Genomic DNA, 72,089 nt, shown 5'->3' on the forward strand with positions numbered 1-72,089 from the left:
AATTCTGGGCAACAGAGACATGGCTGGGGGTATCACAATACCCAACTTGAAACTATACTACAAAGCTACTGTGATAAAAACATCATGGTACTGGCAAAGAAACAGACCCAAGGATCAGTGAAATAGATTGGAAGATGCAGGAACAACTTCAGACACACTCATCCACCTCATCTTTGACAAAGGAGCCAACCATCCTCATTGGAGAAAAGATAGCCTATTTAATAAATGGTGTTGGGAAAACTGGATTTCAACCTGTCAGAGATTAAAACTAGACCCATATCTATCACCATGCACTAAACTGAGAATGAAGTGGATTAAAGATATAAATATTAAGACAGAAACACTAAACTTGCTGGAAAATAAGTTAGGTAGAACTCTTGAAGATAGTGGCATACAAAAAGACTTTATGAACAAAACCTCAATAGCACGGGAACTAGCACAAAGAATCAACAACTGGGATTTCATCTTATTAAAAAGCTTCTGCACTGCAAGAGAAACCACCAACAGAGCTCACAGACAACCTACAATGTGGGAAAAAATTTTTAGCAGCTGTAACTGAGACAAAGGGCTACTATCTTGAGTCTGTAAAGAAATGAAAAAAATCAGACCCCCCCAAATTCAAGGACCCAACTCAAAAATGGGCATCTGAAATGAACAGATATTTCTCAGACAAAGAAGTAAAAGCAGCAAATAAACATATGAAAAAATGTTCAACAGCACTGGTCATTCGAGAAATGCAGATGAAAACAACACTGTGATTCCACCTCACCCCAGAAAGAGTGACTGCTCTCAAGAAATGAACCAATAACAAATGCTGATGGGGGTGTGGAGAGAAAGGAACCCTTCTCCATTGTTGGCGGGAGTGCAGACTGGTGCAACCACTATGGAAATCAGTGTGGAGATACCTCCAAGAGCTAGGGCTGGAGGTCCCATTTGACCCAGCTATTGCCCTGCTGGGTATCTTCCCAAAAGAATTAAAAGAATCATACCACAGAGATATATGTGTACTCATGTTTATAGTGGCACAGTTTGTAATAGCTAAAGCTTGGAAACAGCCCAAGTGCTGATCAACTGGAAACTGGATAAAGAAGATGTGGGGTTTTTTAATAAAATGGAGTACTACTCAGCCATAAAGAATGAGAAGCTAGAGTAATTTATAGATGCATATTGAGGCCATGCTCTTAAGTGAAATAAATAAGACACATGTGTAAATACCAAATAGTTTCTCTAGTTTGAGAAACTGAGAGTGTAAATAAGGATTAAAAGGATTAATAACTAATAATTTATAATTTGAAATAGGAAAAGGTCCAAAGGGCAGGGGGTGGTGGGAGGAGATGGGGAAAGGGAAGAATGGAAAGGAAAAATTATGAGAAAAGAAAAAAAAATGGAAACAAAGTATGTAAAGAGGGAAGGGTGGAAGGGTGAAGCGTACACAGGTAATGCGGAAAAAATAAGAACCAAGTTACATCATGTACAGATACAAGCACCCAATGATAAATGTAAACATATTGTATACCTAAAATATACCAATAAAAGAATTTAAGCAAAAAAAAAAAAGAGATTAAAATGGAATGGCCAGGCCTACATACTTCCTGAAGGGATAAGTGGTATCACCTGGTCCAATACTCTAGATAGATATTAGTTGTCAGGTAAAAAAAGCTGAAAACCAAGAGCAGACCAGGCGACAACAAGCTTTTATTGCAGGGATGATCTGCCGGGCTGTCTCTGAACAAAGGAGAGACAAAAGCAATATGGCCAGGGCAGGGAGCGCTTCTTATAGGAGCTGGGGTGGGGTTAAGTGAGGTAGTGGTTGGGGGCTGGAGGAGCCTCTGATGTCATTAGTTGCTAGGAGGAGAGTAAGTATTAGGTTACTCTGTTGGGAGGAATAGGGCATGTTGGGAAGAAGGTTGCTATTATATACATCAGCCACCCTAAATCAGAGGGAAATCTATCATTAGTCACCTTGGTGGGTGACCAAGATCTCCTGATCCATCCCTTCCTAAAAAGTCTTTGTTCTTTCCATGTACACTTGTTACATGACATGCTTCCCACTAGATCAATATTACCTAATATTACCTAAGCAGGTATATTTGTAAGTTTATTGGTTGATCATAGTTTTGACCCATGTTGTACCCACCTCGTAATTTTGTACTCACCCTGTGATTTTGTTCTATAAAACTTTGAGAAATGGGCTTGCTGGCAACCCACTTTCGAGTTCCCTCCTGTCTCTCAGGAGCTATCTCTCTCAATAAACTTCTCTTACTCTTAACCTCCGTGTTTCCTTAGAATACATTCTTCAATTTTGGAAAACAGGAATTTGTCATGTCTGACATGTAGCAGGTTGGCAGTTATGTTATTTCCCAAACTATCACAACCAGCAAAAATTATAATACTGTATAAACAATGTGTACCATACAAAAAAAAAAGACATGGAGAGTCTGTAACTAAGATATACAGAACTGTATAAAAAAATCTGGGTTGTAGTCTGAGTGATACATTGTAAATCCAAAGAGTGTGCCTCTATTGTAAACATAAAGAGTCATTAGACAAGTAAGTGGCTGAACAAGGCATACAGTTATATACATATGCACACACACATATATGTATATGTGTATATATATGTATGTGTGTGTGTGTGTGTGTGTGTGTGTGTGTAAGAAGATTCTAGGTCTACATGTTTGACATGGTATTGCCATTGTTTCATTTTTGTTGCATTGTGTTTTAAATTTGTTTCTCATATGACTAATGATGTTGAGAATCTTTTCATACTTTTTTTAATCTTTTGTATAGTATGTGTTTAGATGTGTCGCTTCTTCTGAATTACATTATTTTTCTTATTATGTTTGTGTTGTAGGGTTTCCTTGATGTATTTATTTGTTTATTTACTAGAGTCTTGGGATTGAATGTAAGGCCTCACAGTGAGTCACATTTCCAGTGCTTTTAATGTTTTTCTGTTTCAGACAGTCTCACTAAGTTGCTTTGGTTGGCTTTCAACTTGAGATCCTTTTTCTTCTTTCCCCAGTAGCTCCAATTACAGCCTCCCCTCAAGTGAGATTTCTTTTTTTTATATTATCTGGAAATTAGTCTCTTGTCAGAATAAATTTAAAAGGAAAATATAGGCTGGGGATGCAGCTCAATGGTACAGTACTTATCTAGCAAGCATAAGGCCCAGGGTTTTACTGCAGTACTAAGAAAGAGAAGGAGAAAACAAACAAACAAAAAAAGGTGTTTAGGGTGGGGTGGTGAAAGGGGCCACTGGCAGATGTGTCAAACCCCAGGCACCTGAGGACACAAAGTCTGTCTTATGGTGCAGGTGCATGACAGATTTTGTTATAATAATAATGTCAACAGGAATGACCACGCATGTATCACATGGCTATGCAAGGCTGTTTTGTCCAAGTGTGTCTCAGAAAAGCTGATAACATGGCCTAGGATTTAGCTCAGGGGGGCCTCACCTGCCTTGAAAGTGGAAGGTCCTGGGGCCAGGGATTTAGCTCAGTGGTTCTGGTGCCTGCTGAGCAAGTGCAAGTACCCTAGTTCGATTCCCGATACCAAAAAGAAAGAAAGAAAAGCTGATTTTAAAAAAGGATACATAGCTCTTGAACTCAGTAGCTGCAGCTCCAACTCTCATGATCTGATGCAGCCCTTATGTTATAACATTAAAGCTTGGTTCCTGCTTTTTGGTGAAGTTTTCTGCATGGTTTTCTTTTCTTTTGGAAGTGCCCCTGACCATGTCACAGGAAATACGAAATGTTATATCTCCCAACCTGTTAACTGTATGATATGCTGAGTTCTTGTTCTCTAGATATCGAAGAATGAGTCCTAGGAACAAGGGAGGTTAAAAGTAGGAAGATATTTATTGATAGGAAAGCTCCTGAGGGGCAGGCGGGGTCCTGAGTGGTTAGCCAAGGACCCCACTTTACAGAGAAGTTTTATAGGGTGAAACCCAGGTGGGTACAATGTGGGCCACAGCCATGAACATCTAATAAGGTTACAAGTATAGTCACTTAAGTAATGGTGGTCCAATTGGGAAGCAAGTCACATAGCATACCTACAAGGATTTTCAGTAAGGGTGGGGGTTAGGGATATTTCTTTCTCTTTTTTTTTGTTAAATTCTTTTATTGGCACATTTTAGGTATACAACACAATTACATTTCTCATTGGGAACTTGTACCTTTACATGATGCATCTTGGTTCTTACTTTTTCCCCACTCCTAGCCCTCCCTTCACCCCCTTCCCTATTTACAAAGACTTTATTTCCATTTTTTCCATTTCTCATCATTTTTCCTTTCCCTGCTTTCCTTTCCCCCGCCCCTCCTACTACTCCTACCCCTTTGGACCTTTTCTTCCTATTTTGCATTATCGGTTATTCATTCTAATCATTGGTACATTTTAGGTATAGAATATAATGACATTCATCATTGGAAATTTGCACCTTTACATAATCTCTCTTCGTTCTTATTTTTCACCCTTGCCCAGCCCTCCCTTCAACCCCTCTATTCCTCCCTATTTACAAAGATTTTGTTCCTATTTTTCCATTTTCTCATATTAATTCCATTCGGTCAGGGATATTTCTTGAAGAGGCTGGGTTAAAACCTTGACCCCCCACCCAGGTGACTGATACCTATTTAGAATATCAATCACTGCTATTTATCCCCAGGGGAAGCACAGGGTTGTGTAGTTTCTTTCCTTTTATGATTTTGACCTTCAGTGAATGTGCCTTGGGCCACAACTGTTCTCCATGCTGAAAGCCCAGCCCTGTATACAAGCTGTAATATTTATAACTAACTTAGCTGTTCTACAATACCAAGAGCCCCCATAACCTTCCAGCAAACCCCCTTGGCTTAGGTTGGTCTGTCCTTTTCTGTGCAAACAGCCAGGAAATTTAATTGTCCTGGCCTTCTCAAGGACTTAGCCCTGTCTGACTGCCTATAATATTTCTACCTAGCTCATCTATCTATAATAACTGGACCCCCTTTTAGCCAATGGCCCGGACAGCTAGGATTACACATTTCTTTCTATTGAAATTACACAGCTCTCTGCCTCAAAACTCTTCTGTTGCCTGGAGGGCTGGTCCCCTAGATAAAGCCAGTTTGCGTCCAGACCTCCTACAATTATTGCTTCAAATGGCCCCTTTTGTAAATATCTTTCTGAACCATCCTTTTTATAATACGTAGTTCTATCTGCAGCCTGGGATTTCCTCTCCTTTCTCTATTTTTCTCCATAGTACATATCCTCCCCCAAAAGCTAAATTTGTTTCTCTGCAAAGTACTGTATTGATAAAGATGAGCTTTACCATAATTAAATGGAAATTAATTTATAGCCTCTATCTTCCCTTGGAGGTTATACAAAGATTATGCATCAAACTTCCAGACCTACTCAAGATAAAGAGACTGACCTTTTGGAACCTACATAAGAGAAAGAGCCTTATCTCATCTGTGTACTGTCACCCTGTGTTTTAAATCTCACAAGACACTGAGCTAAGTCAGCTCCAATATTGTAGATAGGTAAGTTAATAAGACACCTTGTAGTCAGAAAGAGCCGGCCCTCAAGGATTCATTGAAGGTCTGCATTGCAAAAGAAGAGAAACAGCTACACCCTGGTACTTTCCCTGGGGATGATTAGCAGTGATTGATATTCTAGTATCAATCACCTGGGTGGGAGACCAAGATTTTAACCCACCCCTTCCAGGAAAGATCCCTGACCCATTCTTTACCAGAAATCCATGTTCATTACTTATATGCTTGCTATGTGACTTGCTTCCCCATTGGATTCCCATTTAATCACCATTACCTACGTGACCATACTTGTCGTAATCTTACTGGTTGATCATAGTTTTATCCCATCTCATGTTCACCTTGTGACTTCTCATTGGACCAATATTACCTAAGTGATTGTACTTGTAATCTTACTAGTTGGCTATAGTTTTGTCCCACCTTGAACCCACCTCATCTTGTGGCTTTGTCCCATAAGACACCTTTGAGAAGCAGGGTCTGTGGGCAACCCAGTTTCCAGGTGTCCCTTCCTGTCCCTCTCAGGCAGGAGCCACCTCTCCCTCAATAAATTCTCCCTACTCTAACCTCCGTTGTCCCCAGAATTCATTCTTCGATTTTAGAGAACACGAATTCCGTTTGGGATATCTAACAGGTTTGGGATTTCCATCTATTCCCCCTATATCACCAGGACTGTCTCTAAATGACTACTGTCAGAGCATTAAGAAACTTAGTTCCACTGTCCTCGAAATGAACTGTGGAATCTGTAGCAGTGGAAATGGCTATATAGATCTGATGATGTCAATATTGTGTACAGAAATTGGAGGACGTTCCCGGCGAGTCCAATTTAGGCTTGGAACACAACTGGAACTCAGGAGCACACTTCCGCTTCCGCCCTAGATCCTTCCCGCCTCCGTTGCACTAGGATCTGTTAGCCTTGCTATCTGCTGACCGGACTCAGACTTGGGGGGAAGGGTTAGGTGACGGGAATAATGCGACCACGACCACCAAGTCCCAGGAAAGCTTTGTGGAGACAGAAAACTGGTTCCGGTAGGGTGACGATTGGGGACCACACCCCAAAGGAGAGGGATTTGTTTCCTTAGGGGAGATTTTTCGGGAACGGACCAGGAGCAAAGGTGAGTTCCTGTCCGGGATTAGCCAGCGCGGTTAGGAGGGGAAGCCCAAACCCCTGGCAGCTTGACCAGTTTAATGTTCACGTGGCTACTCCGCCGATATTCATCAGGTACCTACGAAGGCCACCCCTGGGACTCCAGCATGGAAATTATGATCCAGTCGGCCTCTCCCCCCCAATAAGGAAAGTTTGGCGAAGAGACCGAAAACTCTTAAGCAGCCCAGGAACTCTGCTCGCCTCTGTGGTCCCCATTACTAGGGAGGCTGAGCAGGAGAATCGCTTGAGCCCAGGGGTTGAAAGCCAGCATGGAAAAACAGCGAGACCTGTCTTTTTAAAAACAGCACGGATGGGGGCCGGGGATTTAGCTCAGGGGTTCCGGCGCCTGCTTCAGGCGCAAAATCCCGAGTTAGATCCCCGGTACCAAACAACAACAACAAAAAACCCGAGCACGGATGGGCGAAAGATTCGTTAAGGTTGTGCTCAGTAGCAGAAGGAGCTCATACAATAGAGGCCTTGACTCCAGGCTCTGGGCTCTGTCGGAGACACCGAGGGAGGGAAGGTGGAATGAGTCAGGATAAGAGATGAAGGAAGAGAGAGAAAGGACCTGTTGAAGAGCTTGCTGAGTTGAACCTGAGAGAGGGCCATTGCAGCACTAGCAGAAAGGTAAGGACAGGTGATGTAAAGTTAGGGCTTATTGTCAGGTCACCAGAATGACATGTTTTACCTTGTGAAAGGAGCTTAGCCACCACCAGAGCACACTGTACCTAACCACCGCAAGTGCCTGTCAGCTGGGTGTCACTTGTCACTGCACGCACTGCTCTTGAGGGACTGAATGAAGGTGAGGAAGAAGATGGGAGTGTGGGTGTGGCGGCAGGGGTAGGGGTAGCTTGAATGTGGGGAGCTGTCCGGGATCCGTTTGTCATGGATCAGGTCTTTGCCCAGTTTTCAGCAGGGATAATCTTTGCTGTGTAGGACCTTGTTGCTGAGTCATAGGATGTGAACTGTGGCTGTGACAAGAGATCCCAGGGTGTGGGGCAGAGTCTCCAAGCTCCTAGCACTTGGGTGCAGGGCACTTGGGAAGACCTCAGAATTTTCTGAGTGTGTCTGATGAGACCTGTTGTGGCCTGAGAGAACAGGAAAAGCAGAGGCAGCTTCTCCTGAGGAGAGGAATCCTACACACTCTTTGAGATCCTGCAGGTTAATTCCCCAGGATTTACAAAGGTGAAGAGACCTAGGCTCTCTGCTCTGTCACATTCTAGCTCCATGACCTAGGTCAATGAGGGGGACCCATTTCTTTTTACCAGAACTGTGACAGGGCCTAGTCAATTTCTGTCGGATGAGACTTGGAGGCTGAGAACTGAAGTTGCCCGGGACACTCTGTGGTAGCAGGTTAGAGGACACTGGTACAGGTTGCAGAGTCTAAGTGGAGGCCTGGAGTGCCCAAGTGCAACCCTTTGGCCTTTTTGTCATCTCAGCAGTCTAAATCTATACAGTTGCGGGTGGGGAGACTTTGCTGAAAGTGCTGGTTGGAAACAGAGTTTCTGCCATCCATGAACCTTGGAGGGAACAGAGAGCTAGGAGCATGAGGTCTGGGTGCCATAGGTTCCTTCCCAACATACCAAGATGCTCAGAGAACATGTAATAGGGAAGTTAGGGTGGAAGGGCAGAAACTGTATACCAGTGCTTCATATAACTTTATTCATTCTCACCCAATCATAGAAAACAAGTGTTATTTTCCTTGTTCTTCAGATGAAGACACAGGTTTAGAGAGGCCATTCATTCACCTCCAGGATCTAAAGGCTAGTGGCTATTCATTTAATTCATTTAATGGACCACTTTTCTTCTACTCAGGAAGTTGGCCTGTGATCTGTTAGCTTGTGTTTTGGTCAGGATCCAAGTGCCTCTTCTATAGTAACAAGCAAACCTTGACACTCCAGTGGCATAACCATTAAAAGCTCATTGCCTTTGGACATCAGAGTTGAACATGTTTGATAGTGAGATTGGGGTTTTCTTTTTGTTGTTTTTTGTGAGGTTGGGTTTTTGATGCTCTGCTCCGTTCTGCCTTTCTGGGATGCCTGTGTCTCACTTGTTTAGCACCAGGGTAATGTTACATTAAAATCAACAGAAAGTAATAATACACATGTGTTTATTTTATGACTCTACAGTCCAGCTTTTATTAATACTTTTTTTTTTTTTTGCTGGACTAGGGTGGGCAGCTTGAAGAGTCTCAGGAACCTATGCAAAAGTCTTGGTTTTGGCTAAAGTCATGACCCATTTGACCTTCATTGTGTTCCAGCAGTAGCCTTAAGCAGGGTTAAAAGCTACCAGTGTGAAAGCAGGCCAGACATTCTGTGCAAGGTTTGCAGGTGTAGCGTGTGGAAATCTACCTGACTTGGGGAGAAATGGAGCTGCTTTGGTTTGAGAGGAGCTGTACAGACACACAGTAAAGGATGTGGCACTATGAGAAGAATTGTAGCAGTGAAGCACCCCATCTAGGGTATTCTCCTATTCTTGAAAAGGGGAAAGAAGTGGAGGCTGGAGTGAACTATCTTATCATGGGTCAACCTGAGTGAAAAGTCCTAGTGCTGGACAGACTTGTCATGTGACCCAGATTGCTAAGGGAGATCAGACATAGAGCATTACTATATGTCCAGCAAGACAGTGTGGGGTGGGTGTGGTCCCTAATATGCCCACATTCGGATGTATCATAGTTCCAGCCCCCCTTCTTAAATGATTACGCACTTCAGGATTTATAAGTGCCCCAGGCTGGGTCATGTCATCCTGGAAGCCTCCAAAACAAGGGTGAGTCTGAGGGTATGACTGCAGGTCTGCCCTTTTGCCAGCTTCATCTCTGACACTGGGATGCCCTTTTGAAGAGTCTCAGGAACCTATGCAAAAGTCTTGGTTTTGGCTAAAGTCATGACCCATTTGACCTTCATTGTGTTCCAGCAGTAGCCTTCTCACTGTGTCATCCCCAATCCTGAGGCTGAGCTCCTGCTGATCAAATGAGGGGTCATTTCCCTCGAATTTTTGTCTTCTCCACTGAGAGGTCAGTTATGGCATTCCCCAACCCAGTCTTACCATGTGGCTATGTTACAGTCCCATTTCTCTATCATGAAGACCCTTTGCCATGCTCAGGGGCTTGTTCAAAAGACAAGTAATATTACCCAGGACCAAAGGCCTCACCTGTTCTCTCTCTATTGTGGTTTGCTTTCCCTTGGTGCTGATGGCACCTGCAGCCCCATCTGCTGTCCCATCCCGCTCCTTTAGGTCTAGTTGCTTTGTACTTCTCTGAAAGCTCAAGCCTGTGTACACCTGTGTTCCTGTTTCACTCAACCAGGACTGTTCACATCACGTGTATGTTACTTCCAGAACTCTGGTACAGCTTCTCACTTATTAGTGGTGCTCATGACAGTCACTGTGAATGAGTAGGGGGAGCCCAGGTAGTCTCCCCCATCTGCTACCTCCATTCTCATGCACCAAAGTGATCACCCTCAGGAGGAGTTGCAAATGTGTATAAGGCCAGGGTGAACACAAGAGAGACACATTGTGGTCCCTGAGTAGAATGGTTTATTCAGTAGCAGAAAAAGTCATTTTGCTAACTGGAGGCACACATAGTCAGACCCTGCTCAGGCTAAGGAGCCAGACTGTCAGGGAGGCCAAGGAAAGGCCAGGATGGAAATGTTGTCATAGTGAGGTGACGGAGGTCTCCTGGGGACCAGGTAGGAAATCCAGGGTTCCTACCGTATACTAGTGTAGGCTCCCTCAAGGGACACATCCTGTGCTCTTGGTATCCACACCCAACCCTGCAGTCTTGCTTTCCATTTCTGTAGCCCTTGCACTCCCCAGTCACCCAAACCTGCAATTTTTTGCTCAATTCTGCTGTAAATTACTCCTATTCTCTTGTCTGGCTTGATGTCCTTCACCTCTCTTCCTCCATACCTTTGTGGGTTCAGCACAGCAGTTTTCTGGAGAGGGGCAAGGAGAATTTGATTGGAAAGATAACTGGTGAGTAGGAAGGAAGCCCTTTATCCTGTGCATTGTGACCAACATGGAGATTGAGTCCTTCGCTCCTCACAGTGTGTTCCTCATTACAGTAGGGTATGTTGCCTCCACACCTATTGAAACCAACAGTGGGCAGAAATCTTATTTTGTTCTCAAGACTGATATTGTTATGTGTGCTCACACTGGACATCTTCTCTCTCTGTATACACTATAGATGCCAAATTCCAAGAGGAGGAGATTGTCAGGAATTGTCCTGCTCCATTGAGGCTGCCAAGCCAGGTCATCTGACTGGCTCCTCCCTGTTCCTCCTCCCTGACCAAATGCACAGTCTGCTGGTGGGGCTGTTCCAGTTCCTCCTGAAGGATCAGAGCAGGGGCCCAAATCTGTGCAGATATATGTCCCATTCCTGTGCCTTAGAGAAGGAAATGACTAGTCATGGAAGGGGCTAAGGGCCACAGGAGAATGAAGAGGAATCTGACTGGGACACTGTATGTGAGAAGGAAGAAATTCTGCCATAATGTCTCAGTCAAGACATGCAAATCCAAAGCAGGTTGTCCTGACAAACTAAGGTAACCGGGGTTTGGGGAGAAGAGAAGATGGGAAGCAATGGCTACAGGGGTGCAAGCTACCTTTTGTGTGAGGGGAAATGATTCAGGACTCGATTAAAGGGGGTGGTGGTCAATATTGTGAATGTACTAAATGTCTCACGGTTTACGTATTAAGTTGATTTCAGTAGGTAGAAATTAGAAGAAGAGAGAAATGCTCCGAATGCACAAGGACCTGATAAGTTAGAGAGATCTAAGAGGTAATTGGTTGTTTTATGGTGGTGGCACCCTCGAGCCAATGACCGGTGCCTATTTGACACCTACTGTACAAATTAGAAACAGAGGTCAGAGGAAAGATGTATACTGGAAGTGGAACTCCAATTTCAACTAAGTGTGTTTGACCATAAAAACTATACATTGTCCAATAGGCACATCTTAATTCACAGCATATCTTGATTGTGTAAGCCTGATGCATAGATGATTAGGGCCTTACCTTCAGAATATAAAATTACAAATAGTATTTCTTAGAAAGGGTCAGTATATAAAATCTTGTATTATATTAAAATTAAAAAAAAGAAAGGGCCAGTGCAATGGTGAGAGGGAGTTTGAATGTGAGTTTTCTAGTTTTCCAGTAAATATGTCTCTCTGCAGTTTCTGGAGTATGCAAGTTGCTTATGTGTTTTTTAGTCATCAACACACTTTGATTGTGTACCTACCAGGGGGAGGCTTGCTCTGAATATTTAAGATACATCAGTGGACCCAAGAGGAAATTATCTCTGCTTTTTTTGGCTTACTAAGTAGAAATAAACATGAATATGTGTACCCAGTATTCAGAGTGTGCTAGAAGGTGATAAGAAAATGTGGAACCAGGAATGAGATGAACTGTTGACAAATACCTCTTTTTGCTGGTGCTACTAAAAAGAAGAACAAATATATATCTAGGGCACTTAGAAGCACTAGGAATTGATGAACAATCTTGGAGCCCAGGAAGGGGAAGGGAGTGGGCAGCTGGCCTAGGATGAGTTCATTTATAACAGGGTGGTATTGGAAGGTGTGTCCCAGAAGGAACCTAGTATAAAGGATGTGGTTGGAAATGTAGCCTTCAGTGAATGTGGCCAGATAGGGATGATAGGAAGTCTTCACAAGCTGGTAGGACTGGTGCAGGACATTGGCCTCAAGCGCCCAAGTCAGGTGGTCCTCCACAAACTGAGTTCCAGAATTTGTATCACCTGGAAAGTCTGGTCTTGTGTCCACAGGTGACCACACCTGTGTCCATCAAAAGTCTTGCCCTTAAATTATAGCTGGAGTAAATGCTGTGTAGCTCAGGGCAGCAGAGGACAAGTAGCTCAAGCAGATGCTCCCCACCTGCCATCTGGATGGACAGTGAAGCATAGAGAAGGTGTGGTGCTATATATTATGGGCCCAGGACTAAGGGGAGTATGGGGCATACCTGGAAAGGGAGGTGAGTGGTTGGGTGCCTATATCTGGAGCAAAGGTTCAGGCCAGTCAGGCCTGGAAGACCTCACACAGTAACACCTGTCCAGGGACCATGTGAGGGCTCCTAGTATATGTCGTCATCTACAGCAGTGCCTTGGCAGAATTCAAGCCTTTCTTCCTGGCGCCCACTCAGGTAGGGAGATACTGGAAACATCTCCCCAGAGGGATGCAGAAAGACAGGTCTAGGTGACTGACAAAGCCTGGGAGGTAAACAGGACCACAGGGCAAGCTCTGCACCCTTGTCTCCCAGACCTCCTCCACCCTAGCAGCTGCCTTCATTTCAGCCAGAACCCTGCCATTGGTCCTCAGTCCAGTCTGGACACTGGTCTTCCTCAGCTGGGTGAAGATCCTATGTATATGATAGGGACTAAAACACATGAGCACATGGCTCATCCCAGAAGTTCCTGGGCCCAGGGAGAAGGTTATGGCATTCTGTATCCCTTGGCCCATCACATCCCCACACTATCAGATTCCCATGTGAAAGCTGCATCTTTTTCCTCTGTGTTCACATTTACTTTGACCCATTCCTGACTTGTCTGGCAACAGCATTGAAAACAACATTGTCCTTCGTTGTGCCATCTCTAAGCCTGTTTCCTGGGACCTAAAGCCCTCAGGATCCCATCCTGAGGACCCCTGAGGTTATCCTCGCCAGGCCCAGTGTGTTATTTGTGATGCAGGAGAGTACAGGGTATCACTGAGCTTAGGGAAACTGACATTGGCCCAGGAGAGTCAGAAATGCTAGTGCTCTGAATTCCTTTTCTCCAGAAATAGGGGATCCCAGGAAGCCCAGAGTTTCTGCTAGGGCTGAGCTAGATGCAAAATGGGCATTTTTTCTAATCTTGTTTCCTGCTGAAGGATCCCCCAGAGAAAGTCTTCTGGCCTTGGTGAAATAGAGGAAGGAAGGAAGGAAGGAAAGGAGGGAGGGAGAGAGAGAGAGAGCGAGAGAGAGAGAGAGAGAGAGAGAGAGAAAGAAAGTGAGGAAAAGGAAGAAAGAAAGACGAAAGAAAGCCAGCTTCTCACCTAGAAAGCCTCTGTGACAGGGTAGGAGAGAAAGAAAACACTTTCATCATTGTAGAAGTATTACAACTTGAGTGTGATGTTCAGCCGGGCAATCTGCTAAGAGTTTTAAAGACAGAAGAAAGATCATGTTGTAACAGCCAGCTCATCTAACTGCTCCTAGATCTCCTAACAAACAGTAACCTGTTCTCAGGTAGAGGATATACCTGCACTGTGGGTCACAGAGCATTTGTCTGTATTCATCCAGGGTACCTGCCCATCTCCGTGTGCCGGTGACTTTAGACAAAAGGAAAAAAGACTCCTACCTCCACAACAGAGGCTGTATTTGCCAGATTTCTTTTGGTTTGGTTTTGAAGACTTCTAAATCTGTTGAAATATACTTTTTATATAATTAAAAGAAAAATTACAAGCATTTAGTAAGTGTCTATAATGAGTGTACTGGGTTCTTACCTTAGTACTTTTATATCCAACTGTTCATATCCCACACTTTACCTCAACCTGTTCCAGCACTCCCCTTCCAAGATTCTGGATCTTGTTCCTCAGTATTTTCCTTGCATGCCTTCATTTAATTCTCACAACCAGCCTTATGATGTAAATGCTGCTTTTACCCTCACTTTACCCAGGAGGCAACTAAAAGCTTGTAAAAATATTAAGTCACTTGCCCAAGATCATACAGCTAGTGTAAATTCATGTTTTGATAAATGATTGGATTTTTGTCACTTTATTTTATGTATTTGATTGTGTCAGTCAAGATAAATTCAGTTGAGAGTCAGAAAAGAGGAGCTCTTCTTTGAAGAGCCACACAGTAAATATTCTTTCCCCTGTAGGCCGTAGGGTGTCCAGAGCATCTACTCAAATACAGTTATAGTGCAAAGCAGCCACAGATAATACATAAAGAGCATGCTTGTGTCCCAGTCAACCTAGATTTACAAAAAGAAGTGATGGGCAGAATTTGATTGGAGGTTTATAGTTTGTGGACTTGTGGGTTAGGTAAGCTGCAGTGACAAACAGTTCTTAAAGCTAGTTGGTTGACACTATGAAAATCAGTATGGAGATACCTCAAAGAACTAGGACTACAGGTCCCATTTGACCCAGCTATTCCCCTACTGGGAATCTTCCCCAAAGAATTAAAGGAATCATACCACAGTGATACATGTGCACCTATGTTTATAGCGGCACAGTTTGCAATAGCTAAAGCTTGGAAAGAGCCCAAGTGCCCATCGACTGGAAACTGGATAAAGAAGATGTGGTTTTTTTAATAAAATGGAGTACTACTCAGCCATAAAGAATGAGAAACTAGAGACATTTATAGCTAAATGGATGCATATTGAGGCCATACTCTTAAGTGAAATAAATAGGACACACATGTGTAAATACCAAATAGTTTCTCTAGTGTGAGAAATTGAAAGTGTAAATAAGGATGAAAATGATTAAAATGAATAATTGATAATTTGAAACAGGAAAAGGTCCAAGGGTTTGGGGATGGCGAGAGGGGAAGGGGAAAGGGAAGAAGGGAAAGGAAAAATTATGAGAAAGAAAAAAAAATGGAATCCAAGTCTGTAAATAGGGAAGGGTGGAGGGAGTGAAGGGCGCACAGGGAATGGGAGAAAAAATAAGAACTAAGATACATCATGTTCTGGTACAAACACCCAATGATAAATGTAAATGTATTGTATACCTAAAATGTACCAATAAATATATATATAAATTTTTTTAAAAGCTAGTTGGTTGAATATAGCAGAAATATAGCAGAGTCTTCAATAGGAAGACTCACTGCTAGACACTCCTGCAGTAAGTCTCTAGCCCCCACTTGCCCTTTGGCGGAATTTTATTATTCATCAACCAAGGTAAAGGTGCATGTGTAGATGTGTAGAATGTGAAATCACCTTGGAAACTAATGCAGGCAAGGCTTTAAAGAGAAGTCAAAGCATTTTCAAATTAGAAGCAAGATAGACAAAATATGTGGTTGTAATTAGAGCATTGTCCATCAAGCTATGAAGGCACTAATTGTAGGAATGGAATTTGGGTGCGATTACTCCAACCTCAGCTATGGATGTTATCTTGTATTAGCCCCACAGCTTCATAGCCTATTACTCTGGTCTCGGCTGTGGCCGTGAGCGGGGAAGTCATATTAACCTGCGCCCTACCGCAGTACTCATGAGGTACTACTGTGAGTCATGTAGCTTCAGTCAGACTCACTTCTTTAAGCCAGTTGAGGGATTTAACTCTTTGCATCCTGCACTGCTTATAGCATGTTTTGGGCATAATCAGTATTGCAGGCTCTGGCAATTCACCGTAGTGACTTAGGAACCCAGATGCTGAAGACTTCATTTCAGCCTGTGCTCCTGGGTCACTGCATAGCTAAAGGGGAGCACTGTGAGTTTCTTCCATATGGAAGTAACAGAGATTGCTTATCTTGTTTCACTGACCAAAGTCAGTCCCATGGCCACACCAACTTGAAAGATGGTGGGGAAGTGTGATCCTACAATGTGCTGCAGAGTGGTGAGGTGGAAATCCTTAGAAAATACAGTATCAGCATTTCTTTTTTTAGGTACTGGGGCTTGAACTTGGGACCTTGCCCTGCTAAGACAGGCGGCAGCACCACTGAGCTAAATCCCCGGCCCAACTATCAGCATTTCTTGCATGCTTACTGTGTTCCAGGCATTGTTCTGAGTACTTCATGTGCACTGTCGCATTTAGTTTTAGTGACAGCCCCAGAGTTTTATAAATGAGGAAAATGATTTAGTCTCTCGACTGTATTTCAAATGTACAGGATATTGAAAATAGTAAAATGAACATCATAGTACTTTTCATCTGAATTTATCATCAGTTAATATTTGCTATATGCATGTTTATCCATGTACACACACAGACATGTACACTCGCACCCCATCCTTTATTTGCTAAATTATTTCAATGTAAATTGCTGTCATGGCATTTCACCCTACATTGTGTTTGGTCCTCATGTCTCTTAGTCTTCTCTAATTAAGAACAACCCTTTCTCTTTGGAAACAAATCTTTGCACATGTTTCTATACCTTTAGGCTAACTTCCCTCAAGTAGAAGTCATGGGGAAGAGGATATGAAGTCCTTCATGGGGCTTAATACCAGAATGTTGCCAGCTTGCACTCTGCACAGCCGAGTACAGGATGTCCATCTTACAGTAATCTTACCAGTGATGCACTGTAACTTCTAAGCATGCTTCCATTTTGGGATGGTGGACTCCTGGTGCAACAGAACTCATGTTTATTAATTTGTACATTAAGAAGACAGTTTGGGGGACTTCTGGGAAGATGGCAGAGTGGTAAGCAGGAACAAATCAGCCTCTCCAAGATTTGGAATCCAAACACTGGAGAATAACAACTTGGGGAAGAAAAGAAGGAGATGGATCCCTGGGACCCCGGAAGCATATGATCAGAAAATTGGAGCCTACAGAAAAACTGAAGAGACAGACCACAATGCCAAAAAAGGGAGGGGTAATCTGCACTTTTTTCCCAGCTTGAATCTAAGAGACCTAGTGAAAGTGAGTGACTCCAGAGGGCTTCAGGGAGAAATGCACCAGTGCAATGGGGCAGTGGATGCTGTGTGCTACAACACCTGGTATGTGGTGCCAGTCCAAGTGTGTGCCATATTCCCTGGAGACAGTGCTTGGTCAGATGCCATTCTAGGGAGGAGCCAACTGAACCTGGGACTCAGAGCAGCTGTGGGTTGGCTTCATCTCAGGACTCTCAATGTTTAACTCCCACAGTGACTGTGTGAGGGACAACCATAGGAGATGTTCAAGGTCAGGGAGCCATGCTCAGGCCACCAAGAAATACCAGGAGTGTTATAAGATAAACTGACTGAGACTCTACCCCCGTGACCAGAGGGCCAGTTCAGCCTGAATTCCTAGAGATTTAAAAGTTCTAGAAGAATTCCATGATAAGCCTACTGCTGGCTTGCTGGCTAGCATGGAACTCAGCTTTGACTGCCTCCTTTGTGTACCAGTTAGAGCAGAGTTATGCCTAGCATGGGACACTGCCACAAAATGGTGGATCCCAGAAGACAACCACAGACTTGAAATCACAGAGAGATTTCTCTTTCTCTTTGCTTTTATTTTTTAAAATTTTTGTTTGTGTGGTTATTTTTCTCAGTTTGTTTTTGTTATTCTGTGAGTGTGAACTTTTTTTTTAAGATTTGTTTTGTTTTGTTCTTGTTTCTGTTTTCTTGTGCTTTCCTTCCCTCCTGTCTTCACCAGTTTCCTGAGGCTTGGATAATCTTCCTTTGTCCTTCAGCCTTGTTTCTAATCTATTTTTCATTTATTTTTGTTTCCCCCCCACACTTCCCCCTTTTCAGTTTTCTCCCCTTAATTATTTCTCTCTTCTTTTTACTCTCTGTATAAGTTGTTTCTTTATTCTCCCTCTTTTTCTTTTATCTTCTATTTCTTGGTATCAAAGGATCGAACTTGGGACCTTGCACTTGTGAGGCAAGTGGCAGTTATCTTCTATTTCTTGCCAGTTTTTTGTCCTGCCTTTACCCCATTCTGTGGACATCCTTCTACTTCCCAAGAAGATCCTTTGTACCATTTCTCTCTCCTCTGTCTCATATCATAGAATTTGAAGATTCAAAGTTTTTTTTTTGCATTCCCCTTTCCCAAACCCTAAATTGTTAGTAGTATAACCACAAAGCTTTGTTAATTATTTACAGAGTTAACTCTGTAAAGTTACTGTTAAATTCTTTTCTACTACTAGCAGAGAGATAGCTGTTACATTCTGTACATATTAGCTGTAAGTCAATACTTGAGTTGCCTTAATGTTTACATAAATATTGACAGTTTCTTCCCTAGGAAAAAGGGTGGTACATAACTGCTTCTTCTGGTATATTAATATCTAATTTGTCTCAGATAATACTACTGTAGCTGTTTCATTTCATATTTATACAGTCACATAATTGTCACTATTTCTCTGTGAGCCAGCACTCAGATTGCTTTTGTGACATTGACAACACTAGATAGAGTACATTCCCAGAGAACTTGGTTGCTGGACTAACTAAACTACATCCTCTTTTCCCAAAATGTCTAACATAGTCAAATCTCATCGCTGTGACAAAGGATGAGAGTTAGTCATGGGCAAAATACATCACTGAAAAGTGCCTAAAGAGATCTCAATACTAGCAACAGACTCTTTAGACTAGAAGCGTCCACAGACCTCAAATCAAAACAGATCAGACAAATAAAAACCATACAAACATGGGAGGAAAAGGCAACAAAACAGCTCTTTAAACCCCCAAGTCCCCTGAAGCCAATCTAGGAGGCACCAAGGGGCGGAATGGTATAAACCACACACACACATTACCCAAAAGCAAAGCAGAGGAGGTTAGAAAACAGTTCAAAGTGACACCTAGGGGGATTAGAGAAGATATAACTGAACATGTAATGGAAGTAATAACCGAAAAGATTCAGGAGCTCTCAGAAGAAACTAATAGAAAGCAAGATGAGCTAAACAAAATGACACAAAACATGAGTGACCAGTTGACCAAAGAATTAGAGTGCACAGAATGGCTTAAATCAGAAATCCAGAAGATTGTATGGGCACCAGGTTGAACCAATGTGAGACAGAATTTTGGAACTAGAAAACAACAATGCCTTTAAATACCAACTATCTAAAGACGCTTTAAAAACATGAAGAGAAAATAAAAACTCGATCCAACTACTGCTAGAGGATGCAAAGAAGACTAAGCTAAGAATAATTGGAATAAGTGAAAAATCATAAGACAGTTTGTAAAGGTTTTGCTTCCATAACGATAGATAATGTTTTCAACTCTGTGTGAGACTTTGAAGAAAAATAAAAGTACTGCCATTCTCTGGGGAAAAGTTCATATAAGTCCCCACGTCTCTTAGAGTATTTTTGAGCCAATTTAGAGCAACACTCTTTAGAGTAGCCTGGTGAGTTCAGAGCTGAAGTGCTCCTTCAGCAAATGCACCCTTATTGGAGGGGATGTGGTATTGGAAGAAAAGGATTTAGATTGATAGGTCACACATATTTGGCTCCTTAGTCACAGGGTTGTACATTAAAGCCCAAAGATAGCAGTCTTGAGTGTGCTCTGGGGTAAGATGGAGAAGGGACACTATTCAGATGACATTGATCCTCCCTGTTCTCCTTAGGCCTGGGGACACATGGCTGTAACTGTAGTGGCAATGTCCTTAGTCCTCCAAATTCTCAACTATAGGAACTGCTCTAAGCCCTGAGCCTCTTTTTAAAGAAGAGCCTAGTGGCTCACTAGCTCTAAGGTCTCTGCTGCCATCCACATGTGGATTTACCCCTGATGGTTTAATTCCGTAGTCCTCTGGAGTAGGGAGCTATGCTGGCACTGCAGCTGCTTCTCTTTCCTGGCTTTGTTTTTCTGAATGCAGTGCAACTCTGCATTGGTCTCAGTGTAGGGTAATCCATAATCTTATAAGTTGGATGCCTTACGAATGAGTACAGTTGTGTAACCCTCAAAGTTGTGTGGTCCAGATGTCTTGTTTTTCTTTTTATTTATAAAATTTTTTTTCTTCCATGCAGGATCTCGATACATACTTCAGGCTGGCCTGGAACTCACAGTGATCCTTCTGCCTCAGCCCCTTGAGTACTGGAATTACAGGAATGTGCCACCGTGCCTAGTATAAATTTTTTATTGGTATGTGTTTGAGTACATAATGATGATTTGCACTGTGAGGAGTTGGTACATGTACACAGCACATCTTAATTCTTTTTACTTCCTGTTCTCTCCCTTCCCCCTCATTCTATCCATTCTCATTTGCAAAACAAAAGATCTCAGATTTTTATTACCTAGTTTTTTTTAACCTTTATTTATAATTTGGGTTTCTGGTATAGGAGAAACCATGTGATTTGTAAGCTTGTGTGTCTGATTTATTTTCCTGAACATCGTGGTTTCCAGGTGCATCCATTTTCCTGTAAAAGACTCAACTTTTCCTTCCATGTGATAGAATAGTACCCCATTGTGCAAAAACACCACATTTTCTTTATCCATTCCTCTGGTGCTGTGTGAGTTGTTTTCCCAACTCTGTGTGCTAAGTGTCTTCCATTTCCCGCTCCACGCACTACCGATTCTCACGGTGCTCTGTTCTGGAGACTGACGTATATGTATTAGTACAGCAAGGGAAAACTTTACCTTGGCTTCCACCTGAGGGGGCCCACCGAAGCCTATGCAAGCAGGGTGGCAGAGATTGGAGGAGGGGAGGAAGAGAGTGAGGCTGGTATTCATTCTGCCTTTTTTCTCTAGACCTCTTTTCAGGACAGCTGCTATGTTGCCCAGCGCAGTTCCGACAACTTCTTCCATACAAAACCTATAAGCAGTAAGGTACCTGGTTCCTTTCCTTTTCTAGTTTTGTTTCAGGCAAGGTCTTGCTATGTATTTTAGGCTCTCCTTGAACTCAAGTTCTAGTCCAGGTTAGGCTCAAACTCATGGTGATTTTACTGCCTAGGGTCCTGAGTGCTGAGATTATAGGCCTGAGGCACCATGCTCAGCATGGTTCCTGTCCTGAACTCGTTGCCCTCTCCCCATCACATCTTCGTAATTCTGCCTTTGGTTATCCACATTTACAAAATCTCCACTTATACCTGTTTTTGGGGACCTTATGTCCTCTCCTTTAGAAAATTTGTTACAAGGCTAGATTAGAGAACATTTCTTCTGTGTAGCACTGGAAACTTTCCCTAGGATTTCTGAACACTCTATCAAGCATGGCCCATCCATCTATCCCCTTGAAATTGTTATTGTTTTGTTTCACTCATCTCCTTGAAATTGTGAGTTCTCATTAGGAGCACAGCAGATTGTTAGGAGTCCTGATGAAAAGTCAGGAGGTGATATTCTTCCCTGGAGCCTAAGGTAAATGAGCCCAAATTGATTTATCTCTTCTTCTGAGAATCCAACATGTAATGTCTTCTCCAAGAGAAAATTCTTTTTACCCTTTTATTTTTTGGTCTACTGAAGATTGCACCTAGGGCTTTGTGCATGCTAGGCAAGTGTTCTAGTATAAAGCTACATCCATGCCCTTTTTTAAGGAAGAAAAGTGCTCCTCTTAGAAGCCAGTAGTGAATGTTCTTGAGGCTTCTCTCAAATGCTACACATTTTGGAATAACAGTGACTCCAAAATATGTCTTTATAATTACCTTTTACAGTCAGCTTCCATGGGCAACTGAGAGATGGATAAATTAGCTTGTCAGGATACTTGTAACTGTTAATGCCTAATCTGCAAATAACTGTAATAAGATAAAGTCTGAGTTAAATAAGTAACAAAGGGCAGCAACAGAAGTGTTTTCAAAGGCCCCAGAGGAGGAAATGGGGACAAAATTCATCTGCTTGGGAGCAGTCAGAAGCGGTGCTGGGGCAGAAGCATGAAATATGGCAGTCGGATGGGCATGATGGGGCCTGAGGAGTTTATCTTCCATCCCCCCAGACTGAGCTGGTTCTCTCGGGGAATGAGCCTTCCCGTGGGTCACTTCACCAAACACTCATCAAACGTATGCCTGTTGGGTTAGCCTGCCCTGCTGAAAAGGCAAAACAGTGGGTTCTGGCTTGGAGCCAGCTACCTAGGTTTGAGTTCCCAGTTCTCATGTGGGACTTGGGGTAGGATGCTTCAGCTTCCTGGGTCTCATTTTCTCATTCATGAATTGGGAACATTAATACCAACCTTCACCTTTGGCTATTGCGAGTATGAAATTTTGCAGGATAGAAAAATGTTTTCTTACTATGCTGGGCATCCAATAATTTCCTGAGAAATAAAAGGTGTTTCTTCTGTTTTTATAACAGGCAGTAGTGCTGAAGCTGAAAGGAAAATAGGACATATTGGCGGTGAAAAACTAAAACAGTGCAGCTACTCAGAAAACTGGCATTTCCTCAAAATATTAACATAGATTTACTCTGTGAGCTAGCATTTCACTCTTAGGTACAAACCAAAAGAATTTAAAATAGATATTCAAATACGTACTTGTACACAAATGATCATGGCACTTTTAACAATATCCAGAAAGTAGAAACAACCCAAATGTCTATCAATGAAAGAATGAGTAAGTAAATTTTGTATTTAGTGAGCGGAATATTATACAGTCTCAAAAAGTGATGAAATATGACAACATGCTAAATATGTACTTTTTGAAAGCTCGGGTTGCTATAGCCACTCTGTACAGGGCCAGTTTAGAGGGTTGGTCCCAGCTAATCTGTGACCAGACTCCTGGGTTGGTCACTTATGGTGTCAAGATGTCTTCTTTTGCTGCCTTTGAGTCTCCATAGATGAGTCAGTTGAGCGAGCAGCGTTCCTATGCTGTCTGAGCAGCCCACCAAGATCATAAAATATCTGCTCAATAAAGAAGTCGAGAGGCAAAGCCTTACCTTCCTGGTTTATGCCCTAGTTAATGTAACACCTAGGGAGGGTTGTACACCATGCCGCACTATGCCACACTAACGTCCAAGGATGGACAGAAAGCCACTGCTCTGCCACATTGTGCCACTGCTCTGTCTGAACATGCAGCTCCCAGTGATCCTAAACCCAGTGTCAGTAAAGAACTAAAGAAGCAGAGGCCGGGGCTTTAGCTCAGTTGTTCTGGCTCCTGCCTTGCAAGCGCAAGGTCCCGCTTTCGATCCCTGGTACCCAAAAAAAAAAAAAAAAAGTTTAAAAGACAGTTTATTTGAAGATGGGGAAGGAAGAAAAGAAAGATGACAGGAAGCTAGTCTGGCCAAGTAGGGAGAATTTGAAAGTGAATTTCTCCTGCTTACATTAACTTTGGAAATATATTGTCTTCTGAAATAAGAGTGACATGAAGTATCTCACTTAATTTGGAAATCAGTGAGAAATCGTCACAGAATTCAGAGGCCCTAAATTACACTGTTTTCCAGTATCTTCCTAATTCTTTTTCCATTGCCCCAAATCACAACAGTCTACTTCTTTCTACTGTCTGTCCCATAATAAGCTCAACCAGAGAGGCATAGAGTGGGGGCTCAGAATACTAACTCTGAGGGTCTTATCTTTGCAAATATGTTAATAAAGACTTGGTTGACACTTTTTGTGGCTTACCAGCACCCATGCAACACTTGACCCTGAGGGACAACCTTGCTGTGGTCGGTGCTCAGAGGAGTTGCTCCTCAGCTTCTAGGTGCACATTTGTGCCCTCTAGCAGGGTAGCAGGACACTAAGTCTCCCAGCAGGGGTCCATCGGTACTGGGATACTCATATACTTGGGCTCCAAGAGTACATCTCTTCCTCTTTGGGATGTTAGTATTCTGGGACCACCCAGGGTTGTCTGAGGGAGGTGACCACACCTCCGACATCTGCTGCCCTTTCTGCCAAACATGAGGCCTGGTACCTGGCAGACACTCAGCCTTTCCTGCTGAATGAAGAAACCAGTTCTGACTAGAAAACCCAAGCTTCTGTAGAGAGCCCGTTAGAAATACAGAGGCAATGGTGAAGTCCAGGAAAGAGGAAAATCCTGAATGTCGCTGGAGGTTTAGGGGCTCCTAGGAACCACCTAGTAAATAGGGAGACAGAGGACAAGGGCAGTGCACAAGACTCTTGCCCTTCAGCATGACTTGGGTTTCCAGCTGGTTAATATTTCACAGACTCATTAGGAGCACTCTGTACCCTAGACCCCTCTGCTCTTGTCCCTAGATTCCTGGTTCAACTTCTAGCTGAAAAGTCAAGGCTTTAAAGACAGTATTAAAATGAACATAATACAATATTACCAGTACACTCACCACCCAGATTTGATGTTAAACATCACCCTTGGGGGGTGAGTACGTGTCACAGATACTAAAACCTCAGCAGCCTCCACCAGGGCTCTGAGTTCCAGCTGCCAAGTGCCAACATCTGACTCCAGGTGAGGTAGCTGGATGCAGCACCTACAGCCCTGGCCCTTCCATTTCTGGCTTCTTCCCTGTTTCCTCCTACAAGTTCTCATGATTCTGGCTGTCATCTTTGATCTTTTCCTCCTGCTCACCCCCCCTTCAATCATTCTAATTCTTGCCTTTCTACCCCCATATACACCTTGAGATGTTCCACGTCTCATCACATCAACTGCTTCCCACTCCTTCAAGGCATCACTTTGACTCTTTCTGACCCAGCTGCTCCATTGTGATCGCTGATGTAGATTCTGCCTTCATGCCCTGCACACCATTAATGCAGGGTACTAGAGAAACAATGCCTAGGAGAAAAGTAGAAATAAGCACTTTTTCCTTGGGCAGGCTGAGCTTTGGACAATTTCTTTTTTTTTTTTTTTTTTTGGACCAGGGATCAAACTCGGGACCTTGTGCTTGCAAGGCAGGCACCGGAACCACTGAGCTAAATCCCCAGCCCCTTTGGACAATTTCTGTAGGCTCAATTTAGTTCATATTAGACCTCCTTGGCCAGGTGCACTTGTACACAAGCTGCACAACTGCATCTGGGGGTCCCTGTCCAGTTCAGGTGCTGTACTCACCTCTGGGGGAATCTGAAACCATTCCTGCCTCACTGATCTACACTCCATGTACAGACCAAATGATGATGCAATACAAGGGTAAATCCCTCTCCATGGAATTGTCAGTGGCACTGCCAATAGGCCTGTAGCCTGGAGGGAATAGAAGGAAGTCTTCCTCTTTGCTTCTTTGGAAGAGCTCCAGTCTTTATCATTGCCTTTGGATGTCTATCTCCAGGTTTCCAGCAGACTCTTCAGCCTTCCAATGCAGACCCTTCAACATCCAGACAGGGACTCACAGGTGACTCTGCAGTGAGCTCCAGGCCTTTGACATTTGACTGGATCCTCCACTCTCCAGCACGCACACACACACACACACACACACACGCTCACCCACTTAGTTATACACACTACACACTAATATTAAATCTGTTCATCTAGTGGATCCTAACTGATACAGTGTATGTTGGGAGAGGTAAGAATGTTTTTGGAGGGCAAGCATCCCTTCCATAGAGAGCTCAACACTTTTGTTTAGCTGTGTCAGTCTTAGTGAGGCACACATTCAACTTAATTGAGTAAAAAATATGAGGGCCCTCGTTCTAAGGCACCACCAGGGCCCAAAACACCTGCCCAATGTCCTGGTTCCTATTGACCAGACATCTGCAGTGTTCGGGGCTGCGAAGGACACCTGTAGGACAGTAGGTGTTTCCACACAGTTGCTGAAGAGGTGACTGGAGGGGAGATGGAGGGCGTATGAGTATGAGACATCATTCAGGATCCATCTTCCTTGGACCAGGTACAGCTCGGCCAGGAAGAAGCACAGATGTAACAGACATTGTTTTTGAGGAAGGAACTTGGACTCTGCCGCTTGTTGAATGAGCCCAAGATGACTGGAACAGTCTAGAGCCTCGTAGCAGAAGTGTGCAGGGGACCCAAGTGGACCTCAGAGAGGGCTTAGTGTGCTGAGTGAGAGGTTCTGCCTCCTAAAGAAAATAGGAGGAAGGTGGCAGTCCTCCCATGAGAGTGAGGTCTGTGGAGCAGTCCAAACCCTGCTTTCCCCTCCAGGTTACTTCTGCAAAGATCACATGGGTGGATGGACTTGGGCTCCCTGCTTAGTAACAACTCAGCTCATTGACCTTGGGATTTATGATTAACGTATATTCCCAGGAGCCAACGAGGTGGCACCCAGGTCTGCTTCCCAGAGCTGGCGACAGGCCCTAGACGGTGTCTTCTCAATGCCATTTGGAGCCTGAGAGCTTGGGCCACCGTCTACACTGTCACTCCACAGTAGAGCAGCTAAGTGGACAGGGGTGGAAGGTCAGGCCTCTCCATATGGTCCAGGAGCCCCTGAACATTACTGGGGATCTAAAGGCCAGGCCATTTCAGAGTTTGGCCCTTTTGCCTTCTCAGCAGCCTATGCCTTTACCCTCAGCAGGAGGATTTGTTGATCTTTTGCTGGGGATCACAGGATTTCTGCAATGGATGGAACCTGGGGAGGGAACAAAGGCCTGAAGACAGAGGTCTGGTGCCCCAGGTGCCATCCCAATATGCCAAGAAGCCCAGAGAGACTGTGTTAGGGTAATGAGGGTGGAGGGGAAGATACTATGGATATCAGTGCTTCATATATGTTATTCTATTCAATCCTCAGCAGCAGTATGTTACTGTGCTTTTCAGATGAAGATACAGAGGCTCAGAGATGTTAAGTGACATGCTCAAGGTCGAACAGCTAGAAAGAGAAGAAACCAATGTTCTAACCAGGTGTTTTTGATGCTCACTTTCTCACACTGCTAGTTTCCTGCTTTCCCATCAGTGATGAAAGAAAAATGTAGCCTTGAACTGGTCTCCCTTATTCTGAGAAGACCATGGTTTGTGGGAGACTCACATGGCTTTTTCCTCTCCCTCCCAGGTCTGTTCAAACGGTGTGCCATCAAGTCTAGAGGTCATTTGTGCACCCTGATATTTTTGACACTCGTGTCCCCATGGCTCCTTATCACATCCGTAAATACCAGGAGAGTGACCGAATACCAGTGTTGGACTTGTTCTACCAGGGCATGGTGGAGCACATCCCTGCCACCTTCCGCCACACACTGAAGCTGCCCCAAACCCTCGTGTTATTAATTGGGGTGCCCCTGTGCATACTCCTGACCTGTGGATCCTGGCTGCTGGCTCTTTTGTCCAGCTTCGCCCTCATTGTTTCCCTGCAGCTTCTTGTCAGATACCCCTGGAAGCAGTATGTGGCCACATGTTTGCACACTGACATGGCTGACATCACCAAATCCTACCTGAGTGCATGTGGCTCTTGCTTCTGGGTGGCCGAGTCTGAAGGGGAGGTGGTGGGCACTGTGTGTGCTCTGCCGGTGAAGAATCCCCCGCCGGGGAAGAAGCAGTTGCAGCTGTTTCACCTCTCAGTGGCCATGGAGCACCGAGGAGAGGGGATAGCGAAAGCCCTGGTCAGGACTGTCCTCCAGTTTGCCCGGGACCATGGAAATGATGAAGTTGTGCTTGACACCAGCATAGTGCAGCACAGTGCCCTGGCCCTCTACCTACGCATGGGCTTCCAGGAGACAAACCAGTTCTACTTTTCCATTATCACAAGGCTTGTAGCTATTCCTACAGTTCATTTAACATACTACCTCCCAACAGCCGGGCATAGTGGTGCACTTCTGTGATCTGTGCACTCGCCAGGAAAAGGTGGGAGGATTGCTATGAGTTCTAGGCCAGCCTAGAATCTCAGTCAGGATCCAATTGACTCAGCTGTACTAACAAGCCAATCCTACATTTAAGTGGATAAACAATAGAATCTTATCACTGAACACATCTGAATCTAGCATTTTTGAAAGTGGAGTGGATGACTCTGCTCCATTCTGTCTTTCTGGATTATCTATGTTTCCTTTATGTAACAGCACACTAATGTTGCATTAAAAAATCTGTGAAATGTTAATACACGTGTTTCACTTATGAGCCTGTAGAGCAGCCAGTATCTTCTGGGCTGGGCTGAGCATCTCTCTGCATCTCAGGACCTGTGCAAATATCCTGGCTTGGCTGAACTCTCAGATCCACTGGGGTTCATCCTGCTCACAAATGACAGCTCAGGCAGAGGCCTGGCATTATAATGGCATCAAAGTGCAAGCAGAAAGGAATAAAGGCTATGCCAGGTGCCTGGAGGTTTTCTACCGGGAGCCATCACAGCCTCATGGGAGAATGGAGCCAGCTGCATAGAGAAGCTGAACAGTCTCAGAGCAAAGGGGCAGGGTGTGGCCTTGTGATTCATATGCGTCAGTGACAGTGACTTGGGGGAGGGAGATCTGGCAAGGAGTGTTTCTACTTTTTCAGTAAGAGAATGTAGAAGTGGTGAGAGTCCCAGTTCTGCCACCATTGGGACACAGCATGCCTCATTCCTCTGTCCCCAAAACTCGGAACTCCAAAATGTGTAAGAGCCTCAGGTCTATGTCATCCTTGAAGCCCCCAGTACAAGGGTGACTTGGGATGTGAGTCTGTGCAGATGTTTTCAGGACTGTCATCTTTTTCCAGCTGATTCATTCCAAAACCAGGGTGCCCTGTGAATGTCTGAAGTCTCTCACTGGTCCTCCTAACACAGAGGCTGAGTTCCTGTTCCCATCTTCTTGGACAGCAACTCGTAACACTGAGCAATACTGAGCATCCCTGGTGTGTCTCCTCTTCACTCAGATGGGCTAATTCTGCCTGATCCTGGTATCTGGACTTGTCACAGGCCCATTTCACCCACCGGGAAAACTTGCTATGCTCATGCATTGATTCTCAATGTGAGTGATTTGTTGCCAGGACCCTGGGCCTCTACAAGACCTCTTCCATGTTGTTCTGGTTGGGCCTGACTCGATGCCACCTGTAGGTCCCTCTGCTAGTCTGTCCTCTCAAACCTGCCTTCAATGTGCTTCTATAAACTAAACCATTTATACCCTTCACACACCTGTTCTCAGATTCCTCCTTCCCTTCCACCCCAACCATTGTTCACATCAGATGTCACTTGCCTTCAGAGTGCTGGTTCCAGTTTCTTACTTACTGGTGAGGCTGTGGACAGCCCCTGTGTGGTGGGAAGAAGCTGTGGAGTCTCTTGGCTCTCCTCGGCCAGTAAGGCTGCAGGAACAGTTCTCCATGGGGATGTGGTTGGGTTGGGATATGAGGGAGGAGGCCAGGATGGTTCCTGTGCTTTGCAACATTTCGTCAATCAAAGAAAATTGTTTTACTCAGTCCAGACAGAAGTAGTCAGGTCCTTCTGGGGTCAGAGACCAGAAGTGCTGAGTGGCCATAAAGGATCAGAATGTAAATTCTGTCCCAGTAATGTGATGGGATAGCCTGGGCACTGGGAAGGCCATCCAATGCTCCCACTCCTAACTGTTGGATGCTGCCTCCAGGGATGGGGCCTCTGCTCCTGGGAACCCAGCTTCAGCTCTGCAGCCTGCTTTCCCCTTGCTCCAGCCCCTGGACTCCCACCTCAGCCAGCTGCTCTGGGTCCCTCATTCTGCTGTAGACCTCATAGTATGCTGATCCCTTGGCCTGGAATATTGATCCTGTCTCCACCCCTTCCCACTGTTCGGTGGGTTCGGCAACTACAGTTTTTACCTAAGGGGGAGGGAGAACCTGGTGGAAAGATAACTTGTGAGAGGAGGAAGCACTTCATCCTGTTTGCAGTCTGGTCATCATTGGAATTTAGACCTTTGTTTCTCTCAGTGTATCCATACACCTGCTACCACATTGCCAGGATGCTTGTTACAAACAAGGTGGAAACCAATCTTATGGTCCCCAAGAGTAATATTAATAGCAAAATGTTCATACTGGACAGATTCCTTCTGCAGCAACACAGGAGGAAGCTACTAGGATGAAGTGGTCAGGAGTGTGCTGAACTGGTCCAGGCTCCCAGACCTGGTCATCACTCACAACCAGGGAGGGAGTGCCCTGCGCTGGCCCTAAGATTTGGAGGAGGGCATGATAGGGTCACAGAAGGGGCCCAAAGATCAAAGGGAACCTCATAAATTGTCTACTGAGAAGGAAGAAATTCTGCTATGAGATCTGATACAACCTAAGGAAATCCAAGACAAGTTGTCCAGACTGGAGTTCAGCAGGAGTTGGCGAGAAGTGGGGAAAGATGGCTGTGGGAGTACATGCTTCTTCTTGGGCTGATGCTAGTATTTTGGGACTTGAAGAAGGAAGTAGGGTACAACATGGAGAATTTGGCACATGCCACAGAGTTTTACACTTTAAAAAAGTTTAGTTTATGTTAATGTAGATTTCATCTCACAAAATGAGAAAAGAGAAGAGTTCAGTTGTTTCCAGACTTGCAAGGTTGAGAGAGAGAGGTAAGATGTTGATAGGTTTTCTTAGGAATAGAGTAGCTGCTGCCCAGAGGCAGTGGGAGGAACCACTTTGACTCTAGCTGTACAAGTTAGCAACAGAAATCTGAACAAGAAATACCTGAAAGCGAGGCCAGGGTTCGAACCCCATCCTGTTTGACTCTAAAATCCATGTTTGGTCCCATAGGAAGTTCCACTTTCAGTGTTTATCATCTCAGTGTGGAGCATGAGGTATAAGCAATTCAGGGCCTGTTTTCAGAATGTGAAATTACAAATACAAATAGATTTTCTTGGAACAGGTCAGTGCCAGGAAGAGAAGGAGTTTGGTTTGAAGCTTAACATCTGTGACTTTGTAGTAAATGTGCCTCTTGCTTGTTCCTGCACCTTGGAATACACAAACTGGTTAACTCTTGCTTTAGTTAGGGCTGGTGATTTAGCTCAGTGGCACCACACCTGCCTTGCAAGTGCAAAGTCCTGAGTTCGATCCCTGGTACTGAAAACAAAAAACAAAAAGCAAAATAACAATAACAAAAATCCCTCTTGCTTTAGTCATGCAACACACACCTACTAGGTACAGAGCTTGTTCTGATGTTTAACATATAACAGTAAAGCACAGAGTAAATATGCTTGTTCTTGGGGGGCTACTGAATAAATATAAAAACAAGTCTATAGCACTTAGAGTGTGCTGGAAGGTTATGAAATAACAGGAAGCCAGACTGAGAAGGAGTCCTAGCACAAGGGCTGTAGTAGGAACCTTCCTCATCAACTTGAGAGGGCATCCAGCAAGTCATCTTGGGGAGCTAAGTAGAACTGGTTCAGGAGATTTGCTTAAAGCCTGGGGACCAGGTGATCTAGGGCAAAAATGAGTCCCAGGGTGAGCATCCTCTGGTGAGGTCTCGTCTTCCCTCCACACCTGAGCTACACCTGTGTACACCAAGAAGCCTTGGCCATGAATGACTGCCACATTGAGAGCTGCGCAACCCAGGAAGGTGAAGGATGACAAGTAGCCCTGACCAGCATGTCCTCCACTGCTCTCTGCATGGACACTGAGGCAAGGAGAAGCTGAGATGCTGTGTAGTGTGTATAGAGAGTGTGGGGAGCCTACCTGGGAAGGGAGGTCAGGGCAGTGGTGACTATGTCTGTGGCCCAAGTGCAGGACAGCCATCCATGGGGGCCCAGAGCAGAGGCAGCTTGTGTCCAGGGTCTCCTCATAAGGCTGGACTGCAGGTGATCACATAGGCCAGATCCTTGGCGGAACATGGGCCCCTTTTTCTGAAGGGTTTCAGAAAGAGCAGTGGCCTCATATTCTAGGGTATATGTGTCGGCACAAAGGGAGTAGGACAAGTCGAGGAGAATGCAATGAATCACTGTAGGCAGGCAGGCAGGACCACTGGGACATCAGGGTATGCACCCCCTGCCCTTGGAGAGTCCCCTGTGGCCACCTGCAGTAACACTGCCTTTGACCCTTGCCATGAATCTTGATCTATATTTGCCCTTGAATTGCCCTCCTTAACTGAAGAGCCTATATGTGTACATGTGTGTGTATGTGCATGTGGGCATTACATTGTGTGTGTAAAATGTGACCCCATGGGTGAGCCCAGAGCCACCCAGGCAGGCCACTGTCCCAGGTTGAAGCTTATGGTGTTCTGGACTCTTTAAGCCATCACATCCTTGAGATGTACATTCACATTAAGCAAATCTTGCCTTCCTGGAAGATCCCCAGGCCCTTAGTACATCCCACACATCATCTCCAACTCATATAATCTTCTGTAGTGGAGTCCCTGGGCCTCTTTTCTGGTTCCCCAACTAGTCTGGGTCCCTTTCTGAGAAGCACCGAGGTAATCCTGGCCAAGCTTCCAGAATTCAGCTACAGTGGAGATGGGTACATATGACACTGAAGAAAGGTAACTGACATGGCTCCAGGAAAGTCAGAAACACAAGTGCTCTAAATTCCTCTTTCCGGTAGTTATGGGGTCCCATGAACCTTCTAAGAGCTTCTGCTAGGGCTGACTAGGTGCCAGAAGGATGAAGAATGAGTAAGTATTCTAGCATTGTTTTCTGTTGCACAAATCCTCACTGAAGGCTCCTGGCTTTTAGGCAATAGAATTAGAAATAAAACCTCTCCACCCCCAATCTGAAAAGCCTGTCTGTAGATACTGTAAGAAAGAATCCACGTTCATCACTGAAGAAATACAAACCCAAGTGTGATGCTTATCATGATCTGTTAGGAGATTGCAAAGACAGGAAGGAACTTCACCCTTAACACAGCCAGGGCATAAAGCCATGCTACACACTCCTGACAAGCAATACTCAGTCCTCAAGTAGAGGAGTCGCTGGCACCATGTGTCACACATGATCCATCTAAATTCATTCAAGCCCCTTGCCCTTCTGCCCTTAACAAGTGGCTTTAGACAAAGGGAAAAAGGACTCCTATCTCCATGACAGGGGCTAAATTTGCCCCTTAGAGGCCAAGTTAGGCCTGTCCCTATTCAGAGCCTAGGCAGGGCACCATCTCCCTGGATGGTTCCATTTCAAAGAGGCCCGCATGTCCTCAGTCCCAAGTGTAAAGCTGGCAAGAGGCTTATTAGCAGTTGAGATTTGCGAACATGGCAAAGAGGGCAGAGGAAGCATTTACAATGACGTGATTTCTAATTAGAATGCTCTGAGAAAAAAAGGGGGGGGTATGTCTTCCTTTGATTTTTAAAAAGGTACAAATCAGCCCCATAGTTGTAACTTTACTCTAATTTCTCCTGCTTCTGATAGCAGTATTGCCTGACTCCTGATCAGGCCACCAGGATTACCAAACCCAACACAAAGTCTGTGAAGAGAAAGTTTTTATTTTTTCTAATTACTGAAAAAATGAGCTTGCCTAGATCTGTGTGATCCTTTCCAGAAAAATATAACTGTGAGGAAGTAAAATGAACTTTAATGAAGTTACCTCGAGGTGCTGGGTTGTCCTTTTTCCTATTTCTCTTAGGGAGGCTTTGTTGGTAACCCCTCACTGTCACCACATAAGAGCTGAATTTTTAAGAGTCACATGCTAGTTCCAAGGCACTGGTCTTGTGTTTTCACTTTCACATGATCTGCTGCAAACACCTACTTCCAAGTTACCTCCCTTAGGGCTTGAGGACTCCTCCCATTATTTAGTGATTTGCAATGAACTAGAAACATTGACTTCAAATGAAGACATTTCAAAATGTCCTGGTTTGAAAGTTCTCAATCTTGAAGATCCGATGTTGACAATGAAACCATAAGTTTGGCTGCCATGCCATCATTTTCATCAGGAGAAGCAGGCTGGCCTGCAGGTTCCTGAAATTATGAACCATGAATTTCAGTACAACTTAGGTAAGCTGCAAATAATATGCTATGACATTGCTCAGATCTCTGACATTTATACATCTTCTGCTCTACTTGGGAATTCCCAAACTTGTAACTGGTGGGTCACCACCACCCCAAAATCATCACCTGTCTTCACATCTGTATCCCTAACAACTCCAGCCCAGAAATGATCTATCCCTTTCCTGGAAGCAGGGACCCAGTCGTAAGGGTCAAGGGAAGTGAACATCACTGGGGACTCCAGCAGTAGGTCCCAGCCTCCTGTGAGCCACCACAACACCTGCAAAAGGTTAAAGAATAGATGGAAACAAGACTTATTATAGTGAAGCTGAGTCTTGGGTCCTGATCAGTGCTGCTCTAGGCAACAAAGACAAAGGCCCCCAAGCACATCCAGTATTTATTGAATACAATCATGAGAAGGAATAGGGAGTTAGGGAGCTTTGAAGTCATCTAGTGAATTACTACCGAACACCTGGCATGATGGCACCAGGCAAGGCTGCTGGAAGTAGGCACTGCTTATCTTGCTAGTATAGAAGAAACTGGTACTAGGACAAGGTGCAATTAGCAAGCAACCCGCAAGGTCAGTGAAAAGCGAAAATTCAGGGGAAAAGATTTTAATTGGGGTCACTCTGACCTCTGCTGCACATAATTTAGCAGGGCCCTGTCACTTCACTGACCAGGACTTAGGCCTCAGTGACAGCCATTAGCAAAGGAGCAGTACTAGCCCAACTCTCCTAGCTGACATGCCCATTTGAGTCATGCAGGGCTTCGGTCTGACTCCTGATATAAAACAGGATAGCCGACTTAGGGGAGGCAAGAAGCATGTGCTACTCATAGCCTGCTACTACTGGGCAGGGATGTCTCCTACAGATCAGGCATGTTCTCTCTGACATGTTAGTGTCAGTTCTCAGGCACTCCCAAGCTTCTAATCCTAGAACTGAGTCCCAGGTTTCCCAGTGTTGGTGGATGGAACTTCTCACCCTGGGACACTGAGGTTCATGGCTGGAGGGAAAGAACAAACTTTACAATCAGTTTTTATTGTGCATGCCCTTAAGCCTCTCAATTGTGCAATTGAAATTGGCTGCAGTGAAGTTGGGGGTTGATTGGTGCTTAAGCACTCACATGTTTTCCCCACACCCCATCCGCCAAAATAGTTGTATCAGTCAACTCAATAATCTATGTATTGTAAAAGTTGTCAGAATAAAACTAGAGTCATTTTTGTCAATCTATATCCAAATAAATAAATGAACAAAGTGAGGTAATTGTTTAGGAAGGAGGAATCACATGGATGGATGTGTGACCAATAGCAAGAAATTATCACCAAAGACCCTCCTAAAGCCATGCTGTGATGATGCCAAAGGCCAACAAACATTGTACCACAAACACTCCAGGGAGGGGAACTGTCCAGTGTCAGCTCAGCCTAGGAGTGGTGTCATTCTGGTCACTGATCCCAGAACCCCTTGGATTATAATTTAAAAACCTTCTACAGGCTAGATGTGGCGATGCATGCCTGTCATCCCAGCATTCGGGAGGCTGAGGCAGGAGGATCACTGTGCATTTGAGGCCAGCCTGGGCTACATAATGTGCTCAAGGCCAACCTGAACTACATAGTGAGACCCTGTCTCAAAACAAAACAAAACAAACAAAAAAATCCTTCTGCGTTTTTCCTCATTTCTCCCCCCATACCTCCCCTTACCTCATCCTGTCTGTATAGGCTCAGAATTTGCTGTGGCCCATGAATTCTGTTGTGATGTCCCTCTATGTCCTCTTTACATCTTTAGGGAATCAGCCTCTGCATATTATTTTGCCATAATAAAAGAGAGGAAATGGTTCTAGCGGGTGAGTACCTCCTCTAGCCTCTCCCTGTGGACACACCTGTCAGATTTTAAAATCTGAACTCCATAGTGATGAGGAAGGATGCAAAAGGGAACCAAGAAAGGGATCTCTCCAACTGAATGTGAGCTCGGGACCGAAAAAGGGACAGAGGTGACTGTGATGGTGACCAATTAGTGCAGGTGTGCTCTCCCAGGAATTCAGGATAACTTCATAGGGGTCGAGATGCAATTTGTTTTATATTAACTTGGAAAATATACTCTCTTCTGGAAAGCAGCTGGAGTAAGTGACCCAGATTATCTCCCTTATTTCCAAAATGAATAAATTACAGAGTTCAGAGGTCCTAAAATTCGAATGTGTTCTTCAATCTTCTCATTCTTTTCCCATTGTTCATCATTTTTAGAACCATCTTCTTTCTTTTCCCTGTCCCATGAGTTCAACCAGACTTGTGGGAAGCAGAGGCTCAGAGTATTTACACTCTGGGGCTTTATCTTCTTCTCAGATCTGCTTAAGTACTGTATATAGCACCCATTGCCTAAACTCTCTGGACTGCAGGGCACTGACTATAGGCACTGGTGACTCATATATCAGACAAATCAATGGAAATCACTACCCCTGAGCTCTGACCAGAAGTCAAAGATCTGAAAGCTCAGCAACCTAGCACGCTAGGTTCTGGTTGCTGCCCCTTCTGTTCTTGCAGTAGGAAGCTGAAGGCAGTGCCTACAGGCAGGTCCTCATCTTTCCAAACATGGCCTCTGGCCAGTGTCCTCCAAGGTGCTCTTGCCACAGTCCTGGCTGTCATCTCAAAACCCTTCCTCGTGTTCATGCTCCTCTGAATCATTCTAACACCTGCCATTTGTGCTCTAAATCACACCCACAGGTGGTGCAGATTTCACCATTTTCACTGTCTCACAATGGACAAGCCACGTGTTTCTCTAATTGGCTGCTACTAGTGTATATGGCTCCTTATCAACACTGAACAAAGCTCCCCATTCAAGCAAGGAGCCAATGGGTATGAATATTAATGGGCAAACAAGACCTTTTGGCGTCTTTTTAAGTGTCTTTTCCTTTAACTTGACACCACTATGTACCAAGGACTCTGCCTTGGGAATCAGAATAGACTATATCAGTTCACAACGGGCATTTCTGACCAGGTACTTTGGCACCTGCACACCTATGCCCAGGGGCCAGTTTCTTTCCAGGATCATCCATGCACCTCTGGAATTAGAACTTTCTATTCTAGGCCCCTCTCATTCATGCTCCAAGTGCAGAGCGATGACCATACATATACACTCCATACCATGTTAACTCCCTACTAAAATCATGTCTATGGCTTTCCTTGCTCCTGGAATAGAGTCTACACTTCATATCCTGCATGTACAGGCCTGGGTGGCCTCACCTACTCCCCTAAATATGATCTTGCCAGACACTTTCCCCAAAGCTGAGCCCTCCTCCTGGCTGTGGTCAGGCCTCTACTCCTCAGCCTGAGGAGGTCACCTCAATGTCTGCTGAGGCCTGCTTCCTCATATCTGCCTCTTCTGGCTCTTATCACAGCTGGGAGGGCCTCCACCTGCATCCACATGCTTAAATCTCCTGAGGAGCTCCTTCCATGAAAGACCCAGCATTTCTGCATCTCTGTTTCATCCCAAGTGTGCACTTGTCCCTTGCCCCACAGTAAGAATGAGGAAAATCCTGGACTGAAAGACTGGCTTCTGCTGTCCTTCTGCTCCAGGGAGGGAGAGAGAGAGAGAGAGAGAGAGAGAGAGAGAGAGAGAGAGAGAGAGAGAGAGAGAGGAGCCAATACATTCACTGGTCTACATGGGTTTTGATTGTGGGCAGATGTGAATAATTTGTGAATTGTGAATGGGAAGCAATCCTTCCATAGAGGAGACTTCCACTGTGCGGGATTTGCCCTTCTGTTTTGCTTTGCCTGTCTTAGTGAGGTGTATGCTCAGCTAAAATGTGTAAGAAACATATGGTACTGGCTCTAAGTCACCATCAGGACTCTTGATGGCTGCCCACTGTCTGGAACCTGTCATCTAGACATCAGCAGTGCTGGGGGCTACACAGGACACTTTCAGCACAGCAGGGGCATCCACCTGGTTGCTGAGGGAATGAATGGAGAAGGTGTATGAGGTTTATGTGTCTGGGTGGCTGAGTCTGAATTACCTGATACTTCCAGGAGAAGTGCAGCTGTGAAAGACTTTGGTGCTGAGCCAGGAGACCTGAACCCTGGCCTATGATAAGAGAGCCCAAGGTAAGTGGCACAGTTTCAATGCTTCTACCAAGTATGTGTAGGACACCATGGTAGAGTGTGCACAGGGCTTAGTGTGTCTCATGATAGTTGCTGAGAGAGATCTGAAGGAAACAGGAAGAGAGGTCCAGGCCTCTCATGCGGGTGAGTACCCTTGAGCTGTTCCAAATCCTGTGTCTCTGTACAGGGTATTTCCCCAGGGATCACAACAGTGAAAGCTCCTTTCTCTGCCACTTTCCTACTCCTTGACTTTTTAATTTATGATTTATAAATATTCATGAGCTTGCCAATGAGGTTGCACCCAATTCTTTTCCCAAGAAGAGGGGTGGCCCTACACAGTCTGTAATGCAAGTCAGTTGGAAGCTGAAGGCTGCCACCCTGGACCCTCTTGGCTCTGTGAGAGGACATGAGTACATATTTAGGCCTCTCAGTATGGGCCCAAAGATCCAAATTTTCTTAGCAATCTCAAAATTAGGGCACTTTGGTACTTCCACTTTTTACCTTATCAGCATCCGCCACTTTCAATGTTGGAGGAAAGAAGCTTAGCTGCATTTCCTGCTGGACAATACAGGATTTATGAAACACATGGACCTTAGGAAGGGGCCAAGCACTAGAGACACAAGATCTGCCTGCCACACATGCCAACAGGTTCAAAGAATCTGTAATAGGGTAAAGGAGTTGGAGGGGAGGGGATTTCTTGTAAATTATTCTAGTAAATCCTCAAACAATTCTAGAAGGCAGGTTTTTTTTACCCTGTTCAACAGATAAACGCAGGCTCAGAGAGATTAAGTGATGTGTCAAAGGTCATACAGCTAAAAATGGGAAGAACTAGGGTTCCAATAACATGTTTCTGGCCCTCACCTCCCATTGGTGGTGGGCTTCTTCCTTTGGAGTGACAAAAGAAAGACACACTGAACAAAGTATTCATGGTGCCTGGGTGACCGAGAATGGTGGAGTACTCACATGACTTCCTCTCTCTTCTCTGTCTGTCTTGAACTGTTAGATTTTGGACCCAGAAATGTCAACATAACTCCTTATTACATCCACAAATACCAAGGAAAGTGGCTGAAAAGCAGTTCTGGTTTTGTTTTCCAGAGGTATGGCTAAGCTTGTCCCTGCCACTTTCTGCCATATAGGATGCTGCCTGGAACCCTCCTGCTTGAACTTGGGGTGCTGCTCTCCCTGCTCCTTCCTGGTCTCTGGCTCTTGTCAATCATGTCTAGCCTCACTCTGCTCCTCTTCTTGTGTTTCCTTGCCAGTCACCCCTGGAAGCAGTATGTGGCCACATGTTTGCACACAGACCTGGCCAACATCACCAAATCCTACCTGCATGCATGTGGCTCCTGATTCTGGGTGGCTGAATCTGGAGGGCATGTGGTGGGCACTGTGTGTGCTGTGCCAGTGAAGAATCCCCCACTGGGAAAGAAGTGGTTGCAGCTGTTTCATCTCTCAGTAGCCATGAAGTATGGAGGTGAGGGAATAGCAAAAGCCCTGGCTGGTCAAGATATCCTCCAGTTTGCCTGAGACCAGAGCTATGATGAAGTTGTACTTGGGACAAGTTCTCTAACCCTAACCCTAACCCTCTATCTGCACATGCACATTCCAGAAGACTGGCCATTACTTTGTGAATATAATCTAGAGGCTAACAGATATTCCTGTATTTCATGTAGTATACCACCTTCAGTTCCAGATAGAGACCTGTAATCTATTTCCTTGTGTATTCATCAGAATCGGATTGAGTCTGCTGCAGAAACAAGCAAACTATGACATTTCTGTGTTACAAACCATAAAATCTTATTGCTTGTCTTTATCTGAGTCCAGCATGTGTGCTGGTGGTTTGCATCCAATGACAACTCTTCTCCATTCTGTCTTTGTGCATTGCCCCTGTTTCATTTTTCTAGTGCCATGATAATGTTGCTTTAGAAACAACCACATCACAATAATAGACACACATTTTCTCAGAAGTTGTGGGCCAGCAGTTTCTGCTGGGTTTGGCTGGGAGCTTACTGGTCTCAGGACATCTGTCCAAATGTCCTGGGTTGGCCGAAGTGCTAGGCATCAGGGCTTCATCTTGTTCCAGCAGCCTAACTGAGGCAGGGCTCAAGGTTCCTAAAGAAGAGTTCAAACAAAAGCAGACAGGTGCAAAAGGCTTTTCCAAACCCTTTCAGGTGTCACATTTGAAACATCCCATCTGTAGGGGAGAGATGGAGCCAAATGTATAGTAGAAGAGCTCCAGTCACATAGCAAGAGGCTAGGATTCAGTCCTGTGAGGAGACTTTGGCAGTGGTGTGCTGCATCTTCTCTAGTTCACAGTGCATGCAAAGAGCAGGAAGGCAGGTGAGCATGAAGTAGAGGATGTTTGCATGAGGAGACAAAGATGAGTTGAACCCTCATGCTGGTTGGACCCAGTCATGTTGGCACCATGACTAAGGGGAGTCAAGAGAAGGTGTGTTCTTGTGTATCCTGGAAGAAAGGACGTTGAAGAACTGATTCCCAGATCTGTCACTTTTGGAATCTATACTAGACTCAGCCTGGTCCCCAAAGGCTCCAGGACTACAGAACCATAGCTGCCTTGTCTTGACTATGTCATCCTGGAACCCCCAGTAAAAGGGTGAGTAGGGACTTGGGTTGTGTAGATATTCACAGGACTGGACCTCTTCCCAGCTACTTCATCTCTAACACTAGGGTGCTCTAACACTAGGTGCACTATGGGGCTCTGGAGCCTATTGCTGGGTCCTCCAGTCCCACAGGCTGACCTGCAGAATTCGTGAGTCCAAGCACACCTCAACCAAGTTCTGGCAATTCTGTGGGTCCTCTCCCAACCTAACATATATCTTCCCTCTACTGAAAGGTCAGATGGAGCACACCCTGTGCAATCATGCCAGCTGACCCTCACACAGATGATTGAACCACTTGGAAGCTTTTTGCCACATTCCTGGTGAGATTCCAAATACCACTGGGACCAAAGGCCTCAACATTTCCTCCTCCATGCCAGTCAGCTTGACTCAAGCCTTATCAAGAACCCACAATTCCTGAGCACCACTCCCAGTGCCAAGGAGCAGAGCCGCCCGCAGCACTGAGGAGGAGCCCTTCTGGGTCACCATACCACCACCCCCAGTGTTGAGGAGCAGAGCTGCTTCCAGCCCTGAGGAGGAGATGTTCAGGCCACCATACCACCACCCCCAGTGCTGAGGAGGTGAGCCACCTGGGTGTCAGCATCACAAAATTGCCCTCCCCGCTGAAATGAGAAGACATGTAAACAAATGTCAAAACCAGACTTCCAGATCAACTAAAGCAACCCCAAAGGGAAATGAGATGGAACAATCTGATACTCAACCACCTGGACTCCCCGAACTGGCAATGAAAGAGGACCTGGAAAAAATGAAAACAGAAATAATTTCTCTGATAACAGCAGAGACTGAGCCCATAGTGCAAGACATGATTAATAAATCTAGCATGGACACAGATTAAAAAAATGAGGATCTGAGAAACATCATGGCATCCCAACATAGGAAACAAATGGAATCCATAAAACAGATGCAAACAGATTTCCAGGAGGTTAAAAACTCCACTGAAGTCTATGCAGCAAAATGAGCCAATGTGAGGACAGAATTTCAGATACAGAAGATAAGATTGCAATTACTGACCACGAAGAGAAAAATTGCTTTAAAAATGCAAGGAATCATGAGAAAGCAATCCAGCAGCTACTAGACGATGCAAAGAAGAATAACGTAAGACTTATTGGAGTCAATGAAGAAACAGGAGAGAGTGCAGATGACATAAAATAACAGTTCACAGAAGTAATGGCAGAAAACTTCCCAAGCAGGGAAACAGAACTTGACATACAGATAAGTGAGGCATATAGGACTCCAACTAAACTTGATCAAAAAAAAATCTACACATAAACATATAATAGCTAAATTTCCAGAAAGCCAACAGAAGAACAAAATTCTACAGAGAAAAGAAGCAAATCACATACAAAGGAAAGACCATCAGAATCACAGCAGACTTCTCAGTGCACACCCTCAAGGCAAGAAGACCTTGGAGTGATGCATTTTGAGCCCTAAAGGAAAACAGCCTCCAACCCAGATTGATGTACCCTGTAAAACTATCTTTCAAAATTGATGGAGAAATAAGATACTTTCATGACAAAGAACACCTTAGGAGCTTCATGGATACCAAACCAGCACTCCAAAGAATTTTAGACAATATCCTAGGAAAAGACAATGAGGATCACAACCCCAGGAAGCTCAGCAGAATGAATCCACCAGGCATGACAAGGAATTGAATGCAAAGGGGGAGAAATCAACAATAAGAAAAACACATGACAATGATAACTCAATAGGTATAAGTTATAACCATCAATGTGAATGGTCTCAACTCACCAATCAAAAGAAATAGACTGGCAAAATGAGTCAAGAAGCAAGATCCAACAATATGCTGCATACAAGAAACACACTCAATTCAAAAAGAAACTCATAGACTGAAAGTTAAAGGGTGGAAAACAATACTCCATGTGACAGGAACCTGAAAAAAAGGCAGGAGTAGCTATCCTCTTTGCAGATCAAGTGGATTTCAAACCAACACCAATGAAGAGAGACAAAGAAGGACACTACATCCTTGTAAAGGGAAGAATCCAAGAGGAAGAGATGACAATCATAAATATCTATGCACCAAACACTAGTGTGTGAAACTATATAAAACAAATACTAATGGACATGAAAAGTCATATATACAGTAATACAATACTAGGGGTGGAACTCAATACCCCATTGTCATACATAGATAGATCAACTAGACAAAACATAAGTAATGAAATACTAGAACTCAGTCAAATTCTTGAACAAATGAACTTAACAGATATTTACAGACTGTTCCACCCCACACAATCAGAATACATACTCTTTTCACCTGCACGAGTCGTTCTCCAAAATAGACCACATACTTGCTCATAAAATGAGTTTAAGTAAGTGCAAAGGAATTGAAGTTATCCCCTGTATATTAGACCAGAGTGCAATGAAATTGGAGATCAACAGCAAAAGAAACTACAAAACTTTCATAAACACATGGAAATTGAACAGCACACTTCTGAGTAACCAATGGGTCACACAGGAAATTAAAGAAGAAATCAGGCAGTTCCTTCAATTAAATGACAATGACAACATATCAGAATCTGTGGGACACAATGAAAGCAGTCTTATGAGGGAAATTCATAGCAGTGAGTACTCATATTAGGAAAACAGAGCGAGCCCTATTAAACAACCTGATGCTGAACCTCAAGCTTCCAGAAAAAGAAGAACAGGACAAACCCAAAGCTCATACAAGGAAGGAAATTATAAAGAGCAGAACATGAATCAATTGAATGGAGACTAAGAGAATGATAAAGAAATCAAGGAAGCCAAGAGTTGGTTCTTTGAAAGAATCAACAAAATTAGCCAACCTTATCAGAAAAAGGAAAGAAAAGGCCCAAATCCATACAATTAGGAATGAAAAGGGTGAAATTACAATGGACCCAGCAGAAATCCAGAGGATTATCAATACCTACTTTGAGAACCTATATGCCGTTATGATGGAAAACACAGAAAAAATGGACAGGTACCTAGATACATATGAATTACCAAAGTTGAATGAAGAAGACCTAAAAATTCTAAACAACCCAATATCAAGCAATGAAATTGAAAATGTAATTAAAACTTACCAACTGAGAAAAGCCAGGGTCCTGATGGTTTCACTGCTGGATTATACAAGACATTTAGAGAGGAACTACTGCCACTAGTGCTTAAACTCTTCAATGAAATTGAAAGGTAAGCAATACTCCCAAATTCATCCCTGGAAGCAAGCATCACCTTGATCCCCAAAGTAGAGAAAAACCTAACCAAAAAAGAGAACTATAGGCCAATCTCACTAATGAACATAGATGCCAAAATCCTTAATAAGATACTGGCAAATAGAATGCAGAGGATCATCAAGAAGATCATACACCCTGACCAAGTGAGATTCATCCCAGGGATGCAGGGATGGTTCAACATACACAAATCAATAAATGTAATACACTATCCATACAGCCAAGGACAAAAACCATACATGATCATCTCAATAGATGCAGAAAAAGCATTTGACAAAAACCAGCACACATTTATGATAAAAACCCTACAAAAAATCAGAATAGACAGTCTCTACCTCAATCTGATAAAAGCCATCTATGAAAAGACAACAGCAAATATCATACTAAATGGTCAAAAACTGAAATCCTTCACACTAAAATCAGGAACAAGACAAGGATGTCCACTATCACCACTCCTGTTCAATATAGTTTTGGAAACATTAGCCACTGCAATTAGACAAGAGAAAGAATAAAAATAATAAAGATAGGAAATGAAGAATTCAAATTATCATTATTTGGAGATGACATGATACTCTATGTAGAAGACCCCAAGAACTCCACCAATAGTCTTCTAGACTTAATAACCAAATTCAGTTAAGTAGCTGGATACATGGTCAACACACACAAATCAATAGCTTTCCTCTACACGAACAACAGACTCACTGAGAGAGAAATAGGGCAAACAATTCCTTTCACAATAGCATCCAATAAACTGAAATACCTAGGAATCAACCTAACCAAATAAATCAAAGACCTCTTCTCTGAAAACTATAGTACTTTGAAAAGAGAGATTGAAGACGATATCAGAAAATAGAAAGAGATCTCTTGCTCCTGTGTAGGAAGGATCAACACAGTGAAAATGGCCATACTTCCAAAACTGTATATAGATTCAGTGCAATCCCAATTGAAATTCCAGCAGCATACTTCATAGACCTTGAGAAAACAATCCAAAAATTCATTTGGAACAAGAAGTGACCCAGAATAGCCAAAGCACTTCTAAGCAATAAAGACAAGATAGAGTGTATCACAACCCTCAACTTGAAACTATACTATGAGGCTATGGTGATAAAAAAACAGCATGGTACTGGGAAAGAAACAGACCTGAGGACTGGGGGAACAGATTAGAAGATGCAGAAACAACTCCAGACACACTCAGCCACCTCATCTTTTACAAAGGAGCCAAACAACCTCACTGGAGGAAAGATAGCCTCTTTAATAAATGGTGCTGGAGAAATTGGGTTTCAACTTGTCAAAGACTAGAAGTAAACCTATGTCTCTCACCATGCACTAAACTAATGTGGAAATTGACTAAAGATCTAAATATTAAAATAGAAATGCTGAACCAGCTGGAACAGAGGTTAGATAGAACTCTTGAAGACATTGGTGTAGGAAAAGACTTTATGAACAAAACCTCAGTTGCCCATGAACTAGCAGAAAAAAATCAACAAGTGTGATCTCTTCTTACTAAAAAGCTTCTGCACAGCAAGAGAAACCACCAGCACCATGAAGAGACAACCCACAATGTGGGGAAAAATTTTCACCAGCAGTCTCTCAGACAAAGGTCTACTATCTAGAATCTATAAAGAACTTTAAAAAATCAGACCTCCCAAATTTAAAGATCCAATCCAAAAATGGGCATCTGAAATGAACAGACATTTCTCACACAAAGTAGAAATGGCAAAATGAAAAAATGAAAAAATGTTCAACATCACTGGTCATTCAAGAGATGCAAATGAAAACAACGCTGAGATTCCACCTCACTCCAGAAAGAATGGCTGCTATCATGAAATCAACCAATCACAAATTCTGGTGGGGCTGTGGGGAAAGAGGAACCCTGCTCCACTGCTGGTGGGCATGTAGACTGGTGCAACCACTGTGGAAATCAGTATGGAGATACCTCAAAGAACTAGGACTGGAAGTCCCATTTGACCCAGCTATTCCCCTTCTGGGTGTCTTCCCCAAAGAACTGAAAGAATCATATCACAGTGATATATGCACACCTATGTTCATAGCAGCACAATTTGTAATAGCTAAAACTTTGAAGAAGCCCAAATGCCCATCAGTTGGAGACTGGATGAAGAAAATGTTTTGATTTTTTTTTAATGAAATGGAGTACTAGACAATCAGGACCCAGGGGCAGTTTGGAGCCCCTGCTCCATCCCGAGCTCTGCTCAGCATGACCAACTGGCAAAAGCTGAGGATCCAAGCAGCATAAAGCCCCTCCCCCTGTTCTGGGCTCCGCCCATGACATGGTGAGGACCCAGGCTCGGCTTGGAGCCCCTGCTACTTCCCATGTCCCGCTTAGCCAAGTGGGCATCTGCAGGCTCAGGCCTGCTCCCCCCCCACACACAGCCCCCCGTCATCCTTCGTGCCCGCCCCCCGCCTCTGGCCTCCTGGCTCTTTTGCTACCTGGTTCCACACTACAGAGTCACAGGGGATTATAAATGCCCTTGTCCTGAGCGTCACAAGATACAGCAGAAATTAGCAACAGAAAGAGGGCCTCTCAGGCTCCTTGATGAAAACTGAAGCTCAGCAGAAAAGTAAAGAGAATCTCTACAATAAAGGCACACCAGACCACCGTACTTGGTAAGTTGGAGGGATCATCACCTCCCATCGGAACCTGTACTATCTTCAGGGGAAGGGCAACTGGAACCTGCAGTAGAATTTTGCAGAGTTCAACCCTGCAAGAGAACAGGGAGCTCAACTTGGGACTAGCAGCCAGAAATCTGCTTGAATCTCACAGGTCTGCTACTGGCTTGCTGAGACTCATTGACTTGTATATGCACACGGCTGCCTACGTTGCCTACTGTGACAGCAGAGACATACCCTGAAGGAGGCCCTTCATTTTTATTTTTTGTTATTTGCAAAAAAGAAAAAATTTATTTTCTCTTATTTTTAATTCTTAAGTTTTACTTTTTTCTACTCTTTTCAAATTTTTACTTTTCTCTTTTTTCTTTGTTTTATCCCCCCCCCCCCTCATTCTCTCACTGTCTGACATTGCTCTTCATCTCCCTATTTGTTCCTTTCTGGATTGAATTCAGCTTTCTCCTTTATTTTTCTTTTCTTCTCTTTTTCCTTCTCCTGACTATCATCAGTTTCAAAGGAAAGTAAATACAGTATCTAATGTCCCTATTGTGGTTAGGTGGTTCTGTTCAAGTCTTTGTTCTTTCATTCCACCTTTTCCTCTTGCCTTTAACAATTTCTTAGAGTTTGTGTGATCTTCCTGTGTCTTCTGGCCTCACTGCTAATCTTTCCTGATCTTTCTACCTGTCCCTCCCTCCCCAACTCCTTCTAACTCCCCATCCCAAACGGTAAACATGCTATATTGAAGAGTTTATTCACTATAAACATATGTTGGGTTGGTCCTCGGATTTGATTTAATTTACACAGTTAAATGTGATAGATTAATAACTACCACAAATTGTCATTTTCTAAGCTGCGTTTGATGTTATGGTATTGCTGATTGTATCATTTGGGCTAAGATGTTGTGATTGATCTAATCAGTTGTCCTTCCTGGTATAATGAAAATGAAATAGCCTCAGAGTCATTAGAGTCTCAAAACCTAAAGGCCAGCTATATCTGGAAGACACCTCAAAAAGCAATCATTCCACAAGGGTTTTAAGCACAAGCAACAAAGATACATACATTAAGCAATTTTGAAATATCACCCCAGGAATTAAACCAAGGACAGTACCAAAAACAAAAATGAGAAGACATTTAAGCAAGGCACAAACTCAGGATTCCACCCCACAAAAGGCAAATTCTGGGGGAAATAAGGTGGAAAAGTCTGATAATCAACCACCTGGACACCCTGAACTGATAGCACAGGAAGTAACTGATAGATCTCCCACTACCTCAGCAGCTATTATGTATAGTAGCTGCCCTCTTCCTATCATGCCTTGCCCCCTCCCCTGTGTGACATCATGCCAAGATGGTTGCTCCCACCAAAGAACAAACCCTTCTTCCCAGCATGCCCCTGTTCCCGCCTAGAGAGTAACCTAATACTTGCTCACCTCCTACCACCTAGTGACATCACACACTCCTCCATTCCCTAGTCACTACCTCACTCAACCCTGCCTCAGCCCCTACAAACCCCACCCCAGCCTCTATAAAAGACTCTCCCTGCCCCAGCCATATTGCTTTTGTCTCTCCTTTGTTCAGAGACAGCCCAGCAGATCTATTCCCCTAATAAAGGCTTGTTGTCACCTGGTCTGGTCTTGGTCTTTGGCCTTTTACCTGACAGTAATGAAACAGATGAATGAGGGTCTAGAAAAATTCAAAGCAGAAATAATCTCCCAGATAACTACAGAGATGGTGAGCAGCATGAAAGACATGATTAGAGGATCTAGAACAGAAACAGATGAGAAAATAGATGAGCTCAAAAAAATGCTGGAAGCCAGGAATGCCCAGCAAAAGAAAGAAATGGAAATCATGATCGCCCAACATAAGAAAGAAATGGAATCCATGAAACAGATTCAAACAGATATTCAGGAGATTAAAAACTCCATTGAAAGCATGCAGAGCATATTAAGAGAATCTGAAGACAGAATATCAGATATAGAAGACAGGATTGCAGTGAAGGACCATGAAAACAGAGATTTCTTAAAGATAGTAAGGGACCATGAGAAATCAATCCAGGAACTGCTAGATGATGCAAAGAAGAATAACATAGGACTGATAGGAGTCCACGAAAAAACAGGAGAAAGTACAATTGACATTTTAAAAAACTGTTCACAGAAGTAATAGTAGAAAACTTCCAGGACAGAGGTGGAGAATTGGACATACAGATAAGTGAGGCATACACAACTCCACCCAGCCATGATAAAAAAAATCTACACCTAGACATATAATAGTCGAGATCCCAGAAACTCAACAGAAGAACAAAATCCTACAGGCAGTTAGGGAAAAGAAACAAATCACCTATAAAGGAAAGCCCATCAGAATCACAGCAGACTTCTCACCACAGACCCTCAAATCAAGGAGAGCCTGGAGTGAAGTATTTCAAGCCCTAAAAGAAAATAACTTCCAACCTAGACTGTTGTATCCTGCAAAATTATCTTTCAGAATCAATAGGGAAATTAGATACTTCCACAACAAAGAACACCTGAGAAATTTCATGAACACCAAACCAGCACTCCAATTTTAAACAATATCCTAGGAAAAGAAAATGAATGTCACCACTCCATGATGCCCAACAGAGGGAAGCCATCAGGTAAGGCAAGACACTAAAGGGGAAGGGGGGGAAATAAGAAATAAAAGAGCCAAAAATGGTAAAACGTCATGATGAGAATGAGTCAATATCTATCAATTATAACTATCAATGGTAATGGCCTCAATTCACCAATCAAAAGAAACAGACTGACAGAATGGATTAAGAAACAAAATACAGCAATATGCTCTATACAAGAAACACACCTAACTTGAAAGGAAATTCATGGGCTGAAAGTAAAAGGATGGCAAACAGTTCTCCACTCTACAGGAACCCAGAAATAAGCAGGGGTAGCAATCTTATTTACAGACAAAGTAGATTGCAAACCAAAAATAATTAAGAGAGACAAAGATGGTCACTACATCCTTGTGAAGGGAAAAATCCAAAAGGAAGAGATGATAATCCTAAACATAAATACACCAAATACAAATGCCCCCAACTATACAAAACAAATATTAATGGACATGAAAAACCAAATAAGCACTAATACAATTGTAGTGGGGGACATCAATACCCCTCTATCACAAATAGACAGATCATCTAGACAAAAAATTAATAATGAAATTCTAGGACAGAACCAAGCTATTGAACAAATGAACTTAATAGATGTTTACAGAGTGTTCCTCCCCACAAAATCAGCATACACACTATTGTCAGCTGCACACAGGTCATTCTCCAAAATAGATCACATACTAGTTCATAGGACCTATCTAAGTAAATGTAAAAGAATTGAAGTTATCCCCTGTATTTTATCAGACCATAGTGCAATAAAATTAAAGATCAATAACATAAGAAACTGCAAAACTCCCACAAACACATGGAAATTGAATAACACACTCCTGAACAACCAATGGGTCACAGAGGAAATTAAAGAAGAAATTAGACAGTTTCTACAAGTAAATTATAGTGCCAGTACAATTTACAGGAATCTATGGGACACAATGAAAGCAGTTCACAAGGGAAATTCATAGCAGTGAATGCCCATATTAAGAAAACAGAGAGATCTCAAATAAATAACTTAATGCAGAACCTCAAGCTCCTAGAAAAAGAAGAGCATAATAAACCCAAAGCTCATACAAGAAAGGAAGTTGTAAAGATCTGAGAAGAAATCAATGCAATGGAGACTAAGACAATGATACAAAAAATATCAATGAATTAAAGAGTTGGTTTTTAGAAAGAATAAATAAAATCAATAAAGCTTTAGCTAACCTTATCAGAAAAAGGAAAGAAAAGGCTCAAATCCATGGAATCAAGAATGAAAACGAGAAGTCAAAACAGACCCAGCAGAACTCAAGAGCATCATCAATACCTACTTTGAGAACCTGTACCTACTTTGAGAAAATGTAAAACACAGAAGAAATGGACAGATTCCTAGATACATATGAATTGCCAAAGTTAAATGAAGAAGATATAGAAATTCTAAACACCCCAATAACAATGTGTGAAATTGAAAATGTAATAAAAAATTTACCAACAAAGAAAAACCCAGGTCCTGATGGGTTCACTGCTGAATTCTACAAGACATTTAAAGAACTATCATCATTAATCTTTAAACTCATCAAGGAAATTGAAAGGGAAGCAAGACTTCCAAATTCATTCCTGGAAGCAAGTGTTACTTTGATTCCAAAACCAGTGAAAGACCCAACCCACAAAAAGAACTACAGACCAATCTCTCTAATGAACATAGATGCAAAAATCCTCAACAAGATACTGGCAAACAGAATACAGAGTGTCAGGAAGAAGATAATACACCCTGACCTAGTCAGACTTATTCCAGGGATGCAAGGATGATTCAACATCCATAAATCAATAAATGTAATACACTATATTAACAGAGTCAATGACAAAAATCATATAATCACCTCAATATATGCAGAAAAGGCATTTTACAAAATCCAACACCCATTCATTATAAAAACGCTACAGAAAATTGGAATAGAAGGTCTTTATCTCAACTTGATTAAGGCTATTTATGAAAAACCAACAGCCAACATCATACTAAATGGTCAAAAATTGAAATCTTTCATGCTAAAATCAGGAACAAGACAAGGATGCCAACTATCACCACTCCTGTTAAATATTGTTCTGGAAACATTAGCAACAGCAATTAGAAAAGAGAAAGAAATAAAAGGCATAAAGATAGGAAAGGAAGAAGTTAAACTGTCATTATTTGCTGATGATATGATACTTTACATAGAAGACCCAAAAAACTCGGTCAAAAGTCTTTTAGACCTAATTGACAGATTCAGTAGAGTAGCTGGATACAAGGTCAACACTCAAAAAACAATAGCCTTCTTATACACAAATAGCAGACTCATTGAGAGAGAAATTCACAAAATAATTCCATTTACAGTAGCATCTAAAAAAATAAAATATCTGGGAATCAACCTAACAAAAGAAACAAAAGAGCTCTACAATTGCTGCCTGCCTTGCAAACGCAAGGACCCGAGTTTGATCCCCGGTATTAAAAAAAAAAAAAAAAAAAAAAAAAAAGACCTCTACACTGAAAACTACAGCACTCTGACAAAGGAGATGGAAGAGGATTAAAAAATGGAAAGACACCCCTTGTTCCAGGATAGGAAGAACCAATATAGTGAAAATGGCCATATTTCCAAAACTGCTATATAGATTTAATGCAATGCTGATTGAAATTCCAATATACTTCACAGAAGTAGAGAAAACAATCCAAAAATTCATTTGGAATCAGAAGAAGCCTAGAATAGCAAAACCAATTCTAGGCAACAGAGACATGGCTGGAGGTATCACAATGCCCAACTTTAAACTATACTACAAAGCTACTGTAATAAAAACAGCATGGTACTTGGAAAGAAACAGACCCAAGAATCAATGGAATAGATTAGAAGATGCAGAAACAACTCCAGACATACTCAGCCACCTCATCTTTGACAAAGGAGCCAACCACCCTCATTGGAGGAAAGATAGCCTATTTAATAAATGGTGTTGGAAAAACTGTATTTCAACCTATCAAAGATTAAAACTAGACCCATACTTATCATCATGCACTAAACTAAGATTGAAGTGGATTAAAGATATAAACATTAAGACAGAAACACTAAACTTGTTGGAAGATAAATTAGGTAGAACTCTTGAAGATATTTGCAAAGAAAAAGACTTTGTGAACAAATCCTCAGTAGCATGAGAGCTAGCATAAAGAATCAACAACTGGGATCTCATCATATTAAAAAGCTTCTGCACTGCAAGAGAAACTACCAACAGAACTAAGAGACAACCTACAATATGGGAAGAAATTTTTAGCAGCTGTACCTCAGACAAAGGTCTACTATCAAATATATATAAAGAATTGAAAAAAATCAGACCCTCCAAATTCAAAGACCCAGTTCAAAAATGGGCAACCAAAATGAACAGACAATTCTCAGACTAAGAAATAAAAGCAGCAAATAAATATATGAAAAAATGTTCAACATCACTGGTCATTCAAGAGATGCAGTTGAAAACAATGCTTGATTCCATCTCACCCCAGAAAGAATGGCTGCTATCAAGAAATCAACAAATAGCAAATGCTGGCAGTGTGTGGAGAGAAAGGAACCCTTCTCCATTATTGGTATGAGTGCACATTGGTGCAACCACTGTGGTAATCAGTATGGAGATACCTCAACAAACTAGGACTAGAGGTCCCATTTGACCCAGCCATTTCCCTGTTGGTTATCTTATCCAAAGAATTAAAAGAATCATACCATAGCAATATATGTGCACCCATGCTTATAGCGGCATAGTTTGTAATAGCTAAAGCTTGGAAACAGCCCAAGCGCCCATCAACTGGAAACTGGAAAAAGAAGATGTGGTTTTTTTTATAAGTTGGAGTACTATTCAGCCATAAAGAACATGAAACTAGAGAAATTTATAGCTAAATGGATGCATATTGAGGCCATATTCTTAAGTGAAATAAATAGGACACACATGTGTAAATACCAAATAGTTTCTCTAGTGTGAGAAACTCAAAGTGTAAATAAGGATTAAAATGTTTAAAGTGAATAATTGATAATTTGAAATAGGAAAATGTCCAAAGGTGTAGTGCTGGTGGGAGAGGATGTAGAAAGGGAAGAAGGGAAAGGAAAAAGTTATGAGAAAAGAAAAAAAATGGAAACAAAATCTATGTAAATAGGGTAGGGTGGAAGGGGTGAAGGGTGCACAGGAAATGTGGGATAAAATAAGAAATAAGATACATCATGTACAGGCACAAGCACCCAATGATATATGTAAACATATTGTATACATAAAATGTACCAATAAAAGAATTTTTAAAAAATAAAATAAAATAAAATGGACTACTACTCAGCCATAAAACATGAGAAATTAGAGACATTTATAGGTAAATGGGTGCACATTGAGGTGATACTCTTAAGTGAAATAAAAAGGACACACATATGTAAATACTGAATAGTTTCTCTAGTGTGAGAAACTGAAAGTGTAAATAAGGACTAAAAGGTATAATAGATAATGTGAAATAGAAAGAAAAGGGACAAAGGGGAAGGGGAAGTGGGAGGGGTAGGGGAAAGGAAAGAAGGGAATGGAATTAATATGAGAAAATGAAAAAATGGAAACAAAGTCTTTGTAAATAGGGAGGGATAGAGGGGTTGAAGGGAGGGCAGGGGAAGGGGGAATAAATGAGAACCAAAAGAGTATGTAAAAACAAAACAAACAAACAAAGAAAGGATAACCAACAGCTAACATCATACTAAATAGTCAAAAACTGAAATCTTTCACGCTAAAATCAGGAACAAGATAAGGGTGCCCACTATCACCACTCCTGTTCAACATAGTTCTGCAAACATTAGCTACAGCAATTAGACAAGAGAAAGAAATTAAAGGAACAAAGATAGGAAAGGAAGAAGTTAAACTATCATTATTTGCTGATGATATGAAACTTTACATAGAAGACCCAAAATACTCTGCCAAAAGACTTCTAGACTTAATTGACAGATTCAGTAGAGTAGCTGGATACAAGGTCGACACTCAAAAACAATAGCCTTCTTATACACAAATAACAATCTCACCGAGATAGAAATAAGGAAAACAATTCCTTTTATAATAGCATCCAAAAAAATGAAATATCTAGGAATCAATCTAACAAAGGAAGCAAAAGACCTCTACACAGAGTACTACAGCACTCTGAAAAAAGAGATCAGAGAGGCTATAAGAAGATGGAAAGACACCCCTTGCTCCTAGGTAGGAAGAACCAATATAGTGAAAATGGCCATACTTTCAAAACTACTATATAGACTTAATGCAATGCTGATTGAAATTCCAACAATATACTTCACAGAACTAGAGAAAACAATCCAAAAATTCATTTGGAACCAAAAGAGACCTAGAGTAGCAAAACCAATTCTAGACAACAGAGACATGGCAGGAGGTATCACCATCTCCAACTTGAAACTATACTACAAAGCTACTGTGTTAAAAACATCATGGTACTTGGACAGAAACAGACCTGAAGACCAGTGGAATAGATTAGAAGATGCAGAAACAACTCCAGACATACTCAGCCACCTCATTTTTGACAAGCCAACCACCCTCATTGGAGGAAAGATAGCCTATTTAATAAATGGTGTTGGAAAAACTGGATTTCAACCTGCCAAAGATTAAAACTAGACCCATATCTATCACCATGCACTAAACTAAGATCGAAGTAGATTAAAGATCTAAATACTAAAACAGAAACACTAAACTTGCTGGAAGATAAGTTAGTTAGAACTCTCAAAGACATTGGCATAGGAAAAGACTTTATGAGCAAATCCTCAGTAGCATGTGAACTAGCACAAAGAATCAACAACTCGGATCTCATCTTATTAAAAAAATCTGCACTGCAAGAGAAACCACCAAAAGAGCTAAGAGACAACCCACAATGTGGGAGTAAATTTTACCTTATGTTCCTCAGACAAAGGTCTACTATCTCAAATATATAAAGAACTGAAAACAATCAGACCCCCCAAATATAAAGATCCAATCTGAAAATTGCCATCTGAAATGAACAGACATTTCTCAGACAAACAAGTAAAAGCAGCAAATAAACATAGGAAAAAATGTTCAGCATCACTGGTCATTGGAGAGATGCAGATGAAAACAACACTGCAATTCCACCTCACCCCAGAAAGAATGGCTGCTATCAAGAAATGAACCAATAACAACTGCTGGCAGGGGTGTGGGGAGAAAGGAACCCTTTTTCACTGCTGGTGGGAGTGCAGACTGTTGCAACCACTTAGGGAATCAGTATGGAAATGCCTCAAAGAAGTAGGAGTAGAGGTCCCGTTTGACCCAGCTATTCCCCTGCTGGGTATCTTCCCAAAAGAATTAAAATAATCATACCACAGTGATATATGTGCATCCATGTTTATAGCAGCACAGTTTGTAATAGCAAAAAGTTGGAAACAGCCCAATTACTCATCAATTGGAGACTCGATATAGAAGATTTTAAAAAATAAAATGGAGTACTACTCAGCCATAAAGAATGAGAAACTAAAAAAAAATGAGAAACTAGAGGCATTTATAGCTAAATGGGTGCACATGGAGGCCTTCTTAAGTGAAATAAATCAGACACACATGTGTAAATACTAAATAGTTTCTTTGATGTGAAAAACTGAAAGTGTAAATAAGGATCAAAACGTATAATAGATAATGTGAAATAGGAATAAAAGGTCTAAAGGGGAAGGCAAATTGGGGAAAGGAAGGAAGGGAAAGGAAAAAGTATGAGAAAAGAAAAAAATGGAAACAGTCTTTGTAAATAGGGAGAGGTTGAGGTGTTGAGTGAGGGCAGGGGAATTGGGAAAATATAAGATCCAAGATATATCATGTAAAGGTACAAATTCCCAATGATGAATGTCATTGTATTGTATACCTAAAATGTACCAATAAACAAAGAAAAACAAAAAAACAAAAAACAAAACACAAAAAAAGAAAGAAAGAAATTTTAGTAGAAAGATCAGGAATGTACACATTTAGCTTTTATAATTGCACAAGTACCCCCTTATGCTGGTGTTAGAATGTAATGTCATTCAGTTTTGGAGGATAGCTTGCTTCATTAATTTTATTTCTTCATTTAGGTGAGAGAGATCAGTCGAGGTGTTAAGACCTGTTGATTAAATTTAGCCAAGGCCTTGCTATTTCACATGAGATCCTCTATCTTAGGGAAAGGACAAGGTTAGAAGCCAAATTGTCATACCAGTGAAACACTCTTAGACCACTGATGCCATAGATGGGATAAGTTTACAGGATTGTCAATATTTTTGACACTCTTGCTTTGTAACCACAGGATCCCAGTGTGCATCTCCCTATCCACCCAGGGTGTAGCCAGAGCCACAAATTGGTTCCACCAGACCAATGAGTGCTATTGGGAGCTTCCTGTCTAATTCTAGGGTGAATAAACCATTCCATTGGAAACCAATCTTTGACTTGAAAAGTTATATTGTACATACACTGCACTGGGGTGTCCATCCCAAGTATTAAGTAGAGTTAGGCCAATGAGAATAGGAGTGATTTCTTTGTTCTCAACATAAGGGGCCTTTCTATTAAGTTGTCCTATAATTGGAGTTAATCACATATAATCATCCTATATTTGAAAGTAGCCATCTTGCTATCTATGATTCTTGGCTCTTATGATAGGATACTTACTCTTTTTTTTTTTTTTTTTTGTACCAGGGATCGAACTTGGGTCCTTGTGCTTGCACAGCAGGCAGTGAAACCACTGAGCTAAATCTCTGGCACATTTACTCTTTTTAAATAAGGGTTTTACTAGAGTCTGTAGAGATACTTTAGTGCCATTTTTAGAAAAAAATTGATTATGTCCAGGGTCATTAAGGGTGGACTTTATAGGCCACTCATTTACTATGTAACAGTGGGCTAAACTATGAAGCACTGAACTTTTTCATGTCTCATCAATGTAGTCTTGTAGCTTATTCCAATCATCTGTTTGAAGTGAAGATATCCACTGAAGAAGTTTTGATGAACTTGACAAAGGGAGCGGGCCACATTTCCAGCAAGATGTTTTTTGTAACAACTCTGCATATTCCTCTGCCCATACTAGAAAGGAATTGCACTCTCCTTTAAGTTGTAATTAGTAAAAGGGCTAAGACTAACATCTTAGATAACTTATTTGAAGACTTTGCTTTCTTTCTCTACAAGAATTCTAAGTCTTTTATAGGTTCACATGAGTATTTTCATGGTTACTCACACTCAGCTACAGTCTCTGGTTCCCAGAGCTTAAGTCAGGTGTGGTGTATCTAGGAGTCCAGGCCTACCACCTTGAAAGCTGATGGAGTTGACAGTACCACAGAGCATTGTCCTTTCCAAATTGGTCCTAGAGAAGAAGATGATGGAAGAGATTTTACCAGTACTAAATCTCCAAGGTGGAATATGGGATTTCCCTTCTCTTTAGGCTGAGCTTCCATTAGCTATTGAAGAGTTGAAGAGCTACTGGAATTTAGCCAGTGAGGTGACATCTTTTAGTAAGTCATCTGTCTCTCTACTGCAGAGAAAATCATTAGTGAGAAAAGGGCATCCATAAAGCAATTGAAATGGACTTTAGCCTTAGAATTTGAATTGTATTTTTTACCTTCATAAGAGCTAAAAGCAGTAAGTTAGGCAACTGTGATAGTGTTTCTTGAGCCATTTTGTGAAGATGTCTCTTTAAGGTTTCATTCATTTTCTCTACCTTTCTTGATAATTGTGGCCTCCATGCACAATGAAGGTGATAGAGAATGCCCAGTGCCTGAGAGACACTCTATGTAACCATTGCTTTAAAAGAAGGCTTATTCTCACTCTGCAAGCTCATTGCTCACTTTGGCAGCACATATATTCTGTACGCTCTTAGGAAGTGCAAATCTGGGGATGATTTATAAGACCAAAATCTTTACCACCTCTTGTGCTTTTTCTTTTCTACAAGGAAAGGGCCCACATTTCTGAAAGTATCTACCCAGACAAAAAGGTATTGGAGCCCCTTGCTCCCTGGTATATGAGTAAAATTGAGCTACCAATCTTCTCCAGGGTATTTATCATGTCTATGTACACCTGGAAGAGCTATGGTCCAGTGAAGTGGATTGTCCTTTCAGCAGAGTTCATATGTCTTAACTATCTGTTGCATTGTCTGAGAAAGTCACTTTCCTATGAATAACTTTGAGACCAGCTGTTGGGTCTTGTCTCTCCTCAAATGAAAAGTTTGATGTAAAGACTTAATAATTTTCTATTGACTATGACCAGCAAGGAAAATTTATTATCATCTGATTGTAACCATCCTGATGGAAGGAACTAACACCCATGGGAGAGAGCCCATTTAATATCTGACTGAGAATATTTGGGTTATGATCAAAGGACCCTTCCCAGATCAGAGGCACCTGAAGGGAGAAACCTCTAGCAGCTTCTTTTACAACTGCATCAGCCAGTTACCCTGAGATACTTTGTTAGCTCCTTTTTTATGCCCTCCGCAGTGAATAACCACCACTTTGGAGGGCATATAGACAGATGATCAAAGTTCATCTATCTCCTTATGATACTTTATGGGAGACCCGTTGGCTGTTTCTTTCTATGTGGCTGCATGAGCATGCAGACTAGGAAAGCATATTTTGAATCAGTGTAAATACTGACTTTCTGTCCTTCACTGGGTTGTAAAGCCCTTGTCAAAGCTATGAGTTCTGCTAGTTGGGCACTAGTCCCAGGGGCAAGTGAGGAATGTTTAAGTGTCTGATGCAGAGTCACTACTGCATACCCTGTCATTTTTTGCCCCATTTTCCATGAACTGACATCACAGAAGAGAGTCAAATCAGGATCAGTAAGGGGTGTGTCTAACAAGTCTTCTTTGGCTGCATACCTATGGAGAATTACCAGTTTGCAGTTATGTCTTTTAGCCTCAATTTCTTTCTTTCCTGGTAGAAAGGTGATGCAGTTTAAGGAGGAACACTCTTTATTTGAATGGCTGCTATTTCTAGAAGTAGAGCCTGATATTTAAGAAGTCAGTTTTCTGATAGCCATAGGCTCCTTTGGAAGAACTTTTGCCACATTGTGAGATATATATACAGTGAGATCTTTACCTAAAGTCAGGTTGGATGCCTCTGGTACCAGGAGAGCTAAGGAAATCACAGCTCTAAGGCACTCAGGCCATCCCTTTGCTAAAATGTTTAATTCATGATTCATATACTCTCTAGGCTGTTAAGTTGGTTCTCAATCCTATGTAAGCATGCTCAAAGCCATACCCCAACTTTTATCAACATACAGATTGAAATGGTGTCCTGTCAGTATGCTCAATGCTGGGGCATTTGGAAGTGCTTATTTAAGCTTTGGAGATGCAGTTTGGGAATTAGCATCCCAGTTTAAAATATGGGTTCCTGCCTTTTGGTCTTCCTTATAAGCTGATAGAGAGATTGAGCAAACTCACTATACCCTGCTATCAAAAGGCAACAAAAACCTGTAATTCCTAGGCATCTCCTTAGCTGTTTTAGGGTCCTGAGCTGTAGGAAGGAAAGTATTGGTTTAATTTTTCTCTTCCTCCAGCTTTTGGGCTTCCTTAGATATGATAAGGCCCTAATATTTTACCTCAAGGCTGTAAAGTTGTGCCTTAGAACTAGAGAACCTCTGTCTGCTAGAAAATTCAGCAGAGCATGGGTGCCAGGCTAGAGAGATCTTTTGAGGGGGCACATAACAGTATATCATCTACGTATTTCAGGACTGTGACTTTGGGAAATTTTAAACATGCCAAGTTATGGCAAAGCACTTGCCCCAAAAAGGTGAGGACTGTCTGAACCCTTCAGGAAGCACAGTCCAAGTCAGTTGAGAGGCCTGGTCATGAGGATGTTCAAAGGCAAAAAGAACCTGGGAATCTGTATGTAAAGGAATACAAAAGAAATCTTATAAATCTAACACTGAAGACCAGCCAGCATCTTCTGGGATAGGAGAAGGGAGAGTGTATAGGTTAGGTACCACTGGGTGGACTGGCACTACTTCCTCATATACCAATCTAAATTCCTATACCAATCTCCACTCTGCATTAGGTTTTTTAAGTCTATAGATTGGAGACTTGCAGGGACTATTACAGGGTGTGAGTAAAACTTGGGCCCCCAAATTTTTGATTATAGCCAATAGTCCTTTTTTTAACTTTATGCCTTAGAGGGTATTGTCTCTGGTGAGGAAAAATAGTAAGATTTTTGAGATATATTTGCACTGGGGTAGCTCTTACTGCTTTTCTTCTTCTACCTTTAGTTGCCCATACTTCAGGATTTATTCCTGTCTGCATGAGGGGAGGTAGCATACCTGACCTGGTTGCATGTATATTACATTATTCAAACAAGATAAGATATCTCTCCCCAGGAGGGGAACTGGACTTTTGGCATAAGTAAAAAAGGAATGGGAGGGCCGGGGATTTAGCTCAGTGGTTCTGCCGTCTGCTGCCTGCCTCACAGGTGCAAAGACCTGAGTTCGATCCCCAGTACCAAAAAAAAAAAAAAAAAAGAATGGGAGAAGAGAAAGCCCTTACAGCCTAAGGGTTGTGAGAAGTAGCAAGTTATATCCTCTCTAGTGACTCCTTTCATTGAAGTATGATGGCTGGAAGGAAGCTCAGGGTTGAAAAGTAGGACTAAGAGACACACACCAGTGTCCAGCAATAGGCTGGTTTATTTTCCCTCTATAGATATGATTACCTGGGGCTCCTTCATCAATATGACAGTCTGACCAGAGGGAGAAGGCAGAGAGTGCCCTGGGGCCCTTCCGTCTTTCTGGACCACCTGGTAAGATGGGTCTGATCACTGAGAACTCCATCTCAGGGGGTAGTCTGACTTCCAGTGGTCACCTTTGCAATCAGGGCATGGCTCAAGGTGCCTCTTGTCCTGACAGTTTTTATCATAGTCAGTTATCATAGACAGTTTTTATCACCTACTAAGGTGCCCTGGCTTTCCACAGCAGTAGCAGATAAGTTTAGTTGTGGAGCTCTTCTCAAAGCCCTGAAAATCACATTTAGTGTCTTTTCCTTTTAAGGCCGAAACCAAGGCAGCCACTATCTCTTTGACTCTTTGTTTTTTTCCCTTTGGCCTCCTACTGGTCTTGATTATAAAATACTAAGGAGGCAATTCTCATTAAAGTATCAAGTGAGCTATCTGGAGCAAAATCCGTCTTTTGTAGCTTTTTCCTAATATCTGAAACTGATTGGATAATAAACTTGTCTTTAAGAATACTCTGTCCTGGGGCCAGGGATTTAGCTCAGTGTTTTCACTGCCTGCTGCACAAGTGCAAGGACCTGAGTTTGATCCCCAGTACCAAAAAAAAAAGAAATACTCTGGCCTATCAAATCAGGAGCCAGGCGTGTACATTTCATCAGTGCTTCTTGTAAATGATCTAAGAAGGCAGAGTGGTTCCCATCTTTCTCCTATTGAATAGTTAGCAATTTAAAATAACTGAAGGGCTTAGTTCTCACACTTATTAGACCTTCAAGGATACATGTCTAAAGATGTTTCCTATTCCAATCTACCTCTGGTTGGTAGGCCAGTAGGGATCTTGTGTAGGGACTTCTTGGTCTCCAGTAGGAACCAGCTGTTCCCCTGGCTGCCTGTCTTCTGGCCTTCTAAAATTAACAGTATGATATATATCTCTAAATGTAATAGCAGCTTGTAATGCTGCTTGTTTGTCTCTCATTAGAAGTCAATGTTTGACTTAAGAGTTACATCTTTCTAGTTTAGTTCATAGGTCTGAGTAAGTTCCCTAAAGACCTTAATGTACTTATCAAGGTCATCTGAAAACTTTCCCAGGTCTTGTTTGATGGATTTTAGGTCACTGAGAAGAAAGAACACATGGACATGGGTAGGGCCAAATTCTCCACCTAACTCTTTTTTTTAAATAATAATTTTATTATCAAACACACACACACATACAAAAATTAAAACAATTCAAAGAAGAACAATGCAAGGGGAAAAAAACTACAATAATATTTAAATACAGTAGAACTCAACCAAAACAAAACTGAAAAGCACTTAAACATTTTTCCATATACCTTAAAAAAGCATCTCAAGCACCAACAAGACAGGAGAGGATGTGATTTGTTTCAGAAAGGTCCACAAAGCCAACATTGAACAAATAATAATCTGAAAAAAACACTCCAGTTAGTTAGCAGACTCCACAAAAGCCAAACTTCTCCCAAATTTAAATTTCAATAGTCATATGACACGCGATGGAAACACAATCCAAGAAATATGTTTTTAGGCCATTTCTTCCATGTGTATCCTTAATGACACTTTCAGTTTCTCACACTAGAGAAACTATTCGGTATTTACACATGTGTGTCCTATTTATTTCACTTAAGAGGACAACCTCAATATGCATCTATTTAGCCATAAATGACTTTAGTTTCTCATTCTTTATGGCTGAGTAGTACTCCATTTTATTAAAAATCACATCTTCTTTATCCAGTCTCCAGATGATGGGCACTTGGGCTATTTACAAGCTTTTGCTATTATAAACTGTGCAGCTATAAATATGTGTGCACATGTATTGCTGTGGTATGATTCTTTTAATTCTTTTGTGTAGATACCCAGCAGGAGAATAGCTGGGTCAAATGGGACCTCTAAGCCTAATTCTTTGAGGTATCTCCATACTGATTTCCACAGTGGTTGCACCAATCTGCACTCCCACCAACAATGCAGCAGTGTTCCTTTCTCTCCACACCACTGTCAGCATGTTTTATTTGTTGATTTCTTGATAGCAGCCATGCTTTCTGGGGTGAGGTGGAATCTCAGTGTTGTTTTCATCTGCATCTCTCAAATAACCAGTGATGTTTAACATTTTTTCATATATTTATTTTTTTAATTTTATTTTATTGGTACATTTTAGGTATACAATATAATGACATTCATCATTGGAAATTTGCACCTTTACATAATCTCTCTCTCTTTTTTTGTATATCCTTTTATTGGTACATTTTAGGTGTACAATATAATGACATTCATCACTGAAGATATGCACCCTTACATACTCTCTTGGTTCTTATTTTTCCCCCTTCCCCTGCCCTCCCTTCAACCCCTCTATCCCTCCCTATTTACAAAGACTTTGTTTCCATTTTTTCATTTTCTCATATTAATTCCATTCCCTTCTTTCCTTTCCCCTACCCCTCTCATTTTCCCCTCCCCTTTGCCCCTTTTCTTTCTATTTCACATTAACTATTATACCTTTTAGTCCTTACTTACACTTTCAGTTTCTCACACCAGAGAAACTATTCAGTATTTGCATATGTGTGTCCTATTTATTTCACTTAAGAGTATTGCCTCAATGTGCATCCATTTAGCAATAAATGTCTCTAATTTCTTGGTTTTGATGGCTGAGTAATACTCCATTTTATATTTTAAAAAACCACATTTTCTTTATCCAGTCTCCAGTTGATGGACATTTGGGCTGTTTCCAAGTTTTAGCTATTACAAATTGTGCTGCTATGAACATGGCTGCACATATATCACTATGGTATGATTCTTTTAATTCTTTGGGGAAGATACCCAGCAAGGGAATGGCTGGGTTAAATGGGACTTCCAGTCCTAGTTCTTTGAGGTATCTCCATACTGATTTCCACAGTGGTTGCACCAGTCTACACTCCTACCAGCAGTGGAGCAGTGTTACTCTTTCCCCACAGCCCCACCAGTATTTGTTATTGGTTGATTTCATGATAGCAGCCATTCTTTCTGGAATGAGGTGGAATCTCAACATTTTTTTCATTTGCATCTCTTGAATGACCAGTGATGTTGAACATTTTTTCATATATTTATTTGCTGCTTTTACTTCTTTTTCTGAGAAATGTCTGTTCATTTCAAATGCCCATTTTGAATTAGGTCTTTGAATTTGGGGGGCCTGATTTTTTTTTTAGTTCTTTATATATTCTAGATAGTAGTCCTTTGTCTAAGGTATAGTTGCTGAAAACTTTTTCCCACATTGTAGGCTGTCTCTTAGCTCTGTTGATGGTTTCTCTTTCAGTGCAGAAGCTTTTTAATAAGATGAGATCCCAGTTGTTGATTCTTTATGCAAGTTCCTGTGCCACTAAGGTTTTGTTTATTTCCTATACCAATATCTTCAAGAGTCCTACCTAACTTATCTTCCAGCAAATTTAGTGTTTCCATACTAATATTTAAATCTTTAATCCACTTTGATCTTAATTTAGTGCATGTTGATAGGCATGGGTCAAGTTTTAATCTTTGGCAGGTTGAAATCCAGTTTTTCCAACACCATTTATTAAATAGGCTATCTTTCCTCCAATGAGGAATGGTTGGCTCCTTTGTCAAAGATGAGGTAGCTGAGCATATCTGTAGTTGTTTCTGCATCTTCTAATCTATTCCACTGATCCTCAGGTCTTTTTTTTTGCCAACCCCATGCTGTTTTTATGAATTTGAATTTTTGGATTCTTTTCTCTAGTTCTGTGAAATATATTGTTGGAATTTCAATTGGCATTGCATTAAACCTATATAATAGTTTTGGTAGTATGGCCATTTTCAGTATATTGGTTCTTCCTATCCAGGAACAAGTGGTGTCTTTCCATTTTCTTTTATCCTCCTCAATCTCCTTTTTCAAAGTGCTATTGTTTTCAGTGTAGAGGTCTTTTGCTTCCTTTGTTAGATTGACTCCTAGATATTTCAGGTTTTTTCAATGCTATTGTAAAAGGAATTGTTTCCCTAATTTCCCTCAGTGAGTCTATTATTCATATATAAAAAGGCTATGGCTTTTTGAGTGTTGACCTTATTCCCAGCTACTCTACTGAATCTGTCAATTAAGTCTAGAAGACTTTTGACCAAGGTTTTGGGGTCTTCTACATAAAGTATCATATCATCATCAAATAATGACAGTTTAACTTCTTCCTTTCCTATCTTTATGCCTTTTATTTCTTTCTCTTTTCTAATTGCTGTGGCTAATGTTTCCAGAACAATATTAAACAGGAGTGGTGATAGTGGGCATCCTTGTCTTGTTCCTGATTTTAGTGTGAAAGATTTCAGTTTTTGACCATTTAGTATGATGTTGGCTGTTGGTTTTTCATAGATAGCCTTAATTAAGTTGAGATAAAGACCTTCTATTCAATTTTCTGTAGGGTCTTTATCATGAATATGTGTTGAATTTTGTAAAATGCCTTTTGTGCATCTATTGAGATAATCATATGTTTTTTTGTCCTTGAGTCTGTTAATATAATGTATTACGTTTATTGATTTACAAATGTTAGCCATCCTTGTATCCCTGCTATAAATCCAACTTGGTCAGGGTATATGATCTTCTTGATGACCTTTTGTATTCTGTTTGCCAGTATCTTGTTGAGGATTTTTGCACCAACATTCATTAGGGAGATTGTCCTGTAGTTTTCTAACTCTTGAAGGGATACTGTCCTTCAGGAACTTGAGCAAAATGAGATGGGGATGGATACATCCCATTAGAGGCTTCAATTAAGGTTGGCTTGGAAGCCTCACCCCTAGAATTCAAAGGGCAAGGGAGGGGAACCTTAGGCTCAGTAAGAGTGGATGAGGGTTTGATTAAGGTTGCCTTGGGAACCTGATTCTTAGAATCCAAAGGGCAAGGGAGAGAAACCTCAGACTCAGTGATAATAGATGCATCTGATTGTGCCTTAAGGCTCAGAGGTGTCTGGCTTTCCTGAGGCTTATATTTATATTTTGAACACAAGTAAGAATTATCTCTTAATGCAAAGAAAGACTGAACATAAGGTAATTCTGAGCATTTCCCCTCTTACAATGAATTTTAGTTGTGAAAAAGTTTCATAATCCATACTTCCCTCTGCATTCCATGTTGCCTCAAAAGTGTAAACAGGCCATGAGTGGTTCAGAAAAATATCAAACAGGTCTTTGTTTCTCAATATGTGAGGGTCAAATAATTTTCAATGCTTAAGAATACATTCTAAAGAAGTAAGAGAATTCAACATTGACTTTCCTATCTGAAACAACAAGTGGAAAATATGCATTCCTTTATTTTTTTGGTACCAGGGATCAAACTCAGAACCTTGTGCTTGCTAGGAAGGTGGCAGAACCACTGAGCTAAATCCCCAGCCCCTGCTTTTAATCCCTACTTGTTTCTACATCTTCTCAAGGTTTCCCCCATGATGATCTGCTCCACAGCAGGTAGCTGCTATGTGGAGAGTGACTAGAAGATAGGTCGGGTTGGACCAGCCACCCTTAACTACTCATGCCCCTACCTTCTCCAGAAACTCACTCCTAACCCCAACGTGTGTTTCCAAAAGCACAAGCTACAATTGATTCCAGCTGTAACAGTCATGTTTAAGGAAGTAAACATTGTGAGCAAAACTAAACCAATAATCAAGAGACCTGAACAACTGCTTTCCAATTCTTTGAAAGAGAGTGAGGGGGAAAAAATCAAAGGGCAAATTTGAAGTCTTTGGAGCACTTCCCAGCCTGCAAAAGAGTTTATACTTAGAGAGAGATAGAGGCAAGTAAAGGCTCAGAAAAAATCCTGCCCTGGACCCTAGTGAAGGACCCTAGTTAGCAAGACAGACTCCATATTGCTGCTTGACCCACTTGCCTGCACTTTAGATGAACTCAGAAGGAGAAAGCTTAGAAACCTCCTCCCCTTAGAAAGTCTCTTTAGAAATAACAATTAATCAACTATTGTTTTACAAATGTTCTAACAGCAGGATGTTCCACTTCTGTACCTTTCGCTTGCTTTGCTAGTTCTATCCCATAAGGGGGCCTAGAAACTGTTGGCCTCAAAGGTGTGTAAAACATGTTTGTCTCCCCCAAGTCGGAGCTCGAGTCTGATGCTCGGCTCAGGTCCCAACCGGTAATAAACTCCTGTGTGTTTTTAATATCAGTCTCTGGTTGGTTCTCGCTGGGTCTAACATTCTTGGAGGCCCCAGCAAGACAGCCAGCTGCACTGGAGCTTATTATCTTGGAGCCATTGTTTCTTTTTATGAGAGACCAGGATCAGTCATTGGTGGTGTTTGGCCCTTCTGGGCACTGGTCTGCAGAAGGAGAGGCCACTCTGATGGTATTCCAGGGCTCCGGGTAGGCCAGTCCCAGTCGGGCCCTATTGCCGATCAACCGACCCGCAGAAGTTTATCAGGAAAGCCTCTAGAGGTAAGAATTGAATGATTCTTAGTGCACTGTGGGTAGATAGGAGGAAGCCGGATGCAGCACAGGTTCCCCTATCTAGAGTCTCTTTGAGACAGCAAGCAGACTCACTGGGTCAGAGTCTTCAGAAGGGTGACTCCCTGGGTTGAGTCCATATTCATTCAGTCCCAGAGGTTCTACTTGGCCAAAGTTTGTCTTTGTCTGTTTATTGTTGTCTGTCTGCTTGCTCTGTGTGTCTTTTGCATTTTCACAGGCTAAAATTTTGGGTTCCTCACAGTCCACAGAAGGAACTCCACTTGATTGTGTTTTGAATAACTTCAAAAAAATTTATTCCACAGACAGGGAAGATAAATATAACATGAAATTTTCTAAAGGCAAATTACAAACTCTCTGTCAATTACAATGGCTCAGTTTCAGAGTTGGTTGGCCCTCGGTGGGAACTTATTCTATACACATTGCTCGAAAGGTTTGGAATGTGGTCACAGGAGTTGAGGCCCCACGGCATCGGGATCAATTCCCATATATCGACATCTGGATCGATATGTTGGAAGATCCCCCTAAATATTTTATACAATGTACAGGTCCCAATCGACTTTTGGCAACCCTGAATTGGAGGAGAAGGGGAAATCAGAACCTACCAGAAAAGAGCCCCTCTCTGATGGTTGTGTCAACCAGTAAAGGTGTTCTCCAGTCTGACCCTGAGGATGATTTGCTCCAACCTCCCCCTTATCACGCAGGTGGAATCGGCACCCGGGGAAGGGGCCCTGAATCTCCCACCAGAGGCCCCCTGGTTCTGGATTCCTCCTTGTACCAGATCCACTCACCTCCCCATACTCGACTGGGACAGGACTACAGTCCATCAGCTCTGTCTTCCTCCTCCCTTTTTTCTTTAAAACAGACAGAGCCCAGGGGAGGATTGATTTATTTCCCTTTTAACCTCAGGCATTACTCTCTCTTCTTGAGTCTGTTTTTCATACCCATCAGCCAACTTGGGATGATTGCCAGCAGCTTTTACAGATCCTGTTCATCACTGAGGAGCGGGACCACATTTATCAACAGGCAGTCAAAGAGGCCCTGGGGCCAAACCCTGGCATCACTCCTAGAACCCAGGGTATTTGGCTAGGGCTGAGGCTGCAGTTCTGTCACTGCATCCCAAATGGGACCCCAATGATGATGATGGTAAGAGGAGGCTGGGAACCTACCACCAGCACTTATCAGGGGAACTCTGGGCAGCTGCCAGAAAGCCCACTAATTTGAGTAAGGTAAGTGAGGTTCACCAGGGAAAAATGAAGTCTCCGGCTGCATTTTTAAAGAAACTCTTAGAAGCGTATAGAGTTTTCACTCCTATTGACCCAGAGGCCCCCAAAAATGCAGCAGCTTTAAATTTGGCCTTTGTTTCCCAGTCGGCCCCAGACATTAGAAAGAAATTACAGAAATTGGAGGGATTTGAGGGATAAAATAGGACTAAACTCTTGAGCATAACCCAGAAAGTTTATGATAACCATGACACACCCGAGGAAGTCCTAGCCAAGAAACTGGGGAAAGTCACTACTGCTGCACTCCAGGCACAAGAGGCAGTCCCTCCAGACAAAAAAAAGGAGAAAGCCACCTTTTTGGCTTTAAAGAAAGCCTTAGTGTCAGCACCAGCCCTGGCCCTACCTGATGCCACCAAGCCCTTTCAGTTGTTTGTGGCTGAATGAGGGGGCATAGCCAAAGGAGTGGTATCCCAGGCATTAAGGCCTTGGAACAGACCTGTGGCCTACCTGTCTAAAAGACTTGATCCTGTGGCAAGTGAATGGCCTACGTGTTTGAGGGCAGTTGCAGCCACCACCCTCCTGGTCAAGGAGACAGATAAGCTCAGCCTGGGACAGGACCTGGTCATCACCACACCCCATGTGGTGGAGACATTGCTGAGAGGAGCCCCAGAATGATGGCTGTCCAATGCCCGCCTGACTCAGTACCAGGCCCTGTTACTGGATGCACCACACATCAAATTTTCCCTTAATCCAGCCACCTTACTCCCAGACTCTAACCCGTGCATGCCCCTGCATGACTTTCTGGACACTCTGACAACTTCCACCACCAACCACCCAGACCTGACTGACATTCCCTTGCAACACCCAGATGAGACCTTCTTCACTGATGAAAACAGCTTCATGAAAGATGAAGTCAGGTATGCGGGGGCAGTCATAGTCAGTCCAGGAGAACAGGTGCACTGGGCACAGGCATTAAGCTGGGGGGCATTGGCACAGAGGGCTGAACTAATAGCCTTAACTCAAGCCCTAATGTTAGGTCAAGACAAGGCTGTAAACATGTACACTGACAGCTGGTATGCATTCGCCACTGCCCATATGCATGGTGACATCTACAGGCAGAGAGGGCTATTGACATCAGAAGGGAAAACTATCAAAAAAAATTTTTGGCCTTATTGGAGGCAATTTGGGAACCCAGGGTGTTGGCCATTACGAGTGGCCAGAGAACCAGTGGGGCCAATAGACATTCTGCCCATCCGACCCTTTGACTACCTGCCAGAAAGACCCACATATATCCCAAAAGAGAAAAAGGAAAATCAAAAGCGAGGGGGTACAAAACTGGACTCAGGCTAGTGAAAAGGGACAAATAAACAAATTTGTCTCCCTCAAGCCCTTGGGTGACAACTTCTTCATCAGTTACATCACTTAACTCACCTGGGAAAATCAAAGTTAAAAAGACTAATGAGCTCTAAGTTTTCAATCCCAGGACTGACCTCTATGGTCCAGGACATCAGTTCCAGGTGTCAGGTGTGTTCACAGGTAAACTCCAAGATGAGACCAAGGAACAAAGGTAATCAACTATGGGGAACAGAGCCAGGGGAACATTGGGAACTTGATTTCACCAAAATAAAATCCAGCGATAGGTTCAAATATTTACTGGTATTGGTTGATACCTACTCAGGTTGGATAGAAGCTTTCCCCACTCATGGAAAATCAGCCAACATAGTAACTAAGGTTTTGCTCCAGGAGATAGTTCCCCAATTTGACCTCCCTCATTACCTGGGGTCTGACAGTAGGCCTGCCTTCATGGCACAGATATCCAAATTGTTGGTGAAGGCACTACATATCGATTGAAAGTTACACTGTGCCTATTGCCCACAAAGTTCAGGGCAAGTGAAAAGGATAAATAGAACCCTAAAAAAAGCCCTGACTAAATATGTTCTAAAAACTGGCAGTAGGTGGCCTGATCTGCTTCCTCTAGCCTTGTTAAGAGTTAGATGTACCCCATATGTTGACAAGTTTACCCCTTTTGAAATCTTGTATGGGAGGCCGCCATCACTCCTCCCTAAGTTAAACCTTGAAAAGATAACAAAAAATTCTTGTGTTTCTTTACTTCAGTCTCTTCAAGCCTTACAGATTCTTCAGAGTGAGATCCAGGCTACAATACAACAGGCTCGAGAAAAACCCTTTGTGACATTCCAGCCCCACAGTTTCAAGCCAGGAGACCTGGTCCTGATATGCTTGGTTTGCTTGCACCAAGGGCTTGACTAAATGCATTCCCAAGTCAGTCTTGGCTACCCAATCTTCCACTTTATTTTGTGTCACCATGTATGTTGCTCCACAAGTCTTGTATTATAATGAAAAAGGGGGCTGGATGCAAACATCTTGGATTAACCACTGAACACTATAGGAGTAAATGGGCTGCCCCCATTTTAGTGCCCATTCTGGTGGGATTAGGAATAGCCAGGTCAGCGGCTATTGGAACTTCCTCCCTGATCCTTCAGGACACAAATTTTAAAGCCCTAAGCCACCAAGTAGCCAGAGATTTGGGTCACCTGGAAGACTCAATCTCCAGATTAGAGAACCAGGTTGATTCCTTAGCTGAGATGGTCCTGCAAATTGAAGGGGACTTGACCTCCTGTTCATGAAACAAGGAGGGTTATGTGTAGCCCCAAGAGAAACCTTTTGCTTCTATGCTAATCAGTCTGGTGTCATTGGAGATACCTTAGCTATGGTCAGTGAAAATTTAAAGACTAAATATGCTCAACAAAAGGATCAAAATTGTTTTCAAAATCTATTTGACTGGTCCCCATGGTTAACTACCCTAGTTTCTGCTGTAGCAGGCCCCCTAGTTATCTTACTTCTGCTTTTGCTCCTGGGACCTTGCATTATAAATGCTCTGACTAAATATGTTAGACAGAGGGTTGATGCAGTTAAACTGATGGTGTTGAGACAAAATTATGAGATTTTAGAAGATGTTTTAAAAGAAAAATCTGAAGAGTAAATAAAGGAATCAAAGATTTGATTAAGTTACAAGAACCAGTGGTGAATAAAGGACCCTAGTTAGCAAGACAGACTCCATATCGCTGCTTGACCCACCTGCCTGTCCTTTAGATGAACTCAGAAGGAGGAAGCTTAGAAACCTCCTCCCCTTAGAAAGTCTCTTTAGAAATAACAATTAATCAGCTATTGTTTTACAAATGTTCTAACAGCAAGATGTTCCGCTTCTGTACCTTTCACTTGCTTTGCTAGTTCTATCGCATAGGGGGGCCTAGAAACTGTTGGCCTCAAAGGTGTATAAAACATGTTTGTCAACCCCCAGTCGGGGCTTGAGTCTGATACTCGGCTCGGGTCCCAACCGGTAATAAACTCCTGTGTGGATTTAATATTGGTCTCTGGTTGGTTCTTTCTTGCTGGGTCCAACACCTAGCACAAAGAAGTCCTCAGGATATTTGTTTGGTCTACCTAGTCACCTAGGCAATCTTCTTTAGAAGCAAGACATGGCTAAGTTTTACTGAAAATCTACTTTAACATTTCTATGTCTCTATGTCTGCAACACACTTATGAAACTCACAGATTAAATCCTATGCTCATCATTTAACAATCAGAACTTATACATTAGCTAAAGTACTTCCCTCCCATACACAGATAAATGATGAGAACCAGGATTGGGAGAGAGAGAGAGAGAGAGAGAGAGAGAGAGAGAGAGAGAGAGAATTTGGGGATCCTCCCTTGGTCCCTTAAATATTGTGCTCAATATTTAAGGAAGTAGCTCACTTTGGTCTCACCCAGAAGTTGATTCTTTCCACAGG

At 42.5% G+C, this 72,089-nt stretch overlaps 1 protein-coding gene, 1 long non-coding RNA gene and 1 pseudogene across 23 annotated transcripts; all 3 read left to right on the forward strand.

Moving 5' to 3' along the window:
* The first annotated feature begins 6,378 nt into the window (after positions 1-6,378).
* Positions 6,379-28,051, forward strand: LOC147825758 (N-acetyltransferase 8F1-like). Of its 22 annotated transcripts, none has more exons than XM_087184326.1 (5): positions 6,379-6,628; positions 9,574-9,673; positions 20,230-20,344; positions 26,278-26,868; positions 27,017-28,051. In XM_087184326.1, the coding sequence occupies exon 5, from the start codon at positions 27,090-27,092 to the stop codon at positions 27,777-27,779; it is 690 nt and encodes a 229-aa protein (XP_087040452.1). In that variant the 5' UTR covers positions 6,379-6,628; positions 9,574-9,673; positions 20,230-20,344; positions 26,278-26,868; positions 27,017-27,089; the 3' UTR covers positions 27,780-28,051. The 22 variants fall into 22 exon arrangements, with proteins under 22 accessions (XP_087040452.1, XP_087040440.1, XP_087040437.1 ...); XM_087184314.1 differs by lacking the exon at positions 9,574-9,673 and adding an exon at positions 20,951-21,028; XM_087184323.1 differs by lacking the exon at positions 9,574-9,673 and adding an exon at positions 20,951-21,028 and having other exon boundaries at positions 6,619-6,735.
* Positions 28,052-28,250: 199 nt separating this feature from the next.
* Positions 28,251-46,469, forward strand: LOC147825759 (N-acetyltransferase 8F1-like; annotated as a pseudogene).
* A 22,967-nt stretch (positions 46,470-69,436) lies between these two features.
* On the forward strand, positions 69,437-71,661 carry LOC147825760 (uncharacterized). Its single transcript, XR_015440198.1, has 2 exons — positions 69,437-69,847; positions 70,396-71,661. It is a non-coding gene; the product is annotated as an uncharacterized LOC147825760 (long non-coding RNA).
* Positions 71,662-72,089: the final 428 nt, after the last annotated feature.

The sequence above is a fragment of the Heterocephalus glaber genome, unplaced genomic scaffold, assembly GCF_053883595.1.
Source record: "Heterocephalus glaber isolate CG9 unplaced genomic scaffold, H.glaber_assembly_v1.0 deba00001494, whole genome shotgun sequence".
Lineage (NCBI taxonomy): Eukaryota > Metazoa > Chordata > Mammalia > Rodentia > Bathyergidae > Heterocephalus > Heterocephalus glaber.

Bases quoted from the DNA above. Each gene is read 5' to 3' on its own strand.
- LOC147825758 (XM_087184326.1), top strand. From the start codon at position 27,090: ATGGCTCCTTATCACATCCGTAAATACCAGGAGAGTGACCGAATACCA.